Source organism: Spea bombifrons, chromosome 8, assembly GCF_027358695.1.
Source record: "Spea bombifrons isolate aSpeBom1 chromosome 8, aSpeBom1.2.pri, whole genome shotgun sequence".
NCBI classification, from domain to species: domain Eukaryota; kingdom Metazoa; phylum Chordata; class Amphibia; order Anura; family Pelobatidae; genus Spea; species Spea bombifrons.
Window position 1 is genome coordinate 40,725,786 of NC_071094.1, and position 71,890 is coordinate 40,797,675.

A 71,890-nucleotide genomic window follows, 5' to 3' on the forward strand; every position below is an offset into this window, starting at 1 on the left:
TCTACAGATAAAAGCTTCGGCCAACATTTTGGTAATCGTACGGGTTACTTATCTGTCAGGAGAGAAAAAAAAAGGCATAAATTGGCATTTTTGTGACTTTCGCAATGTTAAGTTAAAAAAAACACTAATTACACTTTATATATTATATTGTATTATATTATAATATTAAAAATATCATTAGAAAATATTCGTTATCAAGTCCCTGCATTTTCTATTCTAGGACTGGTTCATTCTGGGCTGTAGTCAAATGATGCATTAAAATGTATTGTTGCCATAGCAGCAGAAAAGTCCTTGTGATAAGTGCATCTATCACCTCACCTGTTGTTCCTGTAAGTCAGATTGTTATGTTACATGCTACTTGTCATGCCCTGTCTACTCATTGTACAGCGCTACGGGATTTGATGGCGCTATATAAAACAATAAATAATAATAATATGTAATATTATTTGAATATACCGGTAATATCTGAAAATAAGTAATTAATCAAAATGTTCTGTAATCATATTTCTGTTTAAATACTTTCATGGGTGGTGCAACCTAGGTTTATCTTTGCTGTTTTCTTAGAATTCCCCTTTTCCATGAGTGTTCCGTTCTTATCGTCCCCGCTGACAGCAAAACATACAGAATCAGCTTTTCTTTACTGCGCCACAAAGTAAAAGTCTTGCTTGATAGAAAAAAGCCAAAAATCGTCCCTTAAGAAGTAGCGGGCAGGCAACGTTACAGCGGGGAAACTGCTTTTACCGCCACTGGGAGACCAAGCCCGATGGAGTCCACATGAGTCCTTTAATGGTCCACAAACGATCTTTGCTACAGTAGATACAGTAGATGTTTTGTCTCAACTTTGTGAATACAGAATTGAGCAGGTTCTAAAAAGTTTTAGCTAATAAGGTAGGACCCCCTACTCCATAGATAAGACAGCCAAGTGCACCCTCACCTTTAAGCACCTCTCAGTGAACGCTTCAGGAGGTGGACATCTCTACAAAAATGGTTTTAATTACCGGTATATGCAAACTAAGCAATTTTATGTTAAAAATAAATAAATGTACTGTAGAGATCTAACATGGAGATAAACCCTGTTCACACTGGTGTAGATGTCTCCTCATCATCTAATTGGGGTCTCATAGAGCTTTGAAGGTCTAAATCGGTCCTTCAGCCTACAAACTCAATCTTTAGTGAATAGTGTTATGCCTCCACCTCCACCATATCCAGTAGACCCATCCAGCCCAGTCTGCCCATCGTTGGTCTCGTCGTAGATTCAGGAGCCGGATGTCCATCCCATGCGTGTTTCTATAACAAGACGGACAGGCGATGCCGCAGCCAACGCCGGCTCCGGGATGAAATGTTACAACGACCTTCTTTCAATATCGTCGGGAGTCCCAGAATTCATTTTTTAGGGCCGAGGGTTTGCCGCATCAGAAGGAACACGCTGTTTGTTTGCGTTGGGCTCTCGAAATAATTGAAGTGAGCAAATGCCATGACATTTAAATTCACAAATCCCCGACGCTCGGTGTCAGGCCGCCTTTTTGTATCCGATTCTAACAAATATATTATTGCGACTCTTCGTGCCGGATACATTTCACAGCTAATTGCCTCTCACTGTCTTAAAGTTCACTTGGTGGAGCTGGAAATCTCCGTAGAACCCAGCAACGTAGCCTCAGAAACGTGCACAGAAGCCATCGTAGCCTAGTGCAAGTTATTTAAATAACCCTTTGGGCGCCAACGAGCAAAGAACTAAGAAGGTTAAGAACATTACAAATATTTGCTTCTATGACCTAGAAATTAAATGCTCTGATAGGATCTAATGGATGTTAGATACTCAAAAATAATAATAATAATAATAATAATTTCCGCGCATTATATTTGGTCCTTACCTGATTTTTTTTTCATACGTGGCAGCAGAGCACCAGCGGTAAAGTAATTTTCCGATGTTATTATCTATAGGAAGTCGACAACATCTTTCAACGACTCCATCAGCCAGGCTCTGCTGCAGAGCGAGCGCTTCTTCTTCCCTTTTTAAAAATTCTTAATTGGAAAGAAGAAGTCGTTAAGCACCGGACATGAAGTAACCGGTGCTGTTTAATCACTTGACTTCTTTTACAAGACCATCAAACCGAAAGCTGATGAAGAGTGTATTTGTACAGTCCGCATTTAGAAACCAAGCTCAGCAGCTTCATCTAACAAGGTGGCCTACTGAAGCTTATCACAGCCGCCCTGGAGGCCATGCTGCTTGTAAGACTTGGTTTGATGGGTTCCAAGACTTTTCCAGTTTAGACAAATGCTATCGGTCAACGGTTTATGAACGAAATATAAATTTAGTCCTACAGGTTATGAAATCCAACGTCAAATGTGTTTTGTGATACATCAAAGAAGGGTTCCTCGAAGAAACGATTCAAGGAGCACCCTGGCCATCCTTTGGTGCACAGGATGGCCAACTGGTCACCTTAAATTTCTCTGTGGTCTCCATTGCAAATGCATATAGAGCTTCTTCAGAATCCCACCACAAGCATTTGCCCCCTTCCCCACCCAGCCGTGTTCCGTAGAACAATGCGTTCAGTAGAACAATGCGTTGAGTAGAACAATGAGTTCAGTGGAACAATGCGTTGAGTAGAACAAAGGTTCCACCATCTAGATGGGTCTACCACCTGATCAGGATGTTCAGCAGCATACACGAAGACGTTCTAGAATGTTTGAGGAGTTGCATAAAAGAAAGTATCCACAAGTGGAAAAAAAATTCGAATAAACATGGTTTTAGTTCTCCAAAGCAGCTCTACGCGGTACTTTTATCTTTTTTGACAAAATGGGATCGTACAGAAGAACTTCCTCTAAACTTTGTTTGATTTCATTATGTTGTAAAAGTTCACCCACGATGGAACACAATGGAAACTGCAAAGAAATCAGCAGTTCCGTCGCTGAACTTCCTCTTTCCAGAAATAACACATGTTTGGTCAGGGTTCACCTTTCTTAGCGTTGATATTACTAGGATACAAGTAAATCTGGGGTTAAACAACATTTTAAGTATTTTTTTTTTTTTATTTAGAGTGGAAATAAATATAGATTTTTAAGACTGTCTGGAGCTTTAACCCCGGTTTCAGAGTCTCAGGGCAGAATTCAAAAGGCAAACACAGTCTGCTTTCTCATTGATGTATCACATCAAAGTCCCTGCTTGAATACAGGTGACTTTTATTTATTGTTGGCTTTTTTCATAACATAAACATTTTTTTTTATATTTGCATAATTTATTTGTAGCAAATGTATCCGAATAATTTCTATAGTAAAAGAGGAAGTCTGAATTTGTAAGAAAAATATTTTAGATTTTTTTGTTTCAGTTCTCCAGCCTGACAAAAGCTAAATACAGATTATTATCATTATAATATTATTATATCAATAATATTAATATTATAATAATACAATTATTAATTATTATTACTTATTCATTTATATAGCGCCACCATATTCTCAGGATGATGGCTGTGAGATATACCCCCCCCCCCAAAATAAATATGAAACAATTAAAAAAATCTTATATTAAAACACATAAAAAATCAATCCCAGCTTTTGTGGATTATTTTATTTCTTTATCATTTGGAATGATGTAAATTGTATTTTTTTAGAAAAGGGGATCTATCGGCAGCTGCGGGCGCGATGGATCTTTGTTCCGGCTGTTTGCATAGAAATCTGGGTTCTTGGAATTTGCAAACTGTAGATACAATATGGGGAGAGAAGAATAAATGATTGCAGCAAACCCTCGCTTATTAAAAAAACACAGAAAACATTTGTTTGTATTTTCTGTTCCCAATTCATACACCGTAGGTGTGTTTTATACGTGTGATTAGTTTATTCTATACGCAGTTTACGGATTTATGTTCTTTTATAGAATTGTAAGATGTTGAATTTGGGAAAAGTGACAGATTTATGTAACATTTTCAGGCAGCTGCATGTTAGCCGTTTGTATTGAGTTCTCGCTCTGTTATCTGACCCCCAACCTACTAGACAAACCCCCCGACTCCTTATCATACTGCCTGTGGGGAACAATAGAATGACTCAGTCTTACTCACCAAGCCTGACATTCTGACTAATAAAACTATTCAATGTTCAATTAGTTAAATGTCCGTACGAGCGACTTTATTGGTCGCTCGTACGGACATTTAACCCGGCACAGACTAACTAATTGAACAGGGAGGGAGACCAGTGGCATCGGTCTCCCTCCCTGTTCAATTAGTTAAAGACCAGTGGCATCTGCAGGGCAAGTTGCAGCATTGGGGTTTTAAAACCTCAACGCTGCAACTTACCCTGCCGATGCCACTGGTCTCACTCCCTGTTCAATTAGTTTCATGTCCATACGAGCGACTTTATTGGTCGCTCGTACGGACATTTAAATGATCTGCCGGGTAAGTTACAGCACCAGGAGCCTAAAAGTCTGTACGAGCGACCAACAGAGTCGCTCGTACAGACTTTTAAAATCCCAATGCTGCAACTTACCCGGCAGATCCCACTGGTCTCCCTGATCTATCAGTTAAAAAATGATAGAACAGGGAGACCAGCGGGATCTCCCGGACAATTACAGCACCAGGAGTATAACAGTCTGTACGAGCGACCCTATTGGTCGCCAGCAGGGGGCTCGTCTGCCATCAACCAATGGCAGACAAGCCCCCTGCTGACGACCAATAGAGTTGCTCATACGGACATTTAAACTCCTGGTGCCAGAGCGGCTTTAACCCCGTATTAACCCCTTAACCGGGGAAAACGAAGAAAACCCGAACACGAAGAATGTCCGCGAATATTCGCCCGAAGAGAAGACAGGACCAGGCGAATATTCGCGGAATACGAAGTTTTTTTTTTTGACGAAGACGAGCACGAAGACGAACACGAAGAGCCCCCTGGTGCCCAAGTCTAGTTATTACTGTATACAGCACTGGGGGGTTATTACCGTATACAGTGCTGGGGATTATTACTGTATACAGCGCTAGGACGGGTTATTACTGTAAACAGAGCTGGGGGGGGGTTATAACTGTAAACAGAGCTGGGGGGTTATTACTGTATACAACGCTGGGGGGGGTTATTACTGTATACAGAGCTGGGGGGTTATTACTGTATACAGAGCTGGGGGGTTATTACTGTATACAGCGCTGGGGGGTTATTACTGTAAACAGAGCTGGGGGGGTTATTACTGTATACAACGCTGGGGGGGTTATTACTGTATACAGCGCTGGGGGGGTTATTACTGTATACAGCGCTGGGGGGTTATTACTGTATACAGCGCTGGGGGGGTATTACTGTATACAGCGCTGGGGGGTTATTAGTATTACTGTATACAGCGCTGGGGGGGTTATTACTGTATACAGCGCTGGGGGGTTATTACTGTATACAGTGCCGGGGTTTATGGTTGAGTTGCCCTTGCACCCGTGACTATCGCATTTATTTAGTATAGGGTTTTGTTAACTCTCTCAAAAGCCCAGAGGAACTTTAAACAAAAAACAAGAAACAAAACTGAAAACCAGAGATTCATCCAGTAACGAATTATATGCCATTTATACCACAGCAGAAGAAAGAAAGTAAAACATTCACTTTGTTTTAATAATTCCTTTATTGAAGACATTGTAAATGTCATATTTAAATGTTTTTCTTTCTTAAGACTTGTATATTCCTAAAAACACGCAATAAATGCATTAGTGAGGATCAGCGATAACGAAAAAGGAAGAAGGCGAAAAAAACGATGCTTTGCAGACCCCATAAAAAAATCGAAATATTTTCCATGGGCCGACAACTTATCCTTTCGCTGCGATTAGGATTTCATGAGCGGTTAATTACTCGTTTGTACCAGAAGCACTAGGAGCGGATCACCGATTACACAAACACGTTAAAACCAACATGTGGATCCTGTAGAATCTGCTAACAGTCATGCATGCGCGACGTCGGAGTCTGTACACGAACCCAAGCCTCCCGTTATTTTCTATTCACAATCTATTACATCAATGCTAATCCAGAATGTGCACGTTTTTGGATCAGGGATGGACGGACGACGACGGCGCTGGTTTAATGCTTTGACGCTGTCGGCCGCCGGCCCAGATGGCCAGTGCAGGCCTATTTTGGAGCGATGCGCTTTTTTAACCCCTTAAGGACAATGGTTTGTCCTTAAATCCATTAAAAACAATGCATTGTGAGCCCTTATATGTACGGGCTTTGTCATGAAGGGGTTAAAAATGTGAATTATCCAGATATTACCTATTTCTGATTGCAGGGCTTAATAATGCGAATGCTCGTGATGGCAGAAGACCTTTATACAAAGTTAAAGGGACGCTACAACCATCATATGCACTTCAATGAATATGAAAGCTGTGTGGTCCCATTGTACAGTGCTATGGAATATGATGGCGCTATATAACACAATAGGTAACGATAATGGTGTCCCCCCTGCAAATTCATGGGGAGGGGATTCTCCATAATTGGCCCAAATGCATTTACCCCCTCCCCCGCTATTCTGCGTGCAGATGTTACTGGCTGAGCTCCAGTGCTGGCTTGGTGAACGCTGTGGATGGGGGGTCTTTTCAGGCCTCTCTGTCCGTGCCTTGAAAGCACTCCCATTAAATTGTTCGACACAAAGCAGGAGGGAAGCTGCAAAGCTGCAGCTTCTATCTCAGGTATGTTTTGAATGCGTATTAAAGGGGTCTAAGAAGGTTAGGGGTGCTTTAATATGATTTTCTACAGCACAGACTATTAGGGACAGTCATTTTTTTTTTTTTTTTTTTATCCAGTCCGACATATTTTGGCGTTCTAATTTAGAACCCTGCATGCAGATATTAACTCCTTCAACTATCTGTTTCTATAACATAACCTTTACATTTTAATAGAGATTTCACATTGCAAATCCCTGCATACAGTCCGTTGTAATTAGACAATAACATATTCTACAATGCATAGGGAATTCAGATAACAAATATCCGCCAATTAACCTTAAACGGCAGCGGGTTTATTCGTATTCAGCCCAAAACTCTGAAAATGTGAAGTTCTGTCGAGACCGGAATGTAGATCCACCTTAAAACGCGTGGCCAGGGACACAGGGTAAGTATAGATCAAAAAGTGGAACGGTAAAAATACACTGATAACAGGGAACAGGCAGGAACATTCAGTTATGTTTTGTGCTTTTACAGCAGCTGAAAGTTCGCATTTACATCAGTTATTAATATGTTTTTTAAAAAAAATCAACTTTCAGAAAAAGTAGAAATCTATTTCTTAGAGCGATGAATTGCGGGGTAATACAGTATAAAAAAGGGAGCATTATTCATAATCCATTTCATGTCTTAGTGATGTGGATTGCAGCCCAATAAAAAAAAAGAGGTACAGGTTGCCCCTTTACTATATAAAGTAACCAAATGAAAAAATACAATTACAAATTTGCCCAGAAAAACACATATTAAGTGCATTTTATTCTTAAACCTGTGTTCATGCGAAATGTAAGTGTTCAAGCAGTGGGACAGACACCGAAATAAGTTACCATAGCCAATGCTGTGAACGGGGAGCTCGCCGTATATATACGGCATAGTTACAGCCAGCTGAGAAAGCTTTACGTGAGCACAGAACAAAGCCCCCCAATACTGATTTAATCCCACCATATCTTGCATGGGACCCTCTCCTCCGTCTGTCCCAGGATATCTCTACATGTGTTAAAGTTATTGTCAATTATGTATACTGTCAATTTTAATGTTTTTGTTAATAGTCAAAATTATATGAGTAAAAATTAACAGCGCTACGGAATCTGCTGCCGCTATAAAAATGAAATTAATTAACAACCAATCCACCAACGGCCCCAGTGGGGTATAACCGATGGGTCCTATGGCCAACGCATTCCGCAGAGTATTGTATTGCTTGTATTGGTTCCAAATGTAGATACATCGTATTAAATGCCTGCTATATTATTCAACACACAAGCTGGGTCTGATTGTCACGGTTATTTATATAAAGACCTTTATAGTCACTGATTTCAAACGAGACAGGGTTACGCGGGAAGCAATTAATACCAGCACACGCATAAATTTGCATAAATACGCAAAGATGTCTTTCGCATGATTTAAGAATCGTTGATTGTTGAAACGGAGAAGCTACCCTCCCTACTACAGGTAAATACTCTATTTATGTAAGTTCTTGGCTCTTAGAAAAAAAACATGGATAAAAAGGGATTTGGGTGCAAAGTTTGAAAAGTGGTCTTATCGCCGTAACAACTGACGGAATGCTCCAGACAGCAAGAACATTCCATTGGTTGCTATGGTGACAGGACCACAATACAGGCCCATGAGGCTAGGATGATGTTTCATATATAAAAAATAAACAATTGGCAAGAATGTAGTCAGTTGATCCCATAATCGAGAATCCGGAATGTTTTAATAACCGATCGAATGATTAATAAATAAAGCCGGTTCTGCTCGGCAAATCCATGTCTCACGATAAAAGGCAATCAGAAAGTATGACGCTGTAGGTACAAGCAGCCCATATAGCCTTAACCGGCCCACAACTCCCATCACTCTACTTACTTGCTGGGAGTTGGAGTCCACAAACTGCTGACATTTGCAGTGGACTAGAATGCCAGGACTTCGTCTTTACGGTACAACAAAGGGTTAACCGTGGGGAGAATTACACGCAAGAAAAAGTATTGAAAAATGAATTTGTGGGGATGGATTTAAATAAAGCACATTTTTTATTTGGGACCATAAACTTGTTTCTTTTATTTGTCGAAGGGGTTTAGAGAATCGCCATTGGTGTGGATCCAGCCACGTGCTACAAAGTGATAAAGGTTGGTCAAGACTTTAAATTGTGTGTGTGGGGGGGGGGGAGGGGGTTAAAAAAAGAGAAATCTAATGTTATTAAAGGAAGACATATTTCATACCTATTCCACCGAATACCACAGGGGCTTCTGCTGTAACCATATCACCTCTAAGTAACTACCCCCTACGGTGTATTAAGCATTTAACACGCGTCCTGTTTAAGTATAGAATTCACTAAATATATATATATATATATATATATCCACTTCAAGGCCTTTACTGAAAGGGTTAACTCTAAGTAAAAGGCAAGCAGGCACTCAAAGGGTTCAGAAAGTGGCCACTGACAATACATTAACTCATTGTGAGTTCCTATGAATTGCCCCGTTTTTTGCCTTAATGGGGCACCCCCCCCCCTTTAAGTTTTTGGCACGTCTAATAAAATTTCCAAAGGATGGCGGACGCGGCGCGAGGCGAATCGCTCCCCGGAGAGCCACGCGCTTCTCTGCTGTATTAGAAAATGAAGAGATTGAGTGCAAAAGCCGCTTGGATGTGTTGAAGCAGATCGGAGGCGCTTTGGAAAGCTCGGAAGTTTTGGGTCGGGGTTCTGGAACGATTATCTCGGGGGGGTTTTACGCGTTCTGCTTCGCCAGAGCCTCTGCCTCCTGTAGAGACAATAACAAAAAAACACATTAACAAAAAAATCTACAGAGAGTAATAAAATGTAGCAGCAAACAAATAAATAACGGCGAGAATTTATCCGTTCCGGGTTCCCCTTAATGTGTGATTTTATCGCTCGCCCTTTACCCTGATGTAATCTAAGGTGGTCTGATGACAGCAGTCCTGGTGATGACCGCCATGGCATGCGCGGTTATTGTTTTTGTCACAGAATTCCGTTGTGACACCGGAGCCGGGTCCCCCGAAGACTCTGCCTTTCTGGTATGGGGGATGGTTAAGCTTTTTGGCCACCATCCCTCCTTGAAGACCTCAGTGGGTCTCCTCTTTTGAGGAGACCATAGAAGATCTGGTCCTCCGTTGACCTTGGTCTGGGAGGGAAGGAAGGGAATGTGCGTCCCCTTAAGGGGAGCAGCAGCCCCAGAAGAAGAAGAACCTGGTTTCCCTGTGGCCCTAACCCACTGGAGCACCAAGTCACTTTTTCTTTTTCAGGACGGTGGTAGAAACATGGAATCCCGTGAAATCTGTAGAATCTGATTCTACAATCGTGGCCTCAGGTCTGCTAAAAATCACTAGAATTCTCTTTCCCTAGCTGCTGAAGAATGAAGCACTTTACAGGCATACCGAGGAGACTTTCACTGGGCTAACATAAAAAAGAACGGAAGTTACACAAGCTTCCAAGACCTCAGAGGTCTCTTCTTCACATGGAATGAAGGCGAGACCTCTGCGGTCCCGAAAGCTTACGTTTCTTTGCATGTTTTTCTATGCTGGCCCAATAAATGGAATCAGTTCCAGCGCCGGGAGGTAAACTATCAGCAAGCAGATCTCTTCTCTTATTGAGGGCATCACTACAAGCGATGCTTTTACCTTGGAACCCGGTGGAGCAGTCAGGCCCAGAAAGGCATAAACGGCGTTATTCTCTCGCGCTTCGAAGAAAGCGTCATAATCCTGTAAAAAAAGGAGACGGCCGTCAGAAAGTAACATAATCCGTCCAAGTTTGGGCTTTATTGCCATGAAGGTGTTTCTTGTTGTCCAGGGGCGTTGTTACAAACTCACTAAATCTATTTAAATAAGGTGGTTTTATCCGGAGGCCAAAGTAAATTAAAAGGAATCCAGCGACGGGATTAATAATACGATAAACGAGACTCCTTTAGTAAATGCGAGACGACCCCCCAGACTGAGAAGAAATATGAGGACGTGTCGGTGAGAAGCTGGCCCTTCATTAAAAGAAAGCATCGGAAGCCACTTCTTTACTCTTTGGGCGGTTAAAATGTTCTCGCTCTGTTATCTGAGCCCTGATCTACTAAACACCCCGACTCCTTATCATACTGCCTGTGAGAAACAATAGAATGACTCAGTCTCAGTCACTCAGCCAGACACTCTGACTTATAAAAGTCTATGGAGGAAAGGACTTCACTTGCATTGCCAGGGAGAGTCACCAAAAATATCACATGATTGACAACAATGGCCGCCTCCAGGTCTGTATTAAAGGGAGTTTGTTTGTATACAACGCTGGGGGGGGTTATTACTGTATACAGCGCTGGGGGGATTATATTACTGTATACAGCGCTGGGGGGGTTATATTACTGTATACAGCGCTGGGGGTTATTACTGTATACAGCGCTGGGAGGTTATTACTGTATACAGCGCTGGGGGGGTTATATTACTGTATACAGCGCTGGGGGGTTATTACTGTATACAACGCTGGGGGGGTTATTACTGTATACAACGCTGGGGGGGTTATTACTGTATACAGCGCTGGGGGGGTTATTACTGTATACAGCGCTGGGGGGTTATTACTGTATACAGCGCTGGGGGGTTATTACTGTATACAGCGCTGGGGGGTTATTACTGTATACAGCGCTGGGGGTTATTACTGTATACAGTGCTGGGAGGTTATTACTGTATACAGCGCTGGGGGTTATTACTGTATACAGCGCTGGGGGTTATTACTGTATACGGCGCTGGGGGTTATATTACTGTATACAGCGCTGGGGGTTATATTACTGTATACAGCGCTGGGGGCTATTACTGTATACAGCGCTGGGGGTTATATTACTGTATACAACGCTGGGGGGGTTATTATTGTATACAGCGCTGGGGGGTTATTACTGTATACAGCACTGGGGGTTATTACTGTATACAATGCTGGGGGGTTATTACTGTATACAGCGCTGGGGGTTAATACTGTATACAGCGCTGGGGGTTATTACTGTATACAGCTCTGGGGGGGTTATTACTGTATACAGCGCTGGGGGTTATTACTGTATACAACGCTGGGGGGTTATTACTGTATACAGCGCTGGGGGTTTATATTACTGTATACAGCGCTGGGGGTTATTACTGTACACAGCGCTGGGGGTTATTACTGTATACAGTGCTGGGGGGTTATTACTGTATACAGCACTGGGGGTTTATATTACTGTATACAGCGCTGGGGGTTATTACTGTATACAGCGCTGGGGGGTTATTACTGTATACAGCGCTGGGGGGTTATTACTGTATACAGCGCTGGGGGGTTATTACTGTATACAGCGCTGGGGGGTTATTACTGTATACAGCGCTGGGGGGTTATTACTGTATACAGCGCTGGGGGTTATTACTGTATACAGCGCTGGGGGGTTATTACTGTATACAGCGCTGGGGGGGGTTATTACTGTATACAGCGCTGGGGGTTATTACTTTATACAGCGCTGGGGGGGTTATTACTGTATACAGCACTGGGGGTTATTACTGCATACAGCACTGTGGGTTATTACTGTATACAGCGCTGGGGGTTATATTACTGTATACAGCGCTGGGAGGGGTTATTACTGTATACAGCGCTGGGGGTTATTACTTTATACAGCGCTGGGAGGGGTTATTACTGTATACAGCACTGGGGGTTATTACTGTATACAGCGCTGGGGGGTTATTACTGTATACAGTGCTGGGGGTTATATTTCTGTATCCAGCGATGGGGGTTATTACTGTATACAGTGCTGGGGGTTATATTTCTGTATCCAGCGATGGGGGTTATTACTGTATACAGCGCTGGCGGGGCTTCCCGTCTGAAGACCCTGACCCGTCACTAATCCCTGTCAGCGGGCGGCTTTGCGCGGGTCACGGCGTCTTACCCCACAGTACTGGCTGTCGTTAAAAATCTGCGGGGGGAGAGGGTTGCTGTTAGCCGGCCGGCTGTTCTCAGGAACATTTTCTCGCATCCATTTGCGATTCTCCTCGTTGGCCGCGATATCCTTTTCTTCATACTCGATCTTTACAGCATCAAAAAACCCCAAGACATCCTGCTGCTTCTTCTTAATCTGGTGATAGAAAGAAAAAGGACAAAGCGTAGGGATTAGATTTTATTGAATCGAGCAGATAGCGGATCACGTGATCTGCAGCATATTTCTGATTCAACAAGAAAAATCAAGACGTGGAAGAAACATTAACGGAACATCAAAAACATCCATGTATAGATCAAGAGAAAATGCACTCAGCCGCACACACACACACGACACTCAGCCGCACACACACGACACTCAGCCGCGCACACACGACACTCAGCCTCACGCGCACACACGACACTCAGCCGCGCACACACACACACACGACACTCAGCCGCGCACACACACACGACGCTCAAGCCACACACGACACTCAGCCACACACACACACGACACTCAAGCCACACACGACACAACACTCAGCCACACACACACAACACTCAGCCACACACACACAACACTCAGCCACACACACACACAACACTCAGCCACACACACACACAACACTCAGCCACACACACACACAACACTCAGCCACACACACACACACAACACTCAGCCACACACACACATTGAACATTGGCCTCCTGGGTACTGATAACAGTGATCCCAGACCATTCTCCCTTCACTGATTTATGCTCCATGACTCCAGCACCGTGCATCCGCTGCCCGACAGCTACAGAGAACGAGATTCCATAGAAACACAGAATCTGACTCCAGATCAGACCCATTCGGCCCCCGTCTATTCGATCCGTTTCTCCTGCTGTAAAGACTCAGACTCATCCCATGCATGTTTAAATTCCCTCACTGTGTAAACCTCTGGCACTTCTGCGGGGAGGCTGTTCCACTTATCTACCACCTTCTTAGTAAAGAATGGAATTTACTCTGTAAGCTCCAGGCCTATTCTAAAAGAGCAGCTCAGCTGTACATTTACGGATTTATATGGCACCATCATATTCTTCGGCGCTGTACAATGGGTAAATAGGACATAAGTAGTGCATCTCATAATAATTTGGACAAAAACAAAAAGTAAGGACAGCCCTGGGCAAAGGAGCTTACAATCTACAATACATCATATGGTGTACATACTGCAGCGAAGTAAATACTAAAATAGGGCTGCAACTAACGATTATTTTAATAATCGATTAATCGGCCGATTATTTTTTCGATTAATCGATTAATCGGATAAAAAAAACAATATGCAAATTTTTCGTTTATTTAAAAGAATTTAATGAACTGGATGTTAAAAAACAACTTAAAATTTACATTAACATTCTTATTTTGTTATGATGTAATAAAAAACAATATTTTCAAAGTACAAGAACCCAAACACAATATTTATGAAACAAAATAACCCCAAACATTCTGAAAAGAGGTGGACTATTACTGTTCAAGAAACTTTGCCCCAGCACTTTGCACTTTGCACCCAGCACTTTGCACCCAGCACTTTGCACCCAGCCCTGGCACTTTGCACCCAGCACTTTGCCCCCAGCACTTTGCCCCAGCCCTGGCACTTTGCATCCAGCACTTTGCACCCAGCATTCAGCACTTTGCACCAGCACTTTGCACCCAGCCCTGGCACTTTGCACCCAGCACTTTGTACCCAGCACTCAGCACCCAGCACTTTGCCCCAGCCCTGGCACTTTGCATCCAGCACTTTGCACCCAGCACTTTGCACCAGCACTTTGCACTTTGCACCCAGCACTTTGTACCCAGCACTCAGCACTTTGCGCCCAGCACTTTGCCCCAGCCCTGGCACTTTGCACCCAGCACTTTGCACCCAGCCCTGGCACTTTGCACCCAGCACTTTGCACTGTGCCCCTGCACCCAGTCTCCAACTCTGCCCTGCACCCAGCCCTGCCCCCACATTCTGCCCTGCCCCCACACTCACACTCTGCCCTGCACCCACACTCACACCCTGCCCTGCATCCCCACCCCCACTCTGCCCTGCACCCAGTCTCCCACTCTGCTCTGCACCCACACTCACACCCTGCATCCCCACCCCCACTCTGCCCTGCACCCAGTCTCCTGCCCTGCACCCCCCACCCCCACTCTGCCCTGCACCCCCACCCCCACTCTGCCCTGCACCCCCACCCCCACTCTGCCCTGCACCCACACTCACACCCTGCCCTGCATCCCCTGAAACCCCACTCCCACCCCGCCGTGGACCCCCACCCCCGCGAATCGCTCTGTGCGAATGGAGCCACTCGCACAGAGCGAACCGCTCTGTGCGAATGGAGCCACTCGCACAGAGCGAACCGGAACACGTCACATCCGTCACGTAGCTAGAAGAAGGCGGAGACTGCAGAGCGTGTAGCAGAAGCGGGGAACGCTCGCGGAGGTAAGTAAAAGGAGCCGAGTGCTTCAACAACGAATTGATCACTCGATTAATCGATAACGGAAATCGTTATCGATGATTTCCGTTATCGATTATTATCGATTTTATCGATTCGTTGTTTCAGCTCTATACTAAAATAAAACGTTGCAGGGAGCAGAGAATGGGGTAGGCCGGACGCGGAATGTCTTCTGTAGGAACAGAATACGCCGGACTTGCTGCCGACTGAGTGATATTTTCCGTAGAGTCCGGGGGTGTAAAAAACGGGAAGTCTCGAAAAATATTTTAAGTGGGAGCTGCAAATATTTGGAGACATTTTGAAACAATGTGAAAACAATGGCTGAATTGTACATTGTAAGCTGCCTATTATGCCCTGTGTACCCACGGTACAGCGCTGTATAAATCATTATTTGTTTTTTTTGAAAACCTTGTTGACTTTCAGGCTAGCCCTGAAAGGGTTAACACCAGAATAAGGCGCCTGTTCCTTTAAGATCCCGGCCTGATGTCACAGCGGGACAGCGGCTTTAATTTAACGAGATACAGATGTGGGATCCCCGGGAGGTTTTGCTGCTGGTGACGAATCTCTCATCTTCTAGAACTCTGCTGCCTGGCGGATCGGATTCCATTGCTGGACTTTTCTGATCACTTCCAAACACTGAGAAGGAACGGCCCTCACGGCCCTCAAGGCCCTGGTCTCATTCAGCGCTGGACGGGTTATGAAAGAAGGAATCCCTTTCTAAAAATGCTGGTTCTCACCGATTTGGGGGAAATGCAGCTAATTACCCATATAAGGGCAAAAAAAAAAAAGCCCCCTCTCTGCTCACAGCCCCTCCTCCCCAGCAGCTTCTCCCTCAAGACTACTTCAGGCAAAATGCGCTGCAGAGACGGCCAAATAAGGAGATGTCTTCTAACTGCCGCTACTGCCTGCCGCACATGACACACGCTACTGCCTGCCGCACATGTCACACGCTACTGCCCGCCGCACATGTCACACGCTACTGCCCGCCGCACATGTCACACGCTACTGCCCGCCGCACATGTCACACGCTACTGCCCGCCGCACATGTCACACGCTACTGCCCGCCACACATGTCACACGCTACTGCCCGCCGCACATGTCACACGCTACTGTCTGCCGCACATGACACACGCCACTGCCTGTCGCACATGACACACGCCACTGCCTGTCGCACATGACACATGCTACTGCCTGCCGCACATGACACACGCTACTGCCTGCCGCACATGACACACGCTACTGCCTGCCGCACATGTCACACGCTACTGATGCACATGACACATGCTACTGCCGCACATGACACACGCTACTCCCTGCCGCACATGTCACACGCTACTGCCTGTCGCACATGTCACACACTACTGCCTGCTGCACGTCACACGCGGCTGCCTGCCGCACAGGGGCACACGCCACTGCCTGCCGAATATGACACACGCCACTGCCTGCCGAATATGACACACGCCACTGCCTGCTGCACGAGACGCCGCTGCCTGCCGCTCATTGGGCTGCTGCATGAGACGCCACTGCCTGCCGCACAAGACAATGCTGCCTGTCTGGTCCAGCTTGTGGCTAAACACAGAAAAGAAACACAGACTAAAGTCACCTGTACCGGGCTGCATTCATTAAGGAGTTGCAGAGGTAAATACAGTGAGGAGATTAAACATGCGCGGGACAGACATCCGGCTCCTGAATCTAAGACGAGACCAATGACTGATTGAGGCCCGAATCTTTACAGCAGGAGAAACGGGCGAATAGACGGGGGCCAAATGGGGCCGATCTGCCCAATTCTATTCACTGCGTGTTTATAGTCATCTTGACAACATAACATAATAACGAGTATTTATACAGCGCGTTTCTCCCAGGGGGAACCAAAGCACTTCCTTAGCTCTCGGAACGAACCGAATCGGCAACTGAATAAAAATATTAAAAATAGCCGAATAATGGCTGCTATTATTACCCGATCGACGGAACTCATTTATCGACCTCGGAAGGATGAAGGGCTTACCCTGGCGGGATTCGAACCTGCGACCTTGAGGATGCATTGTGAGCCCGTACATGTACGGGCTCTGTCATTAAGGGGTTAAACATGAAATCCTCATATATCAGACTCTAAAAAAGGTCACAGGAGGCTCACACCCGCTAAAGGCAGGGCTGGTCTTCTTCTGCCGATCCTTACCTAATAAAGCAGGTGTTTGTATTTATTTTACCTTACTTTATAAAGCTTGTGCACGATGTTTAGATAAACCTCATATAGTCTTATCTCGCTGCTTTATGGGACAAGATAAAATATCTCCTGGGGAAGGCAAAAGAAGGTCTGCGTTAGCTAAGTTACTTAGAAGATGTCTAGACACGGGGAACACGGACCTCGTGGAACAACGGCACGCCTGAAGAAGAGGTCAAAGGTCCAGACGGCGTTAAGTTATTCAGGTGAAATGAGAGACCCCAAAACTCTACCTTCACCCACGAGACTCCATTTAAACATTAATGGTTATTATTATTATGAATTATTCCTGCCATATATGAAGGCGCAAAGCTCAATAAATGGAATTTTGTTCCACTTTGCTTATTTTGGTCCAAAATCTTACTCAACATGTGATTTGTCTACAGTAATAGAGCATTGAAGTACCGCGGAGGAAGCGAGTAGCAGAAGTCGCAGGAGAAGGAAGCCCGAGGCCGGTTCCTCATATGGATTCGCCTTTGTATAGAGTATAAGACTTGGCCTCAGGCCCAGGAACGTAGCATGGCTGAGCGCTATCCTAGACCTGGCCCTGGACAGCACCCCTGACGCGCTCTACCGCTAACCTCGCGGCCGCCGTCTACACGCCGAGCGCATGGATATCACGTCGTGTCCCGGTGCAGTGGAAATGTCACCAAGGAGGCCCTGCCGGTCAGGCTCTGTGCTCCAAAGGGTCGGTTACAAGAGAGATCTCTGGTCTCCCCGACCAGCCCAAGGAGAAGTGTCTCACCGGGGAGCCCAATCGCTCAATAGGGCAATATGCAAACCATTATACAGCACAGGGGCCACCGCCATACCCGGCTAGCCAGGAGCCATCTCTATTCAGGTAGCAGGTGGACAGGTCTATTGACGTCAATGGGTGATCCACTGACATCGAAGGATTGAACTGACACTCATTACGGGGTTGCCTTTTCAGGGAGCGCAGCGGCACGAAACATTCACAGCCTGCGCCAAAACCAATTCATTTAGCGTTGGGAATGAAGCCGGCCAGAAACTCTTGGCTGCCACAATGTTACAAGCCGCGTCTGGCATTCCGATAGAATAGCATGAACACGCATACAGAGGCCGGGGCTGCGTGTTCAGCGGATCATGTAATTTATGGAATTACAATTTGTTAATAACTTTAACACAATAGAGCAGTCTGTAAAATAATTAAAAAAAATGATTTTAGGGCAATTATGCAAAACGTGTACATTGTTCCCATATAGAAATGTTTACAGAAACATTCGCAGAATATATATGTAATTCTTTAACTTATCGATACAGAATTCATGCATCATTCTGGTTCTATGCAGTCCTAAACAGCTGGCATATAAACTCAGGTGTAGGGACTGCCCCCACAAACTTTGGACTGTTGGCAGTTATACATTTCAATTGCTCACGACTGATTCGAGGTCTGCTCTTTGCACTACTAAACATAAAAAAGCGACAATAAAAATACATAATTTTGAAGGCTGCATTTTCTGAGGAGGAATAAATCTGGAAGCACGGGAGAAACGTCCTCGTTGGGGAACTGGGTTAGAAGACGGACGTGTTGGGGGGGGACTGGGTTAGAAGACGGACGCTTTGAGGGGACTGGGTTAGAAGACAGGCGTGTTGGGGGACTGGGTTAGAAGACGGACACGTTGGGGGGACTGGGTTAGAAGACGGACGCGTTGGGGGACTGGGTTAGAAGACGGACGCGTTGGGGGACTGGTTTAGAAGACGGACGCGTCAGGGGACTGGGTGAGAAGACGGACACGTTGGGGGGACTGGGTTAGAAGACGGACTCGTTGGGGGACTGGGTTAGAAGACGGACACGTTTGAAAGGTATGATCACGCGTTTCAGTGTATATGGCGGCCGGAGGGTTAATGTGAGCATTACGCAGCGTGCGCAGGAAGCATACCTGAGTATGCTTCCTGTTTCAGTAGATGCAGCCAATGGGACGGCTTATACGGGGCAGAAGTCCAGCAGCTAAAGAATGCGTGCATTAAACTGCACTGGAAGCTGTGCTAAAAACTAAAAGGCTGTCTACTAAATGAGGCAGCTCGTCTCACCGTAACTCACCGTTTAGTAAATAGAACCCAGAATGGTAAATCATTAACCAGTTAAATGTTTATAGAGCCCATCCCGGTTAGTTGCAGACAGACCTACGCACCTGCAAGCTCTACCGCCGTTGTGTAAGAGACTCGTAACCTTACCGCTAAAACGAAGAGATAAACAAAAACGCCAGAAACTAAACTATTTCACTTAAAATTATTCTAGAATGTGCTTTTTGGGGGGGTTGCGTTTTAGAAATGGACCAGACGGAAAGTTAAAGGGACCCCCAAACCTATCAAGTGCATTAAAGCGGATTGGACGGCCGGAGCGTCCCTTTAATAATACCCAAAATTACCAATTCTTACATTTTACCCGTAACCGCGGGGCCGACAAGATGCGGATACATTTACGCGATTAGGAAACGGAAGCCGGCCCGTCGCCGGGGGAAACCGACGACTTATTTGTTTCTTCTGGCTTCGATAATACCTGTTAACTGGGGCAGCTCGCCAACCTGTCCATTGTCCGACTTCCATCCGAGTTTCATGCTCCTAAAAACCATAGCTTTCTGTGCATTGGGGGGGGGGTCTCTTTAGAGCTGGCAGTAAGTAAGCAAGAAAAAAAAGTTTAAAAAGGGAAAAAATAGGAAAAAGAGCTGCGTATGGCGTATATTTTGTGTCTCAGCAGAAGCCAGGAGGAGGAGGAGACCCCCGCAAGTCGGCCACGTGGGAGCTGCAGGACGGCACAGACCCCCCAGTGATTTTCCAGCTCAATGAATGAACCACTCGGGGGAGATCAGATCGGGAGAGCGGGCCAGCTGCTCAGGACTGCCCTGTGAAACCCCGGGACCATTGGGAGCTATGGCTTTAGCCAGCGAGTAGGGATTTATGTTCCAGGGGCCGGTGGAAATAGTTGTTTTTGTTCCAGGTTTGCATTCCACGCACAATAAAGCCAGTGTTACCGAGAGCGCGACGGAATAAAAGCGGGAGCCATTATCACGTTAATTATAAAGCAGTAACGAGTACACCCGCAGCGAGGGGGGGGGTCGGGGTTAAGCGGCCGTTCTTAACGATAAACACGCGATTATGTTTCTGCTCCACATTCAACTACAAGCCTTCCAGATAACGTTTAACCCCTCCGAGGCTGGAGCCGTGTTCTCTATCACAGCAAGAAGAGGGTAAAGGGGCAGGAAACCGGGAACAAGAAATGATTCGTGACTTTAAGGAGAAGCTGCAGCGCAGTAACCCTTTCCACCCCATCATGGTCTCCTTTTTGGATGAACACATCAAGCTAAGGCGCTGCGGACAGGGAAAGGTCCTGCGGAATCCCTCCATACATTTGCCAGGGGTATAAACCAGGACTCTGCAGGGTTCCTTATAATCTCTGCATGTGTGTGAGCAAGTTTTACTTTACAGAGAGTGGGGTGGATAAGTGGAACAGCCTCCCAGAGGAAGTGGTAAAAGTTAATACAGAGAGGGAATGATTAACAGTGGAGTCTCCACAGACTTTAATCCAGGAAAAAAGTATGCGGATGTTTGTTTCAAAAAAATGATTGAACTATGCATTATGCAGGGTCACGTATACTAAACGGCGACATTCAACAAATTCCTGGGGTATGGAGCGTAAGGATCAGGAAACGGGAGCGCATTGAGCCGTGATGTGAATACAAACGCCTTTAAACCAGACCCCCATCACGGCACGACCCACGTCGGCAGGGGTTAACCCCTGAGGCGCAAGAAGAGTCTGCAGGGTTAGTTGCAGCACATCCAGAACTTTGGATACAGACCCAAACTTTCCTCTCCACGTTCTACTTCTGTCTTAACTACCGGGACGCTTCTCGCTGCCAGTGGGTGTCACTAACAGGACTGCTCTAAAAAAATACAAGCCACTTCTCATCAATGTAATCCAGCAATTAATATTAATACAGTATGATTATTTACTACAGTAAACGGGATTATTCCTCCCCAGATACAGTGTGTGCAGAGAGGTTTATGGGTCACGGTGCAAAGATTACCGTCAGAAACACAATGGGCGATGGTTTAGCGACAAGCGATTAGTCGGGGTTGGGCAACACGCAGTTACGTTTATGATAAGGTCACAGGAGTTCTGTGTAACCGGGAGTGTGGATGTAAAAGAGGCTGGGAGTGGATGATGGGAGTTGTAGTCGTCATAGACGGCTTCATTTCAAATACAGAAGACACAGAAAACTAAGGCAACAATGTTGGGCATCACTGCTGGCTACACTTCAAAGGTTAACATTTGGACCCACGGAACTCGGTTGTGGGTGATAGGAGTGGGTTATTTGCCTGTGCCGCCCATTCCGCAGGGGCCACTTCCCGTCACATAATCCGGTCACAAAGAAAATAAAATAACATCGGCCTCACAGGTTAACCCCAGATAACATAACTGCCCCCAAAACCATCTGCAATACCCCCCCTGGAAGATTTACCCTCGCCAAAGTACGAATACTCCCACAGACTGCAACCCACAGGTACCCCCTTAACGCAAGATTTCAGCACATCAGCCATCTCCTGACTCCCATCACTCAGAGCCGTCCACACACCGGAAAAAAACCCAGAAGAAATAAACCACAAACTAAACATTAGAATTCCCCGCCGGATAACGGAAACACATATAATAACTAATATAATCAGCTCGGCCCACAGACGGCCCACCCTGCGCAAGCAGTGGAATGCATGGTCCTCGAAGGGTTAAATTTGCCTTTACTCTTTATGGCTACTTCCTAAATTCACGGAGCGCGCGTTACGTACATCTCCGGCTATTCCTGCGGGGGTCCGCTCCACACTTTTCTATAACTTGGAACCCCCGTCATCCTTTATAGAGGAAACGGGGGTGTCTTCCACGCCACATTCCATCACAAGCATCACGAGTCGGACCCCCGTTCCCTACATACCGGCTCAGTTTGTCTGTTCTAGCCGGACCCTTTGAATGTACGGACTGTAAGAAGCGCTGCGGAAACTGTTGGCGATATATAAAATAATAACGAATAACAATAATAATAATAAATCTGTTATCTTCTATGTCGACATGGATCTAGAGCTGAACAGGATATTTCTCCCCCGGGACCGCCTGTGCAGATCGGGGTCCAACAGCACACAAAATTAAAGTTTCTACCCCTGTAAGACCCCCCCTCCCCCATAACAGCCCCCCTCCCCCATAACAGCCCCCCAGCCATAATGTATAGAAGTCAGCTCTTACAGATGTGGACCCCGAGGAGGTTGCAATGTAAACTTTGATCACCATCCTGCCCAGCTGGATGAGGGTCCTGCAGCTCTGGTTGCTGTTCCTCCTGTTGCTGCTGTTGCCCCCCTGTGCTCCTGTCTGCCCTCTAGGACTCCCCTCTGCCCCAGTCTGGGTGGTACTGGTGTCACTGGTGATGCTGGTTCACCTCCTCCTCCTCTCGCAGGCTGCTCCTCTCTGCTCCGCCAGTGCTGGATGCTGCTTTGCATACAGGGAGGCTCGGTCTTTTTTTTTTTTTCTTTCACTCAACTAACTTTATTTAAGTTAACAAAAATAAGCAGCTGCACAAGGAACAAGCTGACCACTGTTTGGGGTAATTCTAGAGCAGGAGGGTTGCTGGACACGGGAAGTTCTGTGAAGTAGAAGGCACAGTAATGTTAACATACCGGACATTTTTTATGGGCCACATTGCACGTTATGAACATGGGGCAATTAACTTTAAAAAGAGGCAAATGACTGGGCCCAGGCCTATGGCAGTTGTTCTTTGGTGCCCTTAACAGCTACAATAACTTAGAATGATATAACTAGATAGATAGATAGATAGATAGATAGATAGATAGATAGATAGATAGATAGATAGATAGATAGATAGATAGATAGACAGATAGAATTATAATTTATAATAAAATTGGATACAATTATTGTTGTACTTAACTTTATTCACCGTATCTCTATCAAGGAGAATGATAAGTTTGAAAGGCCTTAAAAATGAAATATTTGGCCAATACAAGTAAACCACAATACTCATTTTTAACAATTTCTTGGAGCAAAATATGGACATTGCTGTTAAGGTCAGAAATGTGTGAGCGCCACCTCGTGGAATTACTCATACATTACAGATCATATTTTTTATCCTTGTATTTTTTCCTTAACACACTTTGTTAAATTGAGTTTGTTTATTAAATACCTCTAACACAGGCTCAAATTATAACTTATACATAATATTGTTTAAAAGACAGCCGCTCCAACTGTGCGTCCCACTTTAGGAGCATCTGAAGTTTTAGTTCTATTGTTCCATTACAGAGTAAAAGTCTCAATAGACATATCCGTCTAATGCTACCCCAAGGGCTGTCCAGATTCGATACACAGGGCAAATTTCTTCATGCACGAGGGAACCAATAATCCCCCCTTCGTGCGTTTCAGGGGCCTGTGCATTACTAGCCAACATTCATCAATGGACCACTGATGTCCTCAAAGGCCTTTGGGCTGAGGAGTTAAGTGAGGCATCGCATATCCTTTTGGTAAGTGCGACCCCCTGAAGGTGAAAATGGGGGGTCTGGTGTTTGCCACGGCCCTTAACTAGATATGAGAACTTTTCTCAGGGCTTCAAATTATACCAAACTTGGCACTTTGGCCTTAAGGCTGAGCAGGTGTTATGGAGCCTGAGATACACTTCGGAGCTCCCTGGTTTAGCCCGTCAATGGAAGAATGATCCATTAGTGGAAGATTTCAGTGCTCCTTCCCCTTGGACTAAGAAGGTTGAGTCCTCCTGCAGGCCTTCTGGCCGGGGAGGGAAGAAACAGGTCACATTTCCCTTGGAGAAGAAAAGAAGAAGATCCGGTGTCCACCATGGCCCTCAGTCACGGTGAAAAATACAACATTAAATATAAAAATAAATAACACAACTGATCATTTGTTTCACTGTTGAAGTCAGCAATTTCCAACACGTGTATAAGAACCCATTTTTTGGCTTAGTGTAAGAGATTATGATAAGCTCTTTATTTTCTAACAATGGGTTTGAGAATTTGGTGTCTCTTTAAGAAACCATTACCGCGTAACGAATTTAGGGGGAAAAAAGGCGAGAATAGTTTTCTGTATTTACTTTTCTTTTTTAAATGTTTCTTTAAAAAAAACGTATTCTCGTCATCACCGGCCGATTCTAAGCCAAAACTAATGAGCGTTGCATGGGCAGATGGCAGACAGAAACGAGGAGGTGTGCATGGAATAAAGAACATTTGTTCCCTTTCTATATCGAACATAGAACACGATTTAAATGCGTCACTTAACGGGAAAATTACAGTGAAAAACTCCGCTTGAGTTACTCGTAGCTCACAATCTTCTCAGCCCTGCTAAACCTTTTCAGGTTATTAAAGTTTAAGTCAGTCTAGAGGCCTTTCTTGTTATTCTCTTCGCTAAGTGAACAAATTCAGTCTGTGAGGAGACTTTCAAGAAGTTTCGTTATTTTGATTATGCATTATCCAGGGCCAGGCAAGCTCTTTCTACGGCAGAAGCTCACTGGGGTTGGCTTTTCATGTGCAGTGAAGTCAGGGAGCTGAAACACCGTTCTCCTGCCGCCTGAACACGTGGGCTACAGACTGGTTTTGAGGCTGTGTTGCAACCTAGTAGAAGTGTTTTCATTTCTAAAGTGTGCTGTTTTTTACTGTTTGACATTTTTTGATTATTTTCTTTGATTGCAGGAAAAAACAGTACATTATTGTAGCAGAAGGTGACAGGCAGAATGAGCATTGTCATACCCACGACATACTCTATGCCCCGTTGACACGAGACTTCTCAAAGAGCGGGGGGCACCATGGACGATACAGCTCGACCCCATCGCTGATCCATTCCCCTTTTTATAGCGGATAAGTGTTGTATCTGGAGGTGTGCTGTATTTAATATTATTGCCATACTTGGTGAAGCTGTTCTGTGCTCCATCACTGCTGGCCCTGAATATGAAAAGTAAGAATAAACCCAATCAAGACAAAAATGTGTGTTGATCTTTGCCTCGCATTTGGGTTCTCGACTGACAGCGGATCCTTGGGTAGAGCAGCTTTTAGCACTGAGTCTACCCTTTTTGTCAGTGTCCTGGGAGTGGGGTATTATCCTGATACTGCTGTCATGTTCTAGCTACAGGTAGAACATCGTACGTGCGCCGAGCCTCCCCTCCCAGGTTAGTCACGATCCCATAATGAGCAGTCTGGGATTAGTTTACGTTTATGGGTTCTCTTAGCCGTACGGTGGCCCCCATGTGCTTCTTCCGAGCAAGGGTCTATGTTTAGGGCAGAAGGGTAAAGGTTAGTGCGCTGGACAAGGTGAAACCGCGCTAGTTTAGAACCGGACATCGAGGTGAAGGACCATAACAATTATCTTCACCGTCGGATTCTGTAACCGTCGACATCGCTTGCTTTCTACAGAATCTTCTCCGAAGGAGACCGTAAGGGACCGGATACAAAAGGAAACGTGTAACGCCTTTTGCCTCTCGATGGTGGGTAATTATAAGACTCCTGCGTGTTATTATGAGACGCAGCTGTCGTTCAGGAAGTTGGTTGCGACACGCTCCTGTGAATAAGGCAGTTGGTGGCTGCGGCTTCTGCCTCGTGATCAGCGACCTGTTAGTTGGTACTGCTTTTGTGAATGGCTGAAAATATGGCAATTGAAAGTGGACGCTGTTTGTGCCATGTAGTGGCTTGATTTACCCCAAAGGTAGGCAGACTAGGATTACCCATCATTTACACTAGGCACATGCCTAGTAGCCCACAAATTGGAAATCCACCGCTCTGCTGTGCCAGGTGGATCTCGGCAGGGTCACGTAAGATATTTCACATGACCCCGCACTATTAAGGCAACGGCTCACATACAGGTGAGGAATCTGCAATCTGTCATCTCGTTTGAGGGGCTCCTGAAATCCATATACATTGGGGCATCAGGGCAAGGGCATCAAACTTGTCCTTAGGGAATCATGGTCAGAAGAAGAATTAAAGTGTAAGCTTCCAAGACAATATAGGTCTCCGTATCATCCACAGTACCACTCGCTGCATGTAGGGGCTGGAATGTTCCTTTATTATTATTATTTATTGGTTTATATAGCGCCATCAAATTCCGTAGCGTAAGTCATCAGAGAGGTAATTATTTTTGTGTTACTTTAACCTCCAGGTGTGAGGTTAAAATCTTCCTAATGTATATCCCATAGAAGCTGACATCTTAAATTCCACTCCTCTATTTTAAAGTTGCCGATTGTTGTTGATTGGGTCAGTCGATAATGCTGGCTCTGCCACAGGCTGCAACCAATCTAAGCTTCCATTGGATTAACTTTAAACAAAATTAGGTAATTGCATGAAATGTAAATGAATATAATTGTGCTAAAAGCAACAGTTCCCCTTGTATTATAGACAGAGGGAAGAAGACACAGAGCTCGAAAACATTACAGAACGTACAGAAGGCACGGGGGTCATGACCACCAAAGAACTGTAACCTAGATCCAAAAACAGATGTTCACGAGCCTGGGCCTTCGAGACGGAACAAAAGAATGTTTCACTTAACAGTCAGTTAAAGTAAAAGGAATCATTTCACCGATTGGATATGCTTTAAAAAGCAGCCCCGATGCAAGAAGAATGTATATGGCTCCGTGAGTAGTTTAATATACCCCCCCAAGAAAAAAAAAACCTTTGTGGGCCAATTCTTGCCACTGATTAAGGGTGGAACAGGAGAGGTAATAGATTGCAAGCTTCTGAGCCGGGCTCTCTATACCTAATGCATCGGCTCATCTTGTCGGTCGGCTCTAGTTTTGTCGGACCCTTTGAATGTACGGACTGTAAGAAGCGCCACGGAAACTGTTGGCACCATATAAATAAGAGATAATAACATTAAAGCATTCAAATATCTCAGTGCCTCTCTAGCGATAGTATAGGAACTGTTTCGGGACCTAGTTATTCATACGAATTTAAGCGTTGATCCGGCGACAGCTCAAAGCCATCAGACAGGTAAGCCCCATTCGGCTCACCCGTGTGAAGACTCAAAGCTCTATCAGCCCTCTACCACTTATGCCGGGAGGCTTTTTCACTTATCTACCACCCCCTCAGTTAAGTAAAAACTTTCTTACATTACTTCTAAGCCTCCGACCTTCTAGTTTTAAATTATGGCCTTTTTTTCTAACATTTTTCCTCCTTTAAAATACGCTTCTCTCTTGCGATTTATTAAATCCCTTTAATTATATAAAATTCCTTCTCACAAACTGTACATATTGAAAACATAATGCATCATGATTGAATTGGACACACCAATGATCCATTAGGATGGATTTATAGGGACTTTTATTACTATGATTAGCACCCATTTGAAGTTATTCACAAATATTACATTATAGAGGGGTCTGCCCCTGAGCCATGTTTTAAATGGTGCCCAGTATGAAGATACAACACAGAACATACAGTATGTGGGCAACAGGGTAAACGCATAAGATGTCTTTAGCCCTTCAACAACTCCCACCCTCCTCAGCCAGCAGGCGATAGGAATCGTAATCCCACAACAGCTGTGAAACTGTATCTGGCCCAGACTGGCTCAACGAAAACAGCATTACGCATGCGCACTGGCTCCCAAAGCATTCTCTCGCTGCCCGTTCCCTGTGCATCCGGCAACTACACCATCTGCTTCCTATGCTTTACCATAGAGTCTGCGCTGTGCAGAACGCCCACGATCGCTCCACACCTCGCAGCGCCTCCCCGAGCCGCGATAGCGTCACCGCAGCTGCTCTCTCCTCGCCTTGTCTTCTGTTCTTATTCTCAGGCCGGAGGGGGCATCAGCTCCTTGTAATGGGGGAGCGAGCGATGCGGTGAATCCGAGGAAGGAACTGCCTCGATGGAGGCTTCGGCACCGTGACCGCTATCGGGATTACCCCTTCTACTAACGCATAGCCTCGAACGCTGGAGAAAGCAGGCATGTCCCGTGCCTCCAGCAGCGACATGGAAGCCGGTGAGACCCAGGAGCGATACCGCTCGCATCCGCCTCGGGGTACCTTAAATACCCCTCTGTGCTGCCCCCCGCTTTTTTACTGACCCCCGTGCCCCTCTTTTTTCTCTCCCCCATAGAGCTTTACTTCCTGATTGCCCGGTATCTGCAGTCCGGACCGTGCCGGAGAACAGCCCAGGTGAGCCATGTACCCCCCATGACCCAGCCGGTCACCCCAATAGTAGGGGTACCCCCGATTTGCCTCATTTTGGGGTGATAGCTCCGAGTACTCCTCGCTAACACTCTCTCTGTCTCCCTGCAGCTGCTGGCGGAAGAGCTGGAGGAGAACCAGGTAATTACCCCTGTGGTACGTGGGGGGCATAGATTCACCCCCTGTCACCCCATTTTATACCCCAAATCGCCTGCACGTATGGAGAAAGTGATGAGAGGGGATCCCGATCCTTGAGCCCCTCCCTGTACTCGGTATATACCCGCTGCCGTACTCACCCTGTGCCCCTTCCTGTCCTGGGCAGCCCTCCCCTGTCTGTTTGGGACCCCTCTTTGTACCCTTGCTGCGACCCTCTTGTATTTTTATATATATTTTTTAATGCCCCCACCCTGCTTGTCCGCCCGCAGCTAATCCCGCACCGCCTGGACTGGGAAGGAAAGCGCCACTCGCGAACTTATCAGGACCTGGTGAGTTCCCACGAAAACTTTCTTTTTTCCCTTCTGAACTGTGCTTTCTACAAAGTGATACTGAGTACGGACACCGGTGGGGGACACACACCGGCCGGCACATTGGCCCCTCCCCTTGTCGCGTGAATTACCCCGGGCTGGCGGCATGTGTCGGCCAGAGTACCGGGTTACTGGGGATTAAACGGGGTTTCGGTGTCGTTTATTGAGGCGAATCCGTGTTTTTATTAAACTCGTCTATTGTGAAAAATGGGGGTTATCTGAGGGCACGTACCGGGGGTTTACGTCATCGCCATTTGCGGCCAATTGACAGGCGGCTTAGATCTGTCAGTGAGTGGTTTGAGGATAGAAGCTGCGCTGTGATTGGCTTCAGATTCATAATACAGGAACTAATGTTTCCTGCTATTTTTTTTTTACACCAAACAAAAACAACACACAAAGCAAACAATGTATTATTTTGTTAAAGTTACTAAAAGCTCTCATAGTGTAGATAAAAAAACAAATTGGAGTTACAAATAACAATAACTTGCAACATAACTGAACTCGTTTAATACACCCTGCCTAGTCTAGAAATACAGTGTGGCACTTGGGCCTGGTCTAGGAAAATCCACCTCAAATATAATTTATTTCCTCAGGGGCATATTTTATACATAATTCAATTGATAATTGACGATACCTTTTATTAGACGACATAAGACGTGGGGATATTAGAAGTCTCCTTTTCACAATTTAGCGTAATTCGAACTAATACCCATCTGCTTGGATTTTTGTAAAATATATAATTTTTTTTCATTATATATTCAAGCAGATTAATTGTTTGGGCAAATGTATAAAAACTAAATCGGGTGTGGCGACAAAAAAAAAAAATATACCGTATATCTATCTATCTATCATGGAGGAAAGAAGAGACATATTTATTTTTTGTAAATCAAAGTTTATTATTTTACAACAAAGAAGAGACATATTTAAATACATAAAGGAATTTAACAAAGCACAGGAGGGAAATTTATTTCAAAGGAGTAGAAATGTTAGAACGAGAGGCCATCTAAAACTAGAGGATCAGAGGAAATGTAAGGCAGGTTTTACTTTACTGAGAGGGTGGTAGATAAGAGAAACCGCCTCCCAGCAGAAGTGGTAAAGACGCATGCAGTGGGGGAGTTTAAATATGGATGGGATAGGCTCCTGAATCTAAGACGAGACTAATACGATCAAATACAAAACAGGACCACGGATCATAATTATTTTGCCTTCTCTGTCGTTCTCTCTATAAGTTCTCTCTATCTCTATGATCATTGTTTGAGTTAACAAGAGGGTCCTTAGTGCCCACCTTTTCCAGCTTGAGTATTGTGATTGTTTTTATTTTAAGTTGTGTGTTAGTTTTTTTCCTTTGTTCTAATTAATAAAGTAAGTGTTTTACCTCCTATTCCTCTTCATCTCATCTCTCTGGGGTCGCTGTACAAACCTAACTTATAGAACTGTTAATGCGACTTGCCATTGGTACCGATTGCCCTTTTAAAACAATATTACATGATTAATAAAGGGTTTTCTTCTGAATAGGATTTATTCTCAAACACCCGGTCTGAATCACACGCTAGGACGAGAAATAATTATGTGAACAGCCAGCCTTTGTAGTTTTTATTATTCATTCATTGGCTGCGCCCCGTTCATTTTAAGTGTATGTGGTTTTTCAGGTGGCGTCTAACAGTCATATCACTACCGACTATTTGCTGAGAGTTTTCGAGCGTATTGGACCCCTCCTAGACCGGGAGATCCCGCAGAGCGTGCCTGGTCTACAGAGTCTTCTTGGAGTAGGGAAACAATCCCTGTTAAGAAGAGCTAAAGGTACAAGTCGGTCGTTGGCGATGCTCTGGGTCCTGTTGTGATCTTTAAGAGGACCAGTGTTGGAGAATCAGAAAATAATTTGTGGAAGTGGTTTATAAGTTGAATGGCCTCTCAGCAGAACTGGTAAAGACTAATACAGCGAGGGGATTTAAACATGCATGGGATAGGCATGTGGCTCCTTAATCTATTTTTACCTGGCATTTCCTTTGATTTGTTCCTGAAGTGTTTTGTCATTATTTAGATGTTTTTTTCACCCTCTTAATAGAAAGATCTCCTTTTTTTGTAACTAAAGCTTAACATTTCTCCCCAAGATTGCAGACATACGCCATGGAGAGGGTCCGCTTTGGCAGCCCTGCACCGAGGGAGACCCCCAGAACTTCCAGTCAATTATGGAAGGCCCATCAATGTTGGTATGTTGTATTTATATCATTGATGGCTAACATGTTATCTCCACGTACCTGGGGAACAAATACAGGTGTAATGGGGTATTTTATGTAAAAATGACAATTACAAGTGAATCAGATTTCAGAAGTTTCACCGCTATTTTAAGCAAATGAATAATGGCCCGATCTGAATGTATTTTATCTATAAAATGCGCATTAACAAAAAATAAATGTGGTGTAATACAAAAATGTAGTATTTCCCTCAATGATAAAATGTAGCATTTTTATAGGAATGTTCATTAAAATTGTCACATTAAACTAAATGAGCATCCAGCATGTGGCTCTCTGGCTACCGCAGATAGACTGGCACACCTGCTCCCCGTTCACACCTGAGGCGGTTCACAAGACACCGGGGAGGGAAAATGGCTAATTGGGCCAAATTTGGACATTTCCACTTAGGGGTGTACTCACGTTTGTTGCCAAGGTTTTAGACATTAATGGCTGCGTGTTGAGTTTTTTGAGGGGACAGCAAATTTACTCTGTTATACAGGCTGTACACTCACTGGTTTACATTGTAGCAGAGTGTCGGTTCTTCAGTGTTATCACATGAAAAGATATAATAAAATATTTACAAAAACGTGAGGGGTGTACTCACTTTTGTGAGATACTGTAAATTCTAGCGCAACTTAACCCTCAAAGAAAAAACATTAAAGATCCTAAACATATTTAAAACACATACTTAATCCCTAAATTCGGCTTTGGTTTTATTCTTTAGTATCTCTTGTTATATGAAAGGTTGGGGATCTCTGTGTCGTGTAAAGTGTGCTGTTGGTGCCGTTGAAAGCCCAACACCTTCTAAGAATGAATGCATTAATTACATAAAATTTGCTTCATTTTTCATTTTGTTTTTGGTCCATTCATTTAAGGGCAATGAATTTAGTTTTTTGCCCTTTAGGTTGGGATGAAATTCAGATGGCTTTTTCCATTCGGTCTCATGCGCTCTCTCTTTTCAAGGTCTCCTTACCTTCTCCACCAACCACTTCCATGTCCATAGTTCAGCTTCTTTTCTTCTGTCTTCTTTCTTCGTCTGCTTCTACCTAGTGTTCGCTCCGTTAACCGTGCTTCCGGAGGGGCTTCTGCAGAGCCTCCATGCGCACCCTCTCATCCGATTGATGGAAAAGGCTGTCCTCATGGGGCATGCTGTGGCTTCGCTCTTTTGCGGGATTACTCCAAGGAGCCAGAATAATCCAGATAGATTCACAGAGAAATGGAGGTACAGAAAGGCTTCTCTTTCTCTTCGAATCCATCTGTGATATTCTGGACTCTTGGAGTACTTCGGCAAAAGGGCAGAACCACCTGGTACCCCGCGGGGAGAGCCTTTCTCCCGTTCCCTTAATTGTGGGGGGGTGCACCGAGGCTTCACCCCTTTGTGGACGTTAACGGAACTGATTCCAGAGAGAAGCAGACGAAACGGCCGGCGGAGAAGGTATCCAGATGTTGAAAGAGAGTGAAAAGCAAAGAAATTCAAATGAAAATTTGGAGCCCTCTGCTTTGTTTTCATTTTTTTCATTGGGGATCCCTCCTTGTTGTTGGACATCGGTACAAATTAACAAAATTTGAGGATCTCATTAAAATTCATACAATTTTGAATGCACAAGTCTACTAGAAAGCTTGGTTAATGTTTTGTGTAAAATGTAAAATGTCAGGGAGACGGCTACATATGTAACAATACTCAGATACAAATGTGTCTTTTTCTTTAAGTGTTTACTCAGCCCTCATTGTGATTTCTTGAACCGATAGTGTTTGCTCCTTTGAATTGTTCCTTGGTATGAGGCTTCAGTTAGAATAACTTGACTCGCTATAGTAATCATTTTGAAACAGTCACCAGACTGCATCAAAATAACTTATTTACTATCTGTCACTTTTTTCTCTCTTCTTTTCTTGCAGTCAATATCATCTCAGCGAGAGCTCTAACTGGATGTGCTCGATTCAACCACGTATTCTCATCCTCAATGTACCAGCAAATAAAAATGCACAAGAGGATCCTGGGTCATTTGTCTTCCGTCTACTGCGTGGCGTTTGACCGCAGCGGAAGGCGTATTTTTACAGTGAGTTTTCCCTACGGTTCCATGTAGCATAAGCCGGGTCTGTTTACAGTGGTCTCTAATCTCGTAATGACGTGGCAGATTGACATGCAAACATGCAGTCTGACCCGTCCTAATTACTGAGTTCAGGTGTTTCAGCCGTACAGGTGTATAAAGCACATAGTCAGCCAACTCCGTAGACCAACATTGATGGTAGAATAGGTTGTACTGAAGAAGTTACTTGACATGTACATGGCACCTTTGCCACAAGTCTGCTAGATCTGCCCAAGTCCTTTTGGAGAATGCCGGTATGGCCGTGTCCCTGTGCACAAAAGCAAGCTCTTAAAAGACATGGTTTAACAAGTTTAATGTAGAACAGCGTGAGCGGCCGCAGAGATCCCTGACCTTAACCCCACTTAAACATCTTTGGGATGAATTGGAACTCGCATTATGAGCCGTGCCTTCTTATCCAACAGCCTGATAAGTGCTTTTTTGGCTAAATGGGCACACATTTCCAAAATCATGAAGGCTGTTACAGCCCCAAAGCGGAGGCCAACTCTAAAACCAGTGAGCGTCTGAAGCACAAGGAGCTTAACTGGCCATGTTTAATGTATAAAGTCTTCACACATGTTGAATGCATTACACAGATCCAGCTCAGCCCTTCTTGCTGGACCTGTCAATGTGGGCCATTCATAATGAACAGTGAAGTGAGAGAGTTGAAGCAACTTTCGCTTTAGTGAATAAACTCCCTTGTGATCAGCAGGCTGGGAGAGCAACATAAGAGGGTCCTCCAGTACCTTAATAACCCTATGCCTGTCGGGTTGGATGGGGGTGTTGCTGAACGTAACTTGGTTAACTTTTCATCTTAAGGGATCAGATGACTGTCTGGTGAAAATATGGGCCACAGACGATGGACGTCTCCTCTCAACGCTTCGAGGGCACTCGGCGGAAATTTCTGACATGGCTGTGAATTATGAGAACACCCTGATTGCTGCTGGTAGTTGTGACAAGGTGGTGCGCGTTTGGTGTCTTCGCACGTGTGCACCGGTAGCAGTGCTACAGGGTCATACAGCCTCAATCACTTCCATACAGGTAATATGAACCGGAAAACACTAAACAGTATTTACTGGTGTGGTCTGTACTTTGTCTTCTCAAATGCACAAATAGGACTTCATCTTTCAATCTGAATTCTAAGCAGCATCTCATTTCTTAGAGAATTTTAACATCTTATGCATTCACTTGATTTTTCCCCCCAGTTCTGTCCAGCATCAAAAGAAAAAACTAGATACCTCACATCTACCGGTGCTGATGGGACAATCTGCTTTTGGCAATGGCATGTGGACAGCATGACGTTCAAGTAGGTTTTCCTTGTTTTCCCTTTAATCGATAAGTTATTAGTGAGGAAAATGTAAAAAATATATATCGAAAGGGGAGCGCAAAATCAAAAAAAGCCTAAAAGGCATGTACATTCAGATTACTGGGTTCCTGCTAGAATAATAATGACCAATAAGCACACAAAACAAAGCAAGAATCCCATTTAACCTTTTAAGGACAATGGGTTGTCCTTAAACCCATTAAAACCAATGCATTGTGAGCCCATACATGTACAGGCTTTGTCATGAAGGGGTTAAAATACCTAAATATTGGGGATTCCGTCACATTATATGGACATGTTTTGCTTAGCCTGCGACTATTGCTTACCAAGGTGCTGAATCAGTAGGACTGCATTGCATTTTAACCCAACAAGGCTCTCGTGCAATTTAAAGCCTCCTCTGGACCTACATTGGGTGAAAAATGTAACTTCTCCCCCCATTCTCTTCGTCAAAGTTCCGTATTGAGTTCCTTGTAAGATAAATGTCTAACGCCAAACATTTAAGTTAACCGAACTCTTTTTTTAATATTCAGACTTGGTAATATTAACCTTTTTCTCTTTCTGCAGTGAACGTCCAGTAAAGTTTGCGGAGAGATCCAGGCCTGGAGTTCAGATTTCCTGTTCTTCCTTTAGTTCAGGTAGATGTTCTTAACGTACAGAATCTTTAGAAAATAATGTATTCCCATATAACGCAGCACACAGGGTCCTCCTTTACTGTACGCTTTATATGTATGAGTTACACCAGTATGTACGAGCTACATCTCAAGGTTTGTTTTGAGACAGCTGCATGTTAGGCATTTGTATGTGTAATGACTCTGCAATCTACTAGACTAATTATCATAATGCCTTGTGATAAACGTAGAATGGCTTAGTCTTAATCACCTACCTGGGCACTCTGACTAATGAAAGTCTATGGAGGAACGGACATCATCAGCATTGCCATAAAGAATCAGCTCAGTGTGGTGTGCAGAGAAAGTCACCTAAAATATCACGTGACTGACAGCGATGGCGGCCTCCAGGTCTTCCTGATAAAGGAAGTTTATTACAACAAAATGAGATAAAACCAGGTTTTTTTTTGTCACCGACCAACATTACTGTATACAGAGCAGGTGATTATGGATATAGTGCCAGATATAGATATAGTGCCAGCGGCATGAAAGGGCAACAACAGGGCACAAACCTAACCCAGCCAGTGCGATGAATTGCATAGGAAGCACTGGAGGGCAGCACCTCACGAAGCGGCTGCTGGGTAATAAGTGTTTTGTAAGTGAGTTCTTTAACTGACGGAATGACGTAAGCAAAGTAAACTTAAAAAAAAAAAAAAAAGACGAAAGCAGGTATGATTTTTCCTTTGAAGTCTTAGAAACGCAAACTACCGGTTCCTTTGCTGTAAATGTATGCATTGTGTACTGTCCCCGTGACCTTGGTGAATTACTGCGTCTATGCTGCTGCTTTCAGCTCATGCGTAGTCATTAACCATTTGTTTTTGTTGTTTTAGGTGGTATGTTCATAGCTACGGGCAGCACGGACCACGTGATCAGGATATATTACCTGGGATCCGGTTCGCCTGAGAAGCTAGCGGAGCTCGAGGCGCATGTGGTAAGGAATATGAATACCTGTTCGGTAATACAAACATTTACCCTTCTAAGACACCTGGTTTAGCTGAGTGGCCAGAATATTGCATTGTATCGCTAAAGAAAGACTTTGCAGAGGAATCTGCATTATAGCTGTGGTTTCAGCTCATTCATTATGAAGGACCAACACTGGTGAGACGGACTGAACTTGCCTTGTGGAAAGCATCATTTAATGGCTGAGGAGAGTAAGGAACTTTCAGTGATTTAACTATACATTATACAGGGCCAGCTCTTTCTGCAGCAGAAGCTCACTGGGGTTGGACCTTTATAATGGAAAACGAGGTCAATGTGTTGACATCACAACTCTCCCTTTAGTGAATAAACAAACATTTGTTTACTCGCATTAAAACCATTCACGATTCACATGCGTTTTAATATTGGGTACTATACCAGTTAGACTACGGCAAAAAGCCTCGCTTAAAACCAGAGCGGGCAAATAACCAGATGAAAGGAATTTATAAACGAAGCCAAATTATTATTCTTAATGGCAGCACCCATTCTCCTGCTGTTTTCCATTAAACGTTGGCGTTTCTGAACCACATTTGTGTGTCATGAATGCTTTCAGCGTGGATATTCCCCGTGGAGCGTAATGCTATAATCACGCTGGCTATTGAGTCGCCCCGTTAACTTTAACTCTCTCTTTCCAGGATAAAGTTGTCGCTGTCCAGTTCTGCAACAATGGAGACCGGTAAGTTCCACTGGCGCTTTTCACAGCTTCGTAAAAAAACAGGAATTCCCTTTGCTGGGATCTCCTGCTGCAATCTGCCTCCGGGGTATATTTAACCGCAGCTCAATAACTCTGATTTAATTATCGCTGCAGTTGTGTGCAAACATCATTTATTAATAACTCGCCCCCCTCCATAAGGGCGCTGATATTATCGCCATGTTTTATGGGGGTTATTAGTGAAGCCACCAGTGATTTTGCCCAGTGATCAGTTCTCTAGGTAGGAGTAATTAAATAGCGCAGTACATTTCTGTATTTCTTAAAAACAATTGCTGTAACTTCAGCAATGTGAACGAAATCTATTCGTTTTTGTTTTCTTTGCTCTCGTGGGCTTGCTATGCCGCTATCCTTTTCTGTAGTTGTTTACACATAAACTTTAATAGATGAGCCCTCCGGGCACCGTCACAATGAGCTTCAGGGACGGGGGATCTGTTGAACGTGGCAGGTAGCAAGGATTCCTAGTGAGTAGAACCAAAGTTCACTTCATGGTCGCAGTATTTTCTAATAGATTGTAAGCTCCAAAGAACAGAGCCCTCTTCTCCTCCAGGACGTCTTAACTTGTGTTGACGTTATTGTCAAATTTTATATTGTTAGTTTTCACTCTCCTCATTTTGTAAAAGTGCTGCAGAACCTGCTGGACCTCTATAAATAAATGTAAAACATTACTTAGTAAATCGACCCTTTTATGTATCTCTGTAATCTCAGGGCCTCTGAGTTTGGACGGAACCCGCGCTGCCATATTGTATGTTGGCTTGTTTGACTCAACTAGACCCAGGGAATGCCTGGGTTGCTAACGTTGACCCGATGATTTTTTTATTTTTATGATGTCATCGATGATGCAGTAATTGGGTTTGTAGGACATCTTGTTTACTGCTTTTGCGTGTGATCTCCCCGATAGCCCATGACGTGAGCAATCCCGGGTTTTTTGCTTTCCTATCTGTGGGCACATACAGTGCTGTGAAAACATATCTGCCCTCTTCCTATCCTTTCGTTTATTGAAGGAGTTAACCAAAACCTATATCACCTATGTGAAAAAGTAATTGCCCTCCTAAACCTAATAACTTGGGCCACACTTGGCGGCAACAACTGCAATGAAACATTTGCGATAATAGGCAACGAGCCGTCCACATCGCTCTGGAGGAATTTTGGCCCTTCTTCTTGGCCAAATAGTTTTATTTCAGCTACATTGGAGGCTTTTCGAACGTAAAGTGCCTTTTAAGGACTTTTTTTTGAGAACCGGACCTTCTCCTTCAGCATTTTCTGGTAGAGAGCGGAATTCAGGTCCTGAAGCAGCCCCAGACATCACAATGCGACCATCACCACCATGTTTGACCGTTGGTATGATGTTCTTATGGTAACGGGACCCATATCTTCCAAAAAGTTCCACTTTTGACTCATCAGTCCACAGAATATTATCCCAACTGTCTTGGGGGGGTCATAAAAAATTTTTTGGGAGGAAACTTTGTGTTCTTTTTTGATCAGCAGTGGTTTTAACTTTACAACTCTACCATGGATGCCATTTTTGGACAGTCTTATTCTGCAATCGTTGATTGCTGACCTTGACCGAGGCCTGCAGTCCTTTACATGTTAGTCTGGGTTAGTCTTTTGTCGATGAGTCCTCCATGAGCTCTTGGGGGAATGGCGTTGTGGCGGTCACTCCTGGGAAGGTTCACCGCTGTGCCAAGCTTTCTCCGTTTGTAGATAATGGCTCTCGCTAGAAAGAACCGCAGGAATATGACATCATATCACGGCGCCCAGTTGCGATTGGAAACAAAAACACTGACCTCAACCGTGTTTACAGCTCGGTGGACTGGTCAGGGAAGATCTGCTTATCGGCTGCCAGCCAACATGGGCTACCATGACAGTGCCCGGGACCGCTGGGAGATGGGGTATCGTTTCTTGTGATCACGTTTGTATGTATGGTTTGTTTAATGATGGGAGCTGATTGATATATACTTCCCCCTCTGTATAGAAATGCGAGGACAATAAATTGTAGTCTAAGAACGTGTAACTTTACTGAGAGGATGGTGGACGGGGTGGAGCAGCCTCCTGCAGAAGTGGTAGAGGTTAATACACTGTCCTTAAAGTGGTTCCTATGCATGGTAAAGCTAACGTACCGACTTAAATTATTCCCCCCCAAAACCGTTTCTTCTTCTCTGCTGGCTTTAAACAATTTAAAAAGTTGTGAAATGATCATATAGGAAGATAACAACATGAAGTGTTTGGTAAAAGGTGGGTTCAAGGAACAAAAACGAGATTGTGAAGCATTTTCAGGAGGTCCTTTAAGATTTTTCCATAGCGGTCATAAACACGCCTTTAATTGGCATCCACATTTTGTGCACTGGCATTAAATCTTTTAAAGATATATATTTTTTTGTTTCTTTCTCTCCAAAGCAACATTATGTTTGGTACGTTTGTCAGAAAAGCAGACCTATCAGCATGGCTGGTTCATTGAAAGGACTCGCAGGACTTTAAATGGTTAAAGTCTTGAATGAAGCAGTAGGAGATGTTTGACTGATTCACGGATGGCTATTCTCTCTCCCTACAGGGGTTTGTAAATTTAGAAGGGGCGCACGTCCGTGCAAAGAATTCATGTCAATCGGTTTTAATGCCCCTCACCCAGGGGTGTCACGCATCAGCTAACCCCTCGGCTACCCCGTGCCAGATGCTTCATTGATTAAACATATGGTATTCGAGAGCCTCTCGGTCAACACATGGCAATTAAAGCCATTTACTTTTCATTTTTATCACATTCTTTCTGTGTTTTAAAGTACGTTTAGAGTCCTGTGTGATCGCTCGAAATGTGTATTTTTCTACAGTACTTTAATGATTTATTTTTATGATTTAATGTGTATTTTCTGCTTTATTTTGGAGAGCAGTGCTTCTTTCACATCTGAGGATTATAGGCCGTGTCGGGGAAAGCGGCCAGTATCTGCAGGGAATTGCTGGGTCGTATTAATTGTTGGAGAGAGATGAACCATTGGCTTTCTGGATCCTGTTTTTTTGGCTGATAAGGAGAATTGTAAAGACTCCCATCTGTCTAGTGTTAAAGGAAAAAATAAAATAAGTTGAGCAAAAACACTGCAGGGGTAAAAGATCCTTCGAGCGAAACATTGGGGTCACATGACTATTCATACACAAAGGCTTATCGAAAGTCATAGGGTCTCTTTCGTGGCTTCACATTATCATATGTTATACTATACATCTATTCACGGGAGGAGAGCGTGAGACCTTCTCAGTGTATTGATTGCTGTTTTAAAGGGAGCTCCCACCGTGTTTTATTACTAGTATCCAATTAAAAGTAGGTTTTCAAAAAATATTCCCTTTTCGTTTTGTTTTTCTTCAAATTCTAGTTTTTTTCATATGTTTTCAGGCAGTTGCATATTAAGACATTTTGTATGTTACTTGAAGCCAGGTAAAAAATAGAGTGGCTCGGTCTTAATCACACAGTCGGGCACTCTAACTAATGAAGGTCTATGTAAGAACAGACTTTATTAGCATTGCCAGAAAGAAATCCGCTCAGTGTGGTGTCAGAGCCGGGGAAGTCACCCAAAATATTGCATTCTGGTAATACAAATGGTGGGAGTTTCCCTTTAACCTGAACATCTATTTTGGCTATTTTTAATAAATCTTTTTAAAATCTATATCAACTCAAACTTATTGCATTACAGCTAATAAAAAAACCTATCACATTGCAGCTCGTTGTTCTAACCCATTTTTTTTTTGTATTCTCTGTTTTTAGCTTGTGCTTCGTCAGCGGCAGTAGGGACGGAACGGCAAGGATTTGGCAATATCAGCAGCAAGAATGGAAAATGACTGTGCTGGACATGGCGACCAGGATGGCGGGGTAATACACACAAATATGAATATTCTGAGAGATCTTGGGGTACGGGATGGGTAAAGGGAAGAAAGTCAATATAATTTGCAACAGGCTTGGGGAGCCTGATTACTGACCGCAAATACTAATTAGGATACGGAAGCAATGCATATGGATGATTAGTGTTGGTTTGCTAAACCCCTATTAAGTCAAATTGTCTTCAGGTTTGTCTTCGGGGTGGTGTCTGGCCCAGAGGGAGGTCATGCATTAGAGATTTATATCTAATTTACATCGTTCTTGGTGCCGTGGCACATCAGTATAACAATAGAGTTGCCGGGCAGCATGGCTTAGATGTTGATTTTATTGCATTTCTTTCTATAACAGAAGCAGCGTTGCAAATTCAGAGGACAAGGCTCCCAAGCTAAAAGTCACGATGGTGGCCTGGGACCGGTCAGATACCACGGTCATTACCGCAGTCAACAATTTCCATTTAAAAGTATGGAACTCTCTTAGTGGCCAACTTCTACACGTGTTATCCGTGAGTACACATACTGCCATGTCATTTTTATTTTATACCTTAAGGCTATAAGTGCCTGGAGGGTGGGGAGGTTATTTGCTTATTATGCTAGAGCCATAAACCACTAAGTGGAACAGCACCCTTAATTGTCAGTCTGTTTTAGCTACCTCATAGCTGTGATGTGTGTGTGTATATACTGGTATAATGTCTTGTTTGAATTATCCCGCTATTCCAAATTTTGTGTTATGCGACCATAAAACAAAATTGGGGGGGGGGGGGAATATGGCGCTAAGAAATCGTAGGAATATTTTCACATAATCAATTACTAGTTAATTACTAATCAATTACTACTTAAATTGTTAATCTCTCACTCTCTACCCCATGCTTCAGGGTCACGACGATGAAGTATTTGTGCTTGAAGCCCATCCATTTGATCCCAGGATTCTTTTATCTGCCGGTCACGACGGGAACATTTTTGTTTGGGACCTAGAAAAAGGATTGAAAATTCGTAACTACTTTAACATGGTAAGTGCCAATATCCCAGCGATGATGCTGTCTTCAACATATATTTTCTTTGTAGATTTTAAATGCTCTTTTTGGACAAGCAGCGATATTTCTCGGCTTTTTGTAATCTCTGTATTTTCGACAGATCGAGGGCCAAGGACACGGGGCCGTTTTTGATTGCAAGTTCTCCCTCGACGGGCAGCACTTTGCCTGCACCGATTCCCACGGCCATCTCTTGCTGTTTGGATTTGGATGCAGCAAAGCTTATGAAAAGGTTGGTTATTTGGCATGAACAAAATCACGCCTTCTGTAGTGAAACTGGTCAACACCGCTCCATTTCTTCTCCGACACTGTTCTAACTGCTTATGTCATTTGCCATAGTTGAGTTAATTAATATTAACCCCTTAATATACTGGATGTCATTGAGTTACATTATAACACGCACCTTTTACAACACCCCTGGGCTTGTTTCAGCTTTGCAGGATTCTTTACAAGTCGCTGGCTGTCCTGTTATAGAAATGGAATTTTACATCAAATTTACTCGTTATCCTTGCTGTTAAAAGCTTAAATCTTATCTCGTGCTTGGTCGTGTCTTAAATTCAGGATAGCCTGATGCCTGTCCCTTGCCGTATTAAACGTTACCACTTCTACTGCGGGGCTGTGAGATATAGTAGAACAGTTGAAAAGCCACAATTCAGAGCCAACTACTAAACCTCGTAACGTCTGACACATCATTAAATTCTGTCCTTGATCCATGTTAAATGGGACCCTGATATTGTGTATTTAGAACATGGCCCGTCCACTCGGTCCTCTCTGTAGTTATAGGCGTCATTTTCATGCTTTCTATGACTAGTCAGAGATGGAACCTGTAGCAGACAATAGATATTGCCTAACCTTTTTATATGTGTAAATGAATTGGCAGATCCCAGAACAAATGTTCTTCCATACGGACTTCCGACCTCTCATCCGAGACGCTAACAACTACGTGCTGGATGAACAAACGCAGCAGGCCCCGCATCTCATGCCACCGCCGTTCCTTGTAGATGTAGATGGAAACCCCCACCCTACCAAGTTCCAGCGGCTGGTGCCTGGCCGTGAAAACTGCAAGGATGAGCAGCTCATACCGCAACTAGGATATGTTTCCAATGGTAACATTTTCTGTTAATTGGGCAAGATGGGCTTTTTTTATTTCCATCAAAAGTTTAACTAGCATTAGTCTTGGTTGCTTTATGATGAGATAACCATATATTTCCGCTCAAGGCTTCCGGCAACGTGATTTCACATGTATTGTTATAATAATAACAACGCCGATAAATTATTCCACTGCTAGCAAGCTTACAATCTAGAGGGGATGGGATATAGAAAGACACAAGAAAAACAGGCAGAGAGAATGCCATCGATGAATTTGGGAGTTGTGTTAGTGGCAGGTCCTAGTGGAAAAGATCATCCTCTGCTGATCTATGAATTATAAAGTAAAGAACATATTTCTTCCCAAAACCTACTAGTCCTAGTTTAATTTTGCTTTCGCTTGAGCCCTGAAGTCTGATTATTCCATTCCGTCCGTGCTAATGTATTTTATCTTTTAATCATTTTTGAGGAATGTGTCTTTAATTATAAGTTTGTTTCGTACATAAGAAGTGAACGGAAGGTTTTGAGGCAGACGCTGAGGACAGAAAATTGCTTAAAAGTAAGAGCGTTGGCAGAACTTCCTACAGGGAATAATTTAGTTTTTTAAACTCTGATAAGGTAATGGCGAAGTGGTGGAGCAAGTGATCGGTCAGCAGACGGAGAACCAAGGAAGTATCCTGGATGGACTGATCAGGGAGCTGCAGAGAGAACAGGACCAGAGGCAGCCAGATGATGGGGTTACGGATCCGAGCCCTACCGATAATCCGCAGCATAACAGACTGGACTACAGAAGCGGCTGTAAGTGTTCTTCCCTCTTTCAGTGTATAGCATGAACAGGTTTGTTTTCAGCACTGGTAAGGTTGACTGCTTATTGTGGAACATAATGGTGCTTTACATATACATTCAATTTCTGTTGGAACCTATCCACTAAAGTATCTGTGAGAAATTAAACTTTTGAATAACTGGCATCAACAAATACTTTGCAACATATTATACCCCGTTCTCCTTCCATCAAAGCAAGCAGCAGGGACGTTCCGATGTCGTCCTCTATCCCTCTACATGCAAGTCCCACCACAAGACGGCACTGTTTACTAGAGAGACACATATAAGCGTACGAGTTAGACTTTGGTTCCCTATATAAAATGCATTTGTTTCTTGTTTTTGTTTTTTTATATAGTTGCCAGAAGTCAAAGTTTGGACTTAACATCCCCGCCTAACGTGGGCCTGCGACGTAGCGGCCAAATTGAAGGCGTCCGACAAATGCACCTTAATGCTCCAAGAAGCCAAATTGCGACTGAACGGGATCTCATGGCATGGAGCAGGAGGGTGGTGGTGAACGAGCTAAATCCTGGCGTTAGCAGGTGAAACATAATTTTCTTGTATCTGGAAATATTTGTGCTGACCTGACTTATACCCTTGGTTTTCCCCATGCACAATGCTTTAAAAAAAAAAAACAAAAAAAAACCTGAATTATTTAAAATGTGTTTCAGGGTCCAGGAGGATTGTCGAGCTGCAAAGGGTGAAATGGAGGTTTTCTTGTACAATACAGAAAAAAAGAGGAAGCCCCCTCACAATACACAGAGAGTATGTACTGTATGGATCTAGTGTTTTTGCCCTTTTAACCTCCATGGTTTAATACATATTTGGCCAAGTAATGTGAATAAATTCAATGTTCCCGTGCAAATCCTATTTTTTATTAATATTTTGAGTATACCAGGACTAAATGTTATTTAGCAATGATACCAGAAGCACGAAAGTACGTGTCCTTTTCTTTTTTAGAATGAACACCAAGTATCCGGTGGGAGATCCTTAAGGAAAATACAGAGGAAACGTCCGCATGCCTATCAGACGCGTTCCACGATCGAGCAGGACAGGCAGACTAATGTCCTTGAGTCAAATCCGGATGATTCTCCAAGCTCCCAAGAGGTAAGCTACGGAGACTGTGGTATTTTTGGCATTTCACCCATTTCTGCTGAGTACTACTACCTTTTTTTGATTGTTCTGCTTATGGAAGCTGCCATCTTGCCAGGGGCGGTAAAAGGGAAAGGGTTGATTGTGTTTATTCCAAAACAAAATCTAGCTATTAAATACAAGACATCTTGTAACTCTGTGCAGATCGCAATCATCAAAAGCATAGCTAAATATGTAGAGGCATAGTGTGTGTGCGGTCAATTGCAGAAACAGTCATCCGTTTGTATTGTACTGTGACACCGCGCTGACGGTATCAAGCATACAGGGACACATCAGGATCAGGCAGTTCATCATAAAGGGACAGTAAATGTCACGACAGCCCCGCTACAGAAGACCTCGGTATTAAATGTTATGTGCGGAGCAGATTCCGTAGCTCTAATGTACAGCCGAGTGTTGGCTGTTTTCAGCGCCGTCGTAGATTGTGGTGCGATCGCGGCTGAGATGGCTCCTCTTTAATTCTGCTCTTTTTCAACCTAATTCCTTTCCACAGGATGAGGAATCCCGGAGTTCCAGCGAGGCTTCCGCTGCCGAAACTGCGACTCGATGGCAAACGGAGAGCTCATCCAGGTATTGGTGGGAGTTTAGCGGATAGAACCACTGCTATTAACTGCAGATAATAAGGGCCGCTTTGCTCAGGGAGTAGATTTTTTTTTTTGGGATGTCCCTGTCCCAGGCATTATTGAATCATCCTACTGAATTAGGTAATTCCACCTTTTCTGGACACAACCTTTTGTCCAAGGAATTTAAAAAAAAAAAAAAAAGTGGTCCCATGTAAATTATAATAATTGGCAATTTGTCTATTTAGTGAGACTTCAAGTGAATACTCGGACTGGACGGCCGATGCGGGGATCAATCTCCAGCCCCCCAAACGACAAACAAGACAGACAACCAGGAGAATGTCTAGTAGCTCCGAGGATGAAAACGCTAGAGAGGAAGAAAAGCCTCGGAAACACAAACAGACCAGGAGAAAGGTTGGTAGCCTTACTTGGACATTAAATAAAATAGTTAGACTAATTCATGTTCCTTGCGTTCAAATAGGATTTATTCCCCGTTAATATTCATTGGCATGGCTGAGCTGTCATGGGTTGACTCTCTCATTCTTTTTAAAGAAACAGAGCGAACTCCTCTCAATGGAAGGAGAACCAAGCGAAGAGTGGATCCCCCCACAGTGGATCCTCGATACCGTGCCACGCCGCTCCCCCTTTGTGCCGCAGATGGGCGACGAGGTAACTTGTAATCTTTGTCGTAACCAAATCGATTGACAACCCCAATGAGGTTCTCCTACGAGAAGGGCTGAACCAGCCTTACACAATATAATTTAGCCAACAGCTTTGGTCCTTTTTGGGGTAGGATCAAAGCATAATTTTGTGAGATAAGGGATATTATGAGCAGGGAATTCACTGTTGAATTATACATTATACAGGGTAAGCTCAGCCCTTCTTGCTAGAGGAACCTGTCAGTGTTGGCCTTTTATAATAAATAGCGAGGGGAGGGAGTTCTTGTCTAAATGCCACTAATAAAATGATTGTAACGCGCACGTATGTTTTAGATACTGCAGAGTATTAACTTGTTTGTTCTGTGTTAGGTTATTTATTTCAGGCAAGGACACGAGGCTTACGTACGGGCTGTGAGAAAATCTAAAATTTACAGTGTTAACCTGCAAAAACAACCATGGAACAAAATAGATCTAAGGGTGAGTTTTTATTTTCCTGTAATGCCTTTAGTCTTATTGCATTCTATTTCGTTTATAGAGCAGATTGTATAGCGCCTAAGCCATGCGGCTATAAAATACTCGAATTATCTGGGTTTTTTGGGGGTTTTATTAATTTTAATGTGAAAACTCAATGTTTGCTTTTGTCTATTTTGAATCTCCAGGAACAGGAGTTTTTAAAGGTTGTGGGAATTAAGTATGAGGTTGGACCCCCAACACTCTGCTGCTTAAAGTTTGCCATTCTGGATCCCACCTCAGGCAAAATGAGCAGAGAGTTCTTCTCTGTCAAGTAAGTACGAGCGGTATGGAGCTGAAAGGATGAATCGCAGGTTGGCTGCTCCAGATAAGCAGAAATGCTGCAGATTTTGCGTTTTAAGTGCTTGGTTCACATCCGACATGTCACTTTCTTGTTGGCGTATCCCGTGACATCCTAGACAGGCTAGTCCTAGGGCAGTAGGTCCGGGGAGGAAATAGTTTCACTGATGCAAAGCCAGAGGACAGATCACACTCTTGGGCTTTCAGGCCCCCCCCATTGTACACAACGTCTCAACAGTTACAAGGGGCCCACAGGCTCCATAGATGCATTACAAGATGCTGCACGTGTTTAAGGAATGGAGCGCTGGGATATGACGTGTATCCCACCGCTTCACAGTGAGAATGCCAGCCACCGACGGGGGAAGCTGGGAGCAATGCTGAGGTTCGGGTCGAGGGCAGCTCCCTAGGTAAAAACACCGTTGTTTATATGAAGGGGCTTCTGATTACAGTCATCCTGACCTGCCGAGTGTTCTGCGCATACGTTTGGGCACTCCAGATGCTTCTATCCATAGCTTCTATCTTAATGATTGAGCCCAACTGGGACCCATCCATGCCGTTGGCGCTTTAGCCCACTGACTGGCTCTGCAGGGTATTTGATATAGAATCTCTGCAAGTGTTTTTTGGCAGCTATACCTTTAACTTTGCAAATTAAACCTTAATGAACCTGTAATAAGCAGCATTGTACAAATACCACAGCTGAGTCATTTTGGCTAAATAGTGGCTTTGAGTGGCTCCGTACAGGTACCTAAGTGAAGCTGGCCAGTGGGACATGTAAAAATCTCCTTGTGTTTTTATTGTAAGTCTTGCTAAAATGTGCTATTTCTGTTTGATTAACCTTTTTTTTTTTTTTTTTTTTTTTTTTTTTTTTTTTTACATCTTAGGTATCATGACATGCCTGACGTTATTGACTTCCTTGTACTTCACCAATTCTACAAAGACGCGAAGGAGAGGAATTGGCAGATTGGTAAGGGGCCCATACCATTTTTTTTGTTTTTAATCTTTTTTGGGGAAAATTGATTCTTTTTACGGCATCAACTACACAAAGCAGCTCTTGATACAATTCTGGATTCTCACAATAAGCGTCTTTTCAGAAACTCTACGATGCAGTGACAGTTTTCAGTATGAATCATTACTTTACATATTACATTCTCTAACCATATGACATCACTGCCGCGGACTGTGACCACATCAGGACACATGTTGGATGTGCAGTCTCACATCTGCTTACTCGTTCTATTCTGTGCATGTATCTCACGATCAGCAACATGTGGGGCAACCCACGTCTTTCATATGGTCTGTCCCTTGCCAAATAAAAATCCCATGTAAATTAATAAAATAATTAACAAATTATAAATTCCCGTATTAATTAAGCAAACAAACAAAAAAAAAAAACACCAGTTATATACCAGCATTATTTCCCTGTTACAGGAGACCGCTTCCGCAGTATTATAGATGACGCCTGGTGGTTTGGGACAGTGGAGAGTCAGCAGCCCTTCCAGATGGAGTATCCGGATAGCCTGTTCCAGTGCTACAGCGTTCAGTAAGTGCCGAGTCGCTCGGATCCCTAACCAACTTAATACATTAGAAAGATTCAGTTCTGACCACATTCTCTTGCAAGAAATTGGATCCGTTGCCCCTGTACAATTGGGGCAATACATGGTGAGGAGATTGTGTACCAGCAGCTCTTCTCATACTGGTTAAGGTCCTTCCTAATGCATACTAAAGTTACCATAAATTGACATCGTTTTGGTTATCGTCGTGTGGTTGTAAAGACTACATAATAATTGTTGCAAAAAGTCTCATAAATAATGTTTCATTTATTTTCATGTGAGACGTCACCTGCTCACAATCCTCTGGTGTTTGCGTAGCCAGACCTCACAATTTCAAAGCCTCACGGAGATTGTAACATGGATTTTGTAACATGGATAGTTTGTGTCACGTGACACAGATTGCGACATAGTCACATCAATATTTATGCAGCAAATGGTGACAAACATCCTTAGGCAAGCTATGCATGATCTCAAAAATAGCAGAATGCGACTTTATTTGGGACAATACCCTGGCTTCGCGTCCTAGCGAAACCTACTACCGAGTGCATGTTACAGGGTACCCTGCTGACAACGCATGCAGAAAAGATGTCTTTGTCTCGTTTTGTTGTGTTCAGTGTACTGTGTGTTCGTTCACAGCTGGGATAACAACGAAAGAGAGAACATGAGCCCGTGGGACATGGAGCAGGTTCCAGAAGACAGTAAGCATGTTTTATTTCTTTATTTTGTCTGATCGTGTCGCGTAGACCAATGCAGAGTCAAATGGACCGTTACCCAGAGCGGAGGAAAAATGTAACTCGACTCTGTTTGCAGCAGCTCTGCCAGATGAAGTCGGCGCCGGAGTTCCCGTCACGGCCGATGAACTGAAATCTCTGCTCTACAAACCCGAGGAAGGAGAGTGGGGATCCAAGTCGAGAGACGAAGTGTGCGAGAGAGTTATCAGAGGAATCGATCAGCTTCTATCGCTCGGTAAACATTTAATCCTGAGCCGATTTCTCAGATACTTTACATCAGGTGAACAACACTGAACCCGCGGTATATATAGATCTTACTGTATCCGAGCGAGCAAGCAGAGAACCTAAATCTGGCCGGAATCAGGTGGTCCGATTCCTAACTTGTCCTGTCTGCACCAGGTAGCAATCCAAGGGTTTATTAGCGTCAAGAGGTTAGATGTGATCTTAAAGATCTTTTGTTTTGCTGAGTGTGTGGTAGACGAGCACTTCGGCCCTTCATCGGGACGTGACCAAGGACTGAGTAAGATTTGAGTCATTGCTTCAGGGGACTCAGGGCAGGTTCTTCTCTGCTGTCACGTTCTATGTTTCTGTTTGCAGAGTTTGCCAGCCCGTTCAGTGCCCCGGTGGACCTGAGTGCCTACCCTTTGTATTGCACCGTCGTGGCCTATCCCACGGACCTGAGCACCGTCAGAAAGAGACTAGAGAGCAGATATTACAGGTTTGTATTTTCACTCCTGATTTACCGCACTGTTTGTATTTTAAGGTTTCCTTTTTTTTCCATTTGCATGTACAAAAAAGAAATGTTTGCAGTTGGTTTTGTTACTTTGGAAACTGTTTGTATGAAGTCAACACCATCTATACAAGAACTATATTATTAGATTTGCATGACGTATCCTTGAATTACTGCTCATGTGTGAAGGATTAGGAGACACTATTTGTGGCTACTGACTGTAGCTTAATACCTGTGCTTCTCTCCCAATCATTTAGTCTTTTTATATTTAAACATATGGGCATTTACATCCTTGGATAGGTGAAAGCAGCTTAACAATAAGATTAATTATGTGTACGTTAGGACACTCAAACTGTCCGAGGTCACCGCTATGATCAAAATATATCTGGGGGACATATTGAGTTTGTATTTACCCAAAGAAACTAGAACTTGAACTTACTGAAGCTTTCCATCTCTTTTAATGACACCACAAATTACTTTAGCATTATATACAGAATATGCGGTATTCATGTTAATGCTTCTGTGGGCAGAGTCTAACGTCTGCTTTGTTAAACACGCCATGAAAATATTGTTCTCCTTTCCACAGGTAATTAGGGGCTTATTATCTGTGACCTATTTTCTCGTAGCCTCCGCTGCCTTTTGTGTTTGCGGTGCACGTCTGCGGACAGTTGCTTGTCTGTTAGTATTCCTTTTTGCTTTCCAGCCGAGTATATTTCACGAGCACTGATGAGGCTTTGTGCTTCTGACCCGTGTTTGCAGCTGGTACTGGATGCTCAAAGAAGTCTAAAAGTAGAGTAGGGAACGGCCATAACTACCAGTTCAGCCTGTAAGCCAAGAGCTGCACGTCTGCCCAAACATCTGATACTTCACAATAACTCTAACGCAGCCATGTATGGATACAGTATTCAGTTATTCCTCCTCCTTTTGTGTGAAGGACTTTGATAATGATTACCTATGAACCCCAGGTACCACATTCCTACTCGTCCCGGAGACTTGTCGTTAGACTTTTACTTTTACAGAATGTTTCTCACTTGAGTAACGATATATTCCGAAGCCCTATGCGATTAATATATCTTATATTTGGCCTGCAGGAGGATTTCTGCGTTGATGTGGGAGGTCCGATACATTGAGCACAACGCCAGGACTTTCAATGAGCCCGACACGCCGATCGTAAAAGCTGCCAAAATCGTGACCGACGTGTTGTTGCGATATATTGGGTAGGTTTCCGCAGATCTTTTTCATCCTTTTGAGCGTTTATTTCCCCCCCCTCATGAAACCGACCTCACTAACCATGTACTCTTCTGTTTCTTAGGGACGATAATTGCACTGACATTCTAGAGATCTACCACCAAGTGAAAAGCGAGGATCTTGGGAATACAGATGAAGAAGATGAGGTGAGATTGTAAAAACTGCATTTTGGGGATTATAGTTTAGATTTTTCATCATCCCATTTTCTGTAATATTACCCCGCGTCGAGGTGTCTTATTTTTATTTGATTTTTGTTTTTCTTTTCAGACTGCTGCAGTTGAAATGGAATCAGATGTACCAGGAACATCCTCCGGACGAGCAGTAAGTAAAATATATATATTTGTTTCTCTTTAAAGGTATCCCAAGCGACCTATCTATTGTCAGTTAAGCCCAGATCGTAAATCCTGATCAAACAAATTATTTATTTAAGGTGACCAGGAGAACGAAAAGGCAACTGCTCCGCTCGAACCCTGACTCGTGGAAGGATAAATGCAAGGAGCTTCTGGACCTGATCTATGAACGGGAAGATTCCGAGCCATTTAGGCAACCGGTCAATCGTGTCTCTTACCCAGTAAGTCCCGCAGATCGTTCTATCACAGAACCGAATAGTTATGAGCTAGGCCTGCGTGGCTGATGCATAACAAATGTTGCTACAACTATTGTGCTTGCAGGATTATCAGGATGTTATAGAAACCCCCATGGACTTTAGTACCGTGAAAGCTACCCTGGAAGCTGGGAAGTACGGCGATCCTGTGGAATTTGGCAGAGATGTTCGCCTGATTTTTAGTAACTCCAAAGCCTACACGCCGAATAAGAAATCCCGGGTATGAATCAAGCTGCTTTATACATTTTCTCCCACAGCGTATATTGCACCGCTTTGTAGTGCGGACATTTAAAGAGACGCAATGCATATGATATCTGTGTGGTCTCTTTACATTTACATGGTGTCCCCCTTGCAACTGCATGATGGGAGTTCTGCAGAGTCCCCCTCATATGCATTTGCCCATTACCCACCATGTCCATGCGCAGAAAGCAATCCCTGCCAATGATTGGCTGCTGTTTACAATTATTTGAAGCTTAAAAAAGACTGTATAACTCAATTTCCTTGCATTTACTCTTGTGCTGCATGGAAATTATGCTTAAGCATGCTTCATTCACATACGCTGTAGCTCTGTTATTGAAATCAATGAGAGTAGCGGCAGCCAATTCGGAAAGCTCGGCTAGTATACATGCGATTTATTCTAATTATCCGTACCTTTGGCTCTTTCTCTTTCACAGATCTACAGTATGACCCTTAGGCTGTCTGCATTGTGTGAAACGCACATCAAAGAGATCATCTCTGATTACAAGTTGGCCATGCAGTTACAGCAGCGGAAGAGGCAAAAATACCGCAGGAGAATTCGAAGCAGCAGCAGTTCTGGCTCAAGCAGTAGAGCATCTAGGTAAGGCTGGAAAAACATTTTTATAGGATACATTTAACTATTTAAAAAGGAAAACAAGCTGAGAAGGTGGCACAATCGCCCAGCAGAAGTAGTAGAGGTTAATACAGCAAGAGATTAAGCATGCATGGGATATGGTCAACTAGAACCTCCAAGGTTCGAGTGAGGTCTGTGCAGAAGTACCATTTAATGTGGGGAAGATGGATCCTCTGAGATGAGTATGAAGAATTACAGATACCTTATAGATAATTTATAGATATTCCGTGGAAACGCTTGTTGTTTTGATTTTGAACGCTTCTCATTTATTCGGTTAAGAAGCAGCTTTTAGGAAGGTTAATAACTGTAACTGATACGATCGCTTTGCCATAATCCATTCGCCGATAAGACGTCTCAGTCGGATTGTTGCAAATTTAAAAAAAGGTTACAGTATGGGAAATGTTGACATATATATATATATATATATATATTTATGAATATTGCAAAACCAAGATTGTTGACGCTTGTTGCCTTTTTCTAAAGCCCCATAGCAAAACCAAGGAAAGCAAAGCTTCAGCCAAAACACAACCAAAGCTCCACTTTACCGCTGTCAAGGACCAGCTCATCATCTGCATCGAACAGTAAGTTACCCCGGCAGGAGACGTGCGGTGCTTTAAAAGGCACGCGGCTCCCGAAGAACCGTTTTAGAGCAGTAAACCCACACAGGACGAGCTCTAAATGGCTACAATCACAATGCAGACTCTAACCAGCCATTTGCAAAATGAGAATGGCAGAAGGAGTATATAGTGTTGATTAACCACTTACATCCCAGATTATTGACTGAAAATGCTTTCCTAGGCCAGGGATGCATTCTTCCGACCCCTCCATGTCCAGGGTTACAAGGTGAGCCGTGCCTTTAAAACACAGTGCCGGGATATGGCGTTGTATCCTGGTGCTAAGTGTCTTAAAGGCACACAACACCTTCATTCTACTCTTTAGTGGAAATGGGCCGGTTGGGGAGATCAAAGATATCCCCTGAAACCAACCCAGTGTGCAGCGCGGCACCAGGGGTCTGATCACCCAAACGGGGCTGCAGCCCATATGGACCCTGCCGGTCTAGGCCTGGGCCCAGTCAGCCAAGGCAGACTCCGGATACAATTGCTTGGAGTACTCTGGATTTTAGAGAAAGCCTTATGACATGTATTTTTCATATCTATTGGACCTTTCCTACAATTTAATATGATCCATTTTTAAAACTAATTGAATTAGATTTACAGCTTTAGTACATTGTTTGATAGATTTTGCTCTATTTAATGTTTGCCTTGACACTAGCAGCCATCCTTTTTCTTAAGTATGGAAGTTGTCTTTCATGTATTTGTTAAGAGATAAAAGCAAGCGCTCACGTTTTTTGTCCCATTTTGTTCTTCTTCCTTTAGTGTCTGACACGGCTGCGGAGCCCGATGCTGTATCAGACATCGAACAAATGGATGAACCACAATCTTCTTCTACATCTACCAAACAGAACAAAAGCGACACAGAGCCCGAGGAAGCGAGTAGCACGAAGGCCAAATCCTCCTCCGTGAAAGATAGTAAGCTCTTTTTTAGACTCTAATGGGGAGACCGCTTAACATTTGCATGATACACAAAGCACCTTCAAAGTCTAACCCAGTCTGTCAGACGCCGTGTTTGAGCTAGAAAGACACAATAGAAAAAGAGTACTTTGGCTCAGGTGGTCTTAGGGACCATAAACCTCGGTGACTGCAGTGAATTGGATGGCAAGGTTTGTAAAATGTTTTTGGCTCACTTACTGTGAAGCTGTTTAGAAGCGTACCCTCCACTGCGTGTTCTCTTTTTAACCTTTTATGTGGTACGCTCTAGTGAATGTTGCATGCAAGGGTCTGTTTAGCTCCTACTGCGCATGTGTAAAGATCTCCCATTCATTTAAATGGGATCATAGAAGAAGGAAGCTTTTGCAGAATAGGGGGGGGGAGTGAGACATTTCTATAAAATATTTGCGGTTACCTGCTCCAGTGGAAGAAATTGCTCATACGCTGCCTGAATATGTGAGTTAATGTGTCATTTTCACGTTACGCCTTGTTAACCCCTTCATTACGAAGCCGTACATGTACGGGCTCACAATGCATTGTTTCTTAATGGGTTTAAGCACAACCCATTGTCCTTAAGGGGTTAATAAAAGCTTTTTTTTGGTGTGTCTGTACTGAAAACATATGTTAACACGTCTCGCCGTTAACAAGCTCATAAAGCTGCATAAAACCAAAAACATCACTCTTTAAATATTATCTTAAAAGCACCATTAAACATGGTAACCGTGAGGTCATGGAAGGCCGTGGAATAAGTGACCATTATTTCCTGACACACTCATACAGAAATGCTTGTTTTTGTGTTTCAGCAGAACTCACCAACGGGACTCTCACAAACGGTGACGGCAGAGAGACTCCCAAAACCAAAAGAAAGTTGGAAAGTTCTTCTGAAGACGAAAGCCAAGGAGAAGACGAAGAGAAGATGGAAGCCGAGTCGCCGTCTGTAAAATCTCGTCGCTCCTCTTCATCCTCCGAAAGCAGAGATTCTGAGTCCAGCCTAAACTCAAAGAGCGAGTCGGAGTCTGAGAGCAGTTCTGACTCGGAGCTGTCGACTAAATCGGATCAAGATTACGTCGACGGCGACCACGATTACAGTAAAGTAGCGCAGAAGAAACTGAATAAATACGGCAACGGGAAAATCAAAGGGCGAGGACGCGGACGGGGCAGAGGAAAGCGGCAGGCGAAAGGCTGCAACCGTAGCAGCGACGAGGGTCTCCAAACAGCGAAGGGCCGGGGCAGAGGCAGAGGTAGGTGCAAAAAGGACGTCCCCAGAAGCCCTGCGGTGAAACGGACGCAGGAAACAGACGACGAGGACGACGACCATGACGAGGACGATGGGGAAGAAAGTGACTATGTAGGGCAGTTGAGGAAAAAGCCGAGGATAAATACAAGGAACCAGGGCAGAAGAACGGTGTTGTACAATGACGATTCAGACAACGACCCCGATGGTTTGGTGCAATTTGACGATCCCTTGAACCTTGGAACATCGAGATCTGGAAGAGTGCGTAAAATGACCGAAAAGGCCAGAGTGAGCCATCTCATGGGGTGGAATGGTTGACGACCCTCGGCTGATAATCCCTTTTATTTTCTACTCTTCTTTTTCAAACGTATGGGTCTTCTACTGCAGGGATTTTATTTGAATGACTTCCTAGGATGGTGATTTGTGGGACTGTCTAACCTTCAGCGGTGGTGCTTTTTTTTCCATGCAATTGCGCATGTACTAATCAATCGCATATTAAGGGCCAGCCTTACGTATTAAGTCTTAAGACTTTTTTTCTTTACAGCCACAAAAGAAATCCGACACTACAAATTTCTAAAGGTGCAGCTTCCAGTTCAATACAAGAGGCATGAAACCATTTTATTTTTAATCGTGGTAATAGCTTTTGTGCGTGCGCGTGTGTGTAAAATAGAGTAAGCACCTTTTTATAGAGATTTTATATGGTTTTGTGACTTTATGCTTTGAAAACAAACTCTTTTTTGCACAAGATACCAACCCTGGTGGCAGCTATAAATTGTTTACAGTTTTTTAAACCTTTTGTGAATCTCCGTCGTTGTAGACTTCCAATGCCAAATGCTTCTGGGTAAAAATAATCCTACTTTTTTGAGGACATCGGGGTTTCAATACACTTTTTTTCTTCCACCCTATCCCCCCCCCCCGTATTTCATTATCAATAGGATTCATGAATCTATTTTTTTTTTTGGCAGTGTGAAAATAACCATAGCTGTGGTGCCTTTGTAAATAGGAATCCTATATTATATAGTTTTTGGGGTGAACACGGTCCTGCGTTGCAGTGCTTATTACATGCCTGCCGGTGTCATAACCAACAGATGTATATAAATATAGGACAGGGTGATCAAACCAGTGAATGCCAAATGTACATTTACCGCGGGCTAGTAAACACGATTTAAGATGTAGACGAGGCGTCCTGTTCTCGTGACGTTCTAGGGACCCGCGTTTTACTTTTATTAGAGAGATTTTGACTTGCGTTTTTTTTCTCTTTCAGTTGGTTGAACAAAATGTGCTAAGTTTTACCCGCAGTCTGCATGCATTCTTTAGTCTCTATGCTCTGCTCGTGTCTCTCTATTAGGGTTCGTACGGCGTAAGGTGGTCCCCGCTTACAGTCCATTAAGGAAAGCAGCCTGGAAGGTTAGAATCCACAAGTACTAAAATTGTGAATGCCCAAGCTTTAATGTTCTGCCATTACCATGGAAACCACACTTACATTTTCAAATGTTTCTTGACATGATACCGGTTCCTCTTCAAGTCTTGCTGGCAGGAGTATTTCAGGTGACCATTCTGTAGTCTCTCTCAATGTCCCTGGGGACGGTGACAGCAGTGTTTATAACTCGAGCTCCTCGGGGGCGGTGTTTACATTGTAGCAAGAAGTTGGCGTTTTGATGGCTTCGGTCCATGACAGATTACACTTGTTCTTGTATATTAAGTATCTCAAATGAATTAGAATGTGTGAGGGTCGCTAGGTTGGTACGTCGGCTGCTGTCATGCGTAGCCTTTTTTATTGAATGTAGTCTGTGTTGCCTTAGGGAGTACAAAGACTTGGAAAAAGTTCATTTTTTTGCCATTTCTTTACAGAATCAAAAAATACATGTTGCATCTAAAAAAAAAAAAAAAGTTTTTTGGGGAGGCGGTTAGAAAGCTGGTCAGCGACCGTGTTTTAAATAGCCAGACGGTATCCTCGTTAAGCCGCGTCCCATCAGGATTCCAGGAATAATAATAGCCTTACTGATTTGGCTTAGAGTCACAAAACTGCTATTCTTTCTAAGAGGTGAAGCTGATAACCCAACCGGTCTGGTATGTTTTACCACGCAGTATACATGTATGATACGGAGACTAACAGCCGTTCTGTATCGCTGGCTTGTTCATTTTAGATAATCTCACAGTCAAGATCCATCTGCACGTCAAACTTGCCAAAATGCCAGGTTTACCCGCGTTAGACCCCACACCAGATAGCTGTTTCATGCCAATATGTTAATAAGTATTAATTTATTCCGAATAATTTAATCAGCAAGGGAAAAAAAACTCCATCACATTCAGAAATCATTTCTTAACGTAGCATTTATTGAAATGTAATTGAATGCGTACTTGGATTAGTGGAATTGCTGCCTAGTATTGTGATATACAAATAATTCCCCCCCAGCTCATAAATATTATCTGTAGCCCCCCCCCCAAAGATGCCCTATTTGTATCTGTGTGGTAAGACACAAGGAGATACCTAGCTACCTACATACATATATCATACATACATACATACGATATTGACTGGTGCCTGTAGTAATAGAACATATAAGGGCTTCTAATGCTCTTTATACATTATGATGTCATCACAATGACCTCTGCAAACCACTGAAGCCTGAAACCACTTGTACAGCAGTAAACACACCGGCCCGAGCCTCCGGCCCATATCACATCCCAAGGGACGTTGTTATACAATATAAAATAAAACGACGCGCGTTCGCTCATCTGTCTGAGGCTCTGTGGCTTGTCTCTCGGCGAGTGCGTCCCTAACTCTCTGGCACAGGGAGTAATGTGAATTCTGCGCTCGGCACTCGCTGTCTCGCTCATCCCCTGTGCTTCCTGGTGTTCTGGCTTAAGCCAGAGACTTTGTTCCATAACCATATGCATGGAATCGCTTATGTTTTGTTGTTAACCCCTTCTGCGTATTTATTATTGAATGTATATTTGCCCTCAGATTCCATTCACCGCTTTCCATAAGCAGATACGTGATTTTTTTTTTGTAAGAAATGTATATAAAACCCACAATTTCTGCTTCCTTTTTTTTTTGTGTTAATCGTCTTTTAAAACCGTTTATCGTCCGATGTAAATTCAGTTCGCAGTATTGGATACGCAAGCAGTCCTGATGCCAAAATATCGCCCTTTGAATGAATATCCCGATATGTGATTTTCTTCAGCCTGATTCTGATGCTGTCTCTACGCTGCTTGGCGTACTTCAGAAGAAAGCAATAATATGCAGAGACTGTGATTCGATTTACCTGCTTTATTCGTTGCAATATGTTGTTGGTCACCTTTGTGTCGAAAGAGCGAAGGGCTCAGTTAACACTTTAACGAGGATTGTCTGTTTATTCCTGTAATATACATTTATTCACGAGAACAATATTTCTAATTGATTTGTACAAAACTGGCATTTTTATTTTTTTGGAGTAAGACTCACTCTTTTGTACTCATTGATCTACAAAGCAGGTAACTGCTAGAGACCAAGAGGACCTATAAAAGTACATTTTAATCTTGCTGTACTGTGAGAAGGTTTTGCCCATATCGGCAATTTTTTTTTTTTTTTTTTTTACCTGTAAAATCCAAAATTGATCAGTTTTTTATTTTTTTTTAAATGATGTAAGTACCCAAGCCATTAAACATCACAGAGCGGCTATTCTGTCTCTGCTTTTGGCTCCCCGAGATCCTTCAGTTTTGTAGCATTAGTCAAGAAGCATTACTATACGCTTTTAAGCTTCTTCACCGGTCCGCCTGTCTTGTGATGTGCTTGGAAACCTTTCCGAGTGCTCCATGTAATGGACTAATGTCCCCTATAGGACTGATAGGCCAGCTGCGAAATCACTATTAACCTGCAACACTTTTTTTTTTATTATTATTATATTTTTTTTTTTTTTTTTGCCGTTCGGCGTAGCCTGTTCGAAATACATTCTTATCGGCAATGAAATAACCACAATACATTTTTGTATGCCAGACTTCAAATCGATTAATGAATACTTGAATAAATGTATAAATTGTATAGATTGGTTAAACTGGTTGCTGTTGGGTGTATAGATTCTTGTTTTGTTACCGAACAGTTCCAGTAACGCAGGGGTGCTCTAAACAAACCAGTCTGTGTTATCTGCTGGCCGGGGTGTGTATGTGTGATACAAACATTGGAATCTTTATATATATATATATATATATATATATATATATATATATATATATATATATATATATATATATATATATATATATATATATATATATATATATATATATATATATATATATAAATAATGTGTATCGGGTTGGGGGCTAAACTCATTTTACGTTGAAAATACGGTGGTCGCTGTTAAAGGGTTTGAGCATCGCAGCTGCAAAGGAGTTAACTTAATATGAAAGGGTAAACTCTTATTCACAAAACCTGTTGACTTTTAAATTGTTCAGGGTTATGGATTTTTTTTTTTGTTTGCCCCCCCCCAAAAAAAAATAATTTGCATCAGAAGGGACCCGTAATATTTAAAACTTTATATATATATAATTTATTGCATTTGATTAATTCAATTTAGAAACAATTCTTTTCATGACACCACCTTTTTTTCCCCTGAGCTCTCATTAAAAGGAAAAAAAAATACATTTTATTTTATTAAAAAAAAGATATATCTATATTCTTTACCACAAATGCATTAAACGGCTTCATCACATGGGTTGGACTTATGCCTAAAGTTTTTAGGGAGAATCTTTGCCAAGTCATTACTGTCTGTCTGCTGTCTCAGGTACTCTTAAATCAGGGATTTTTTTATTGCCAGGTTGCCATGGCAAACCAAATGTAGTATTTATATGCAATGAGCTGTAGGATTTTTTTGTATTTGTAAAAAAAAAAAATGTACATTTGTAAAGATTTCTTTTTTTTTGTTTAGGTTTGGTTTTGTTCTTTGTTTTGGTGTATTTTTTTTTTTCAAACATGATAAATAAAGAAATATAAAATTTAAACAGTTTTGGGGGTTTTTTTGTTCAAAATGTCTCGGCTGCATCTTCTAATGCCGCCAATACCTGAGTTCTGAAATTTAATTCAAAAGGTTGAACGAAAATATTGTATGAAACGTTTATGAATTGCAGCCATTTTCATACACAGTCCCCTTATATCAGAGGCCCAAATGTAATTGGACAAATCAACACAATCATAAACAAAATGTTCATTTTTTAATACTTTGTCGAGAATCTTTTGCAGAAAATGACTGCTTGAAGTCTGGAACCCATGGACATCACCAAACGGGTTTCCTCCTGATGCTTTGCCGGCAATGACTGCAGCTGTCCTTAGTTTGTTTACGAGTCTTTCTACCTTAAGTTTTGTCTTCAGCAAGTGATATTCATGCTTGACCTGGTTGACATCAGGTGATTGACTAAAAAACTCCCAAGTTGCTTGCGCAGTATGTTTCGGGTCATTGTCCATCTGTGCGGTGAAGCGCCGTCCAATCAACAATAATAAATGAGGCCGAATCTGAACAATATATCCTTACACACTTCGGAATTCATCCGGCTGCTTCTGTCACATCATCGTTAAACACAAGTGACCCAGTGCCATTGGAAGCCATGCATGCCCACGCCATCACGCTGCCTCCACCGTGTATTATAGATGTTGCACGATTTCTTCCTATCATTCTGGTACAGAATTAGGCTGGCTTCTTTAAAGTGGTGAACCCTCTGTATTTGCTCTTGTGAAGTCTTCTCTTTATGGTAGACTTGGATGATGATGTGCCTTCCTCCTGGAGAGTGTTCTTCACTTGGCTGGATGTTGCGAAGGGGTTTTTCCACCACTGTTGTCTTCCGTTGACGTCCAGGCGTTCTATTTCTCTCGGAATGTACTAAACGGTTGATTTGACCGCTTCTAATGTTCCTGCTATCTCTCTGATGGACTTTTTTCTTTTTTTGAACCCTAAGGATGCCCTGTTTCATTTGCATTGAGAGCTCCCTTGACCGTATGTTGTATGTTCGCAGCAACAGCTTCCAAATATGAATACAACACCTTTTACCTGCTTAATTGATGAAGAAATAACGAGGGAAAAGCCCATACCGGTCCATGAAACAGCTTTTGAGTCAATTGCCCAATTACTTTTGGTCCCTTTTAAAAAGAGGGGGCTACATATTAAAGAGCTGCAATTCCTAAACCCTTCCTCCAATTGGGACGTGAATACGCTCAGAGGTGAGAGACTGCGATTTAAGCCCATATTCCTTATTTAACTGTAACTTGAATTTATTTTGGTACTTTTTTTTGGTGTCTAAATATTTCCAGCCCCAACTCTGTGTGTATGTGGACAGTGTATATATGTGTGTGTATGTGCAGGTGTTTGTAAGGACCGTGTATCTCATATGTGTAAGGTATTTCCTCTACCAGCGGCCGTGGAGGAACCGTTGGCTCGTGGCAATCTTACCTCTTCCAGCAGAAGTCTCGAGTGTTACTTAGAACCTCCAGTGGGGTAAAGTAGCCATTAACATTCTATCAGCGACCGGTTGAGGTTCTTCCTTCATAACCAGCCCATTGAACAGAGTCACAGATGGGTGGCAGTTTGTCCAAGAGGGCGATCTGTCCACCGATCCTGCCCTGGACCTGCATTAGCCAGAATATTTCGCTGGCTGGTATTCCTATATAAAATTGCCATGTAGCTCTCGTCTGCATCAGACACTTACGTCAATTTGTCTTCGTTGCTCCAAACGTACAGCTTCCATACGATGGGGATAATATATCAGGAACAATTCCGTTCTGCATAATTTTGCCCATTTGTTTTCACGGCCTGGCTGCTGCTAGGGCGGGAAATTATCCCGGTCATAAATGTGTCTTTACAGAAAAAGGGGGCTATTTAGAGAATAAAAGTAAAGCCGCATGTACTATATGATTGCCTTGATAATCCCGGTACACGTGTAAACAGATGCACAATTACGAGCATTGTGATAAAATGTGTTGCCGCTAATTCGGATGAGCCGCTGTTGACGTGTAACGATCCGTCCCGAAATAGAAATCCGCCATTGTTCAGGCGACGGCATCTGCGGATGAATAATGATCTATTGTGCACAAAGACGGTTTTAACTGGTCTCTCGGAACTGATGAGGATAATGTGATGCTTTGCAACAATGTATGCGATGCTCTGGATAGGGTGGGATCTGCGCGTGCGAGACGCGGGTCCGTCAGAACTCCAGCGATGATCAGAAGTGTTTCAATGACGAAAGTACGAACCGTACTTTTTATAATGATTGGAGTGGGACGTGAACATAAAATGGCTTTTCTGTAGCCAAAAAAAATCCAGATGTCTACATAGATGCCATAGAAACTCTGTGCAATGGCAACGGCCAATCAATCTACTAAACATAATTATAATATAAGAAGATAATATATAGATGAGGAGACCCGCAGTGTAGCCCACCCAGCTTCACTTACAGGGTTCTTATTTCCTTATCTTATTATTTTCCATAAAGTATAGGTGCATAAAATTAACAATTTTTGGGGGGGTACTTGTTTTTTGGGTTTTTTTTGCATTTTGCTAGGATTTTGGGTCACTGATATTCATGTTCTGCTTTCATACCTCCCAACAGTCCAACTTTACGCCGGACTGTCCCTCTAGGTAGGGCAATGTTTGGAATACAATCATTTATGACGAAGAGAAGAGGTAGAAAAAGCTTTCTTGTTGTTCTATCACTATGCATTATGAAGGGCCAATCACTGTGAGCTTCTTCTGCAAGAGGAACTTGTCCGGCCCTGTATAAGGCATAGTTAAATAAATACGCGAGCTTGAAATCCATCTCACTGAGTGAGCTATTCATTCTACAGGGCCAGCTCAACCCTTCTGCAGGAGAAACATGCCAGGGATGGCCCTTCATAATGCATAATGAAGTTTGCTAATCCTGCAAACTCAGCCGCTAACTCACTGTTTAGTGAATAGGAGTAAATAGAGAATTTCAGCCAACTAAGTCTTTACCTGGCCACGGCGGGGGGGGGGGGGGAACACAACAGAGCCTGTATGTTATTCTGTTAAATTATACCCTGTTTTATCTAAAATGCCCCCGTTAACTCTTTTTTTCCCCCACCATTCTAAGCAGCGGAATTGACATCCCAAGCATTTAAAGGGACAGATACAACAGGCGTCTATAAACAACAAAAGACTTTGTAAAGCACTAAATTACTCCATTAAACCCGATTACAGCTTGTGTTTTTTGCTTTTCCGTCACTTGTTTTGGAGATATTTGGTTTAAAGCCAAGGGATTATTTTACCTCCAGGGAGATAAGATTTTGGGCAAAAAAAACAACAAAACAACTAGTTTCCGGTTACTGGCGCCTCTTCGCTCCCCTTCACCCCTATAGAGTGTTTCTAAACTGTCGCCAAAGCGGGGCAATGGCTAACTAAATGAGTGCAGCAATAGCGGGGAATAATCCAGCATTTGGGACACCTCCGCTTTTATATTCTCAGAGTTCTATGATGGGCCCACGCTCGGCTTTTTAGGATCAGTGGCACCTAATTCTTTTGGGCCACTAACCCGAATCCCCCATACATTTACAACGAGGGGCAATGTGTACATTTAAAGGGACCGCTCGGATATAATATGCATTAAAGTGCCTATAATAGCTGGAGCGTCCCTTTAAATGACCCATTAATGTCAATTTCAAGGAGTGTCCTAATTAATTAATTAAGCGCCCGATGACACCATGAGCCCCCCCCCCCACTGAAACTCATTAAGATAATTGATGACCCGATCAGATATTTTTCGTCTCTCCCCTTTTCTTGCCGTGGCGTTGTGGCTTCCCCTCGGGTTTTTAGCGCCCGTCACCCGCCGTGCGATCGAATTAAATAGACCTCGGGTACTAAACGCTATTAAAGGAAAACACAGCGCGGATCCCGGTATTTGATGAAATGTCGAAGAGTTATAATCTCTTTGATCGAGGAAGGTCCTGTTACCGCTTTGTGATAAAAAGAGCCGTTTTATTGCTTTTTGTTACATGGATATGAAGTCCTTTTGCCGTTGTATTGCTTTAAAGGGACTTCTTTATTTTTATATATTTTTTTGTTTATATATTTTATTTTTATATCAATGATATTTTTTTAATCAGATCTTATAGATTTACAACTTTTTATCTAATCTTTTTTGTTGGAAATGTTATCTGCCGTACAATATCTATATGCAAAAACATGTCATTTCCCCCCCCCCTCCCTACATAGTGTCCCTTAAAAAAAATAAAATAAAAAAATACACATTTCTGTCTTCTTGGAAATTAAAGTATTCTGTCAAGTGGCCTTTAAAGTAATAATTTTTTTTATCTATATTGGCAGGTATTCTCAACAGCAAGGCCATCAGCTTCCACGGAGTTAACCGATTTCGCTGATTTGTAAGGGAAAAAAGTAACCTCTGTAGGTAGTTTTAATAAATAAATAAATAAATATAGGTTTTTTTTTGTTAAAAAGCTGGATTTTGGGACACGTCCCCTTTAAGCGCCTGCTGAATAATGAAAGCCCATGGATAAAAATACCGGCCTTGGGTATAAAGAATTCCGATTCCGATCGGCCTGTCCTCTTCTTAAAAATAGATTTCACAGGTTGTTTTTATGTTAAAACCCGTGTGTTATGACACGATAAAAAATTGTTTATGTATGTCCTCTAACGACTGCGATATTGGCAGGAGTTCCCGGCTAATCTCTCTCATTCCGGTATCCAGGCAATACAGCGGAGTGATGTCACTTCTGACATCATCGGTGACACACTTGTTTACTGTACAGCTGTTTTCACGACGTGAGCAAGTAAAGCCAGCTTTGAGAAAGTTCCTCTTCCGAAAGGATAATTTCTGAGTAATTAGGGTTCATTTAGTCCGTAAATAGGCATAGGACGTGGCTGCGCGAAAAGCATCGGTCGGCTTCCTGCAAGATGTTTGTGAAAAAGAGGAGAGATAATTTACTAATTGCTTTAAAAACAAAAATTACTTTTTTTGAGTTTTAATGTTCTCATGCCCTCCGTTGTGGTGGGACTCGAGCAGACTTTCCGTTGGAGGACATATATTTATTGGTAATGCGCCGTACTGGTGCAAAATCTTCTCACTATAGAATCCCCCCTCTGATTGGACGATGCCATTGGTCGCAAAAAAAAAAAAAACTTTTAAAACTTTGTGACAAAACAGAAAATATCTGACCTAAAAAACAAAATGACTAACAGTGTTTACAATTTTATATATATGTTATTATTTTAATTTTTAGTTAAATGTCACTGTATTTGACATTTCTCGTTACCATGGATACCGACGGGTATTAGTGTTCACATCGCCAAAGGTTCTCATGCACTAAGTATTTTATATTTAGCGTTATCAGCGTCGGACGCGGTTTTACAAACAAAATCTGAAATCTTTTTATTGGACCAACTTCTTGTACAAATTTCATGAAGCCGTTGAGTAAGCAAATCACGACATTCCGCTCCCAGATTATTATTATTATTATCTTTTATTTACATAGCGCCAACAATTTACGCAGCGCTTTCACCGATACATTCTATTAAAGCAAATATGCCGTTTTATGATCTGCGCGCGGGGGGTAAATAAGGACTCGCCGGTTTAATGGGCACGATAGTAAAATCAGGAATTTGGGGTAGAGTTTCACGAAAGAACAGCCCGTCTTTGTGAATGAATAATAATGTGCTGTCTCTTTTGTGAGATGTATAGTAAGCGTCATTGTGTCGGGGCCTGAACTGATACAAAAGATCATCTCTGACCTCAAATGGCAACAGAATGACATAAATATCATCATAAATATGGACCAATGTGCAAGGGAGGACCTGAGCGCTGGCCTAGGCCTAAGGGACTTGTCAGCGTCCCTTTCTCCATTGGGGGAGCACTCTAAGGGGTTAAAGGGAGAGTGGGATAGAGGGTTGCTCTTTCTCCCCTCCTGAAAGAGTTCTGTATTAATAACTTATAACAGGTGCACAGAAAGGATCCAGTACTGATGTAGATACTAAATGCCTAAATCTCTTGTAAATATAGACCACCTGCTGGTTATTTGTGGAATTACAACTGACACACATTAAAAGGCTGCGGGTAGTGGTCCAAATATTTAAATCAGAGACATATAGGGGCCAAATGTCTTGCTGCCCCCATTGGTCATTGGTCCGTGTTACTTGATACTGAGGATTCTGAGGCATGAAATTGTAAGCCTCCAGGCACCGCTTAACCCCGGATCAATCTGAATAGACTGCGGACTGCGTTACACGAGACATCATACAACCCATGACCGGTCAAAAAAATAAATAATAATATTATATATATATGTATAAACACCCATGAACAGCCCCCAGCTCCCACCTCCATTGGCTGGTCTTATGTAGCGATTGCAAGACAGGATTGGGCATTGAGGGCTCTGGGGGCTTTTTATGGGGTCCTCAAGCATTTCCCCCCGGTTTGGGCACCTGAAATGTTGAACATGGTTAGAGAAGGGGCTGCGGAAGGACCCTGTGCAGCCTCCTTGTCATGTACTGAAGAAGAACGCTGGGGTACGCGGTCATATCGGAACATGGCGAGGTGGTCACGGTGGATCTGGTGTTGAGGTCCGAGCTGCAGAAGACAGACGAGATCCTTTCATCTCATTGTATGGCCCATGATCCCTATCGCCCGACAGAACCTTTAAATCAGGACTGTCCTGCTTAAACAGGACACACGGAAGGAATGGCCGGGGCTTCTTAGTGTAAAACTAGTCCCTTTAAACATTTCCTACTAATTGTAATATCATTATTAGTTACCACATCCCTGACTTAGTTTTGTACACGTTTGACCCCTTTGTGCAGTGACATGGCCCTAGATACAGCCCTTTAAGTCCAAAACGGGGCATGGATACTCTACTCAACCTGTAGGGGGCAGCGTTGTGTCTTACACCCTGCGTGTGTGAAATGTGTTTTTGGCTGCTACATTTCTGGGCTGGGAATTTAACCTGCCCATCGCCTCTACACAGTCAAAAGCTCCAAGGAATAATACAAACCTCTGCTGGCATATAATGTCTGTACCCTGTTCCCAGAACAGCATCTGCCCAAAGTATTATTTTTAAATAAATCAAAACACGAGCCACGCAGGTAGGACACTCCAGCACTTTTAGACAAATGACATGTGAGAGGTCCCCTTAAATTTATTTGGTGCCCCTTTCCGGTCTCCGCAGATCCCCCTGTACCCAAATGCCCTTTTCCCGACCCACCAGCTATTTTTCCACGCAGAAGATATGTTCAGCCAAAAAACATCTCCCGGCACGAGATAAACTTACCGCCTGTCAGCTCCAGCCAATCAGCGGCGAGAGTCATCAACCCCTCTGAGGAGCCAGGGAGCTGCCGCTTCTCCCTAAGACAAGCACTTTCATTTTACTCTCTTTAATCATTTTAAAGAATTCACATGAAACTACTTTAACATGCATTGTTCTTTGGAGAGGCTGCCTGGAGCATTAAACTGCCCCTTTAACCTGTTTTCCATGCTAAGATATCGAGACATTTCGGTTAGGCTGTCCCAGAATGTCCCTTAATCCGTGCGACTTCCATGGCAGGCAGCCCTGTTTGCTTAACGCTGATGTCACCGCAGTGAGTCACACACACACACACGCTTATGCCAAGCACAGTGTAGACATTGGACGATACGTTCTTTACTCCTCCAAAAGCTGTGCCCAGGTGAAAGTTAAGTACAGGTGTTCATACCTTTGCCTCACGTCAAACAGTACAGAGGATTCTGACGGCTAAGAAATAAGCACTTGATTCGTTTGTTCAGCCTTGAATGCGATGCTCGGCGGTGGCCCCCCCCTCCAAGTTGATTTTTTAAATATAAACCTTTGTTTTTTACTCTCTGCTTCAGATAATTACCCCCCCCCTCGCTGCTGTCCGAGTACCGTCTCCAATAAACGCTCATAAATGGAATACATGATTAGCCGACTTGGCATTCTTTATTATTATTATTAGAACTGGTTTTCAGTTTGTTCTCCCAGCGTCACGAGAGGGGAGAATGTTTTGCAGACTCTCTCTGAAATAGTCCAGTGTTTGGGTCCGGATAACAAATAGTCATTAAAGCGGTGTCTGTAGGTGAGCCCGCGGGCTCAGGTTACTGGCGTTTCTATGCATTATGAAGGGCCAAGTTGCTCCTGCAAGTTTAGTTGATCCAGTGAGGTATCTAGGTTGCCCTTAGTGCCCTCGGTTTGACCCAACCACCCTTCACAGGGTCCCAACAGCCCATGGAGCACCGAGGAGCCTGATTGTCCAATAGGGTAATCTCCCCCAAGTTATGCAGGAGAGGAACCGGAACTGCTGCCCTAGTCAGCCTAGTGAAGAATATGCCCCTGGTAGATCAGTGAAACCCCCTGAACATCCGGTCACCGCACCAGGACTTGTTCAGGGCCAGCTTGGCCCTTCTTGCCAGTGGTGGCTCTTACTAATGCAGAACGATGTTGGTGAATTTAAACTGTTACTCTCCTACCGATTCCTTCTTTAGTGAATAAACCCAAGTGGGATCTATTCAGAGCTGGCCTTGTTCCAGGCAGTTGGGGGTGCAGAAGTTGGTCTGGTATCTGCCAGGGGTGCTTCGGAAGCGTCCAAAATGCATGGAGGACATGACACAATGTATAAACATGTGACATGGTATGTGAGTATGTCGCGTGACAAAGGGGCTTCTTGCTTGGGGCGCCCTGTGGTTGAGGATCGGCATTGGTTCTACTCACCGAATGCTGAGTTGCCCCAAGTTAACATATATTTATTATCAATATTATATATATTATAATATAATATATTATTATAATACATTAAATATATATAATATTTCATACAATATAATTGACACCATGGCATTTATAAATGGCACTACCGGCCTGTATCCGTATGAATGACATGAGAAGCGGAGGATATAATCCCGCCACGCAGGCCGCTGCGTTTATCTAATCAGTATTTTTACATATTTATGAATAATATGCACCGCGCTCAGTGATGGGATTCAGCGCTTTTTCATTTAATGACCAATTTTTCCTAGAATTTATCGCAATGAAGAGAAATCTGGAGCAAAGTACTTTATAAATTGTTGCATATATTGCAAAAAGCCAACACGTTTTAAGATTGCAGCATCTCTCTCACTCTCTCTCTCTCACTCACTCTTCCCCTCTCTCCCCTCTCTTTCTCTCTCTCTCTCTCTTCCTTTCTCTACTTCTCTCTGTCTCTATTCTCTCTGTCTATTGCTCTCTCTCCGTTCCCCACACTCTCCCCCCTCTCTTCCTTTCTCTCTATCTCTCTCTCTCTCACACACACACACACACACACACACTTTCCCTCTCTCTTTTCCTCTCTCTTTCTCTCTCTCTGTCTCTTTCAGTCTCTCTCCCCCCCCTCTCTCTCTCTCCTTTTCTCTCTTCCCCACACTCTCTCTATTCCCCACACTCTCCCCCTCTCTTCATTTCTCTCTATTTCTCTCTCTCCCACTTTCCTTCTCTCTGTCTCTTTCAGTCTCTCCCCCCTCTCTCCCTCTCTTTCTATCTCTCGCCCTTCCTTTCTCTCCCTTCCTCTCGCTCTATTCCTCCATCTCTCTCTCTCTCTTCTTTTCTCTCTCCCTTTCTCTCTCTCTCTCTCTCTCCCCCCCTTTCTTCCTCTCTCTCTTCCTCTCTCTCTCTCTCTCTCGCTCCCTCCCTCTCTCCCTCTCTCTTATATATATAATTTGTTACTCCGAGTTTAGAACATGTCCTCCATCTCTCTCTCTCTCTTCTTTTCTCTCTCCCTTTCTCTCTCTCCCCCCTTTCTTCCTTTCTCTCTTCCTCTCTCTCTCTCCCTCTCTCCCTCTCTCCCTCTCTCTTATATATATAATTTGTTACTCCGAGTTTAGAACATGTCCTCCATATTCATCAAACCATAAGAAAAGATGGCTTTGTTTTGCTGAATGATTTAATAAAGAATAAATATATCAGCTTTTAGACTCCGTGATGGGCTTGAAGTCGCCTCTGAGGTTTCTTCTGACCGCAGCGCTCTGTCGCTTCCTAATCTGATTTTGGGAATCTTTCATTCCATCTCTTAACCTCACTTTATATGAATCTGTAAAAATTAAACTCATATTTAAAATGGTGATTTGTTTCCATCTATATTAATGCACTGATTGCGTGATAAATCACAGAAAGGATTCTCTCGCAGAGCCTGGACTCTAAATGATAGAAAAGATAGATATTAAAGGTTTTAAAGGTCCGTAAATGTCATGAAATCGTTTTGATTATCGGGGTTATCGGATTTCTTTATCCTGTCTCGGAATGCTGTAGAAAGGTGGCTGCGGCAGCCTGTGGCAGGGTCAGCATTATCTCCTTACTACCCCCCCCCCCACAAAGACTGTCTGAACCAATCAACAACAATCAGCAACTTAAGTATAGAAGAGAGATGACTGGACAAGAATGAGTTAAGAAAGTTTTTTTTTAAGTTTGCTTACAATAATATCCTTTTTGAGTTTCAGGGAGGTACGGAAAGTAAAGAAAGGGTGGTAGATAAGAGGAACAGGCTCCCAGCAGAAGTGGTAGAGACCAATACAGTAAAGGAATTTAAACATGCGCAGGATAGGCATTTGGCTCTTGAAAGGTTTGAGTCTCTACAGCATGAAAAATGGTCAGACTAGATGGGCCGAATGGGTCAAATTTTGAATTTCTAAGAATTTCTAAGCGAAGTAACTTCGCCAGACGTATGAATGTCTGAGCTGGAGACTCCTGTGCTTCCTTGGTAAGGTGTAACACAGTAGCTTCTTCGTGTATTGAAAGCAGTGATTGCGTCTTCAATGACCTTTAATTTGTGTCTCATCTCCACCTCTCTCTTCTTTTTTTTTTTGTTGTTTTTTTTGTGTGAGATGATCCCGGTGACATCACGGCAGCCTCCCCGACAGCCTCCCCGGCAGCCTCCCCGGCAGCCTCCCCGGCAGATCTGTGCGGCTGAGGACAGGCAGCCTCGAAGCTCACACTTCATGCAGAAGGTGCGCAGGGAACATCTCCAAGACCCAGCAGAAAATGTACGTATACACCCCCAGTATCCCGTGACCGTGTAGTTAGTCCCTTTCCAATGCGGTACCCTTCGTATGACTATCATACATGTATCGAATCCTGTGTGTGCGTGTGATATGACTTTTGTTTTTAAACCTGTAACATGATACAATTATTTTTCTTGTTTTGTTTAACCCTTCAAGTGCTAAATATTTTTGCTGCAACACACCCGTCGCTCACCAACCACACACTCTCGAAGTAAAGCGGCATTTGGGGGGTAACATGGGGTCCAGTGGTTACTGGGTCTTCCATCTCCAGTAACCCCCTGGCGTGTATTTTTACACATTACAAATCCAAATCATTTCTTCCTGTGTTCATTTTATCAAGTGATCATAGTCGGTGTACGTTAGAGCGGCCAGCCCTAAAGGGGATCCTTATAAAAGTTAGATACATTAATCAAACCCACATAAAACTATAAAAAAAAACTTAT

At 43.4% G+C, this 71,890-nt stretch overlaps 4 protein-coding genes across 4 annotated transcripts in view; 2 read left to right on the forward strand and 2 right to left on the reverse strand.

Annotated features, from left to right (window-relative positions):
- Positions 1-2,000, reverse strand: part of LOC128503761 (TLR adapter interacting with SLC15A4 on the lysosome-like) — a 3,275-nt gene extending 1,275 nt beyond the window's left edge. The window contains exons 1-2 of the mRNA XM_053473943.1: positions 1,872-2,000; positions 1-52 (exon numbers count right to left, since the gene is read on the reverse strand). The exon at positions 1-52 is cut by the window's left edge and continues 1,275 nt beyond it. Coding sequence (XP_053329918.1) covers positions 1-27 — 27 coding nt within the window. The 5' untranslated portion in view covers positions 28-52; positions 1,872-2,000. The remainder of the gene's footprint in view (positions 53-1,871) is intronic.
- Positions 2,001-9,011: 7,011 nt separating this feature from the next.
- On the reverse strand, positions 9,012-22,735 carry SH3BGRL (SH3 domain binding glutamate rich protein like). Its single transcript, XM_053473946.1, has 4 exons — positions 22,521-22,735; positions 12,545-12,730; positions 10,296-10,376; positions 9,012-9,418 (listed from the first exon to the last, which is right to left on the reverse strand). Exons 1-4 carry the CDS (start codon positions 22,563-22,565, stop codon positions 9,386-9,388), a joined length of 345 nt encoding a protein of 114 aa, XP_053329921.1. The 5' UTR covers positions 22,566-22,735; the 3' UTR covers positions 9,012-9,385.
- A 5,335-nt stretch (positions 22,736-28,070) lies between these two features.
- Positions 28,071-56,064, forward strand: BRWD3 (bromodomain and WD repeat domain containing 3). The gene is made up of 40 exons (XM_053473937.1): positions 28,071-28,250; positions 28,367-28,425; positions 28,549-28,578; positions 28,863-28,922; positions 30,611-30,761; positions 31,073-31,171; positions 33,092-33,252; positions 34,099-34,320; positions 34,485-34,585; positions 35,168-35,238; positions 36,099-36,199; positions 36,882-36,922; positions 40,701-40,805; positions 41,160-41,313; positions 41,683-41,817; positions 41,942-42,070; positions 42,719-42,944; positions 43,543-43,722; positions 44,102-44,285; positions 44,415-44,508; positions 44,704-44,850; positions 45,386-45,462; positions 45,701-45,866; positions 46,005-46,121; positions 46,481-46,588; positions 46,771-46,895; positions 47,803-47,885; positions 48,350-48,461; positions 49,108-49,169; positions 49,282-49,437; positions 49,800-49,920; positions 51,024-51,149; positions 51,245-51,326; positions 51,448-51,501; positions 51,611-51,751; positions 51,852-52,004; positions 52,459-52,622; positions 53,139-53,236; positions 54,032-54,184; positions 55,006-56,064. The coding sequence occupies exons 1-40, from the start codon at positions 28,217-28,219 to the stop codon at positions 55,752-55,754; spliced, it is 5,331 nt and encodes a 1,776-aa protein (XP_053329912.1). The 5' UTR covers positions 28,071-28,216; the 3' UTR covers positions 55,755-56,064.
- Positions 56,065-71,319: 15,255 nt separating this feature from the next.
- The window catches only part of LOC128503760 (syntaxin-1B-like), a 2,424-nt gene continuing 1,853 nt past the window's right edge, over positions 71,320-71,890 (forward strand). The window contains exon 1 of the mRNA XM_053473941.1: positions 71,320-71,429. The gene's annotated coding sequence lies outside the window, so the exon portion shown is untranslated. The remainder of the gene's footprint in view (positions 71,430-71,890) is intronic.

What these genes read in the sequence shown, in the direction of transcription:
- BRWD3 (XM_053473937.1), top strand. Translation starts at nt 28,217, where the DNA reads ATGTCCCGTGCCTCCAGCAGCGACATGGAAGCCG. An exon ending in GTGTTGTTGCGATATATTGG is followed by an intron (nt 51,150 to 51,244) that starts GTAGGTTTCCGC and finishes TCTGTTTCTTAG; the next exon opens with GGACGATAATTGCACTGACA. An exon ending in TCAAGCAGTAGAGCATCTAG is followed by an intron (nt 52,623 to 53,138) that starts GTAAGGCTGGAA and finishes CTTTTTCTAAAG; the next exon opens with CCCCATAGCAAAACCAAGGA.
- SH3BGRL (XM_053473946.1), bottom strand. Translation starts at nt 22,565, where the DNA reads ATGGTGATCAAAGTTTACATTGCAACCTCCTCGGGGTCCACATCT. An exon ending in ACGACAGCCAGTACTGTGGG is followed by an intron (nt 10,377 to 12,544) that starts GTAAGACGCCGT and finishes CTTTTTTTACAG; the next exon opens with GATTATGACGCTTTCTTCGA. An exon ending in CTGCTCCACCGGGTTCCAAG is followed by an intron (nt 9,419 to 10,295) that starts GTAAAAGCATCG and finishes TTGTCTCTACAG; the next exon opens with GAGGCAGAGGCTCTGGCGAA.